The following is a 68,741-nucleotide window of genomic DNA, read 5'->3' on the forward strand; positions in this document are numbered from 1 at the left end:
TTGGGATTCAGAAACAAAACTTGCTTGGATTTCCTCTTGATAGAGTTGGTATAAAGGCTGTCATCATGGTAATTAATTCTCTCCCTCTCTCTCTCTCTCTCTCTCTCTCTCTCTCTCTCTCTCTCTCTCTCTCTCTCTCTCTCTCTCTCTCTCTCTCTCTCTCTCTATATATATAAATATATATACACATGTCTCCCTATATCTCTCTATCTATCTATCAGAAAACTTCAACAGTGTGTTTTCTACTGCTATGTTAATAAACCAAGGGCAGCTATATATATCAATTAAGGTTGATTAATCGATATCCGCATATATCTATTAGAAAACTTCAATCAGCCTCCAAATATTTAATCAACTTTGGCTATTCAATATTCTTGTAGAATATGTTTTCTGCTGGCACTGATACGACGTACACGGTCCTAGATTGGGCAATGTCTGAGCTTTTAAGACATCCAAGAGTCATGAAAAATTTGCAGAATGAGGTAAGGGGGTTAATTGAAACCGGAAGAGACATAACAGAGGATGATTTGGTTGGAATGCACTACTTGAAGGCAGTGATGAAGGAGACTCTTCGCTTACATCCTCCACTTCCATTACTATTTCCCAAGATGTCGACTCAAGATGTGAAAGTAAATGGTTACGACATTAAAGCCAACACACAAGTTTTGACGAATATGTGGCAAATTGGAAGAGATCCCAAGTCGTACAACAAACCCGAGGAGTTCAAGCCAGAGAGGTTCTTGAATAGCAGTGTAGATTATAAAGGGAATGACTTCGAATTGATTCCATTTGGGGCTGGCAGGAGGGTCTGCCCAGGAATTCAGTTTGCCATGGCTGTTGATGAGATTGCCTTAGCAAATGTGGTGCACAAGTTCAATTGGGCATTGCCTGATGGAGCAAAAGCAGAGGATTTGGACATGACTGAATCCACTGGTATTACCGTGCATAGAAAGTATCCTCTTAAAGCGGTTGCTATTCCATTTTCTTTTTGAATTTTTCTTGTTGATGTAATTTATTTTGTTCTATTATTAAGCTTGGACAGGGTTTGTATTGTTTATGCTTGGCCTTATTGTTGGTGTGGATATCTTGTCCAGTTTGTCTTGTGGTTTTGAAAGTACGTTTAATAAAACTGGGTTTCATATTACTAATCATAGTGCACTTGGATTCAAAATGATCGATCAGTTACTTTACTATTTAAAGCTTATACCAACTGGGGAGAGATCCTAAACAAATTGCCACATATGCTGTTTTGTTTTTATATACAAGGAAGTTTATCTTAAAAAAGTTGTAACATTTCTCTCATATTGTTAGACAACCCCTTAATTGTGTCTTAATCAAATCCCTGTATATATTTTTCTCCAGTCATAAGTGTGTGCTCGGTGCTTGCATTTGGATCCTCTTGCTTGCAATTTAGTCGTTTCATCATTTTTACTTCTTCTCCTTTGGTGTGCTTTGGGCGTGGGCCATCGTACTACACATAAATTCAAAGTGAATGGTTACTAATTATTCAATAAAGTATGAAAAAAGAGACCCTTTCAGATGTATTATTGTGACCGAATATTGAGCAAGAGGCAAAGTACGCAGGCTCTGATCATGATATAATGGACCACCATAATCACATATTATACACAAAAACATAGAGAAGAAGAAGAAGAATGTTAAATCTCAGCATGCAAGTGCTGAAGGAGCTGAATAGTGAAAAATTCTTCTATTGTCGTAACCTTTTCCCTTCACACTACTACTTGTGGCAATTTTCCTCATCCTTGTATACAAATGGTCCTCCACTACTCCAACAAACTCACCCCCTTCTCCACCAAAGCTCCCTATCATTGGAAACCTTCACCAATTAAGCTTGTACCCTCATCGCTCACTTCAAGCCTTATCTCAACGCCATGGCCCTTTCATGCTCCTCCATCTCCGAAGCCTGCCAGTCCTCATTGTCTCGTCGGCTGAGGCTGCCCGCGAGATCATGAAAACCCATGACCTCATATTCTCCGACAGACCCAAGATGACTGTCTTTAAGAAGCTTCTCTACAATTACAAAGACGTTGCAACTGCACCTTACGGTGAGTATTGGAGGCAGCTGAGAAGTATAGGCGTTCTAAATCTTTTGAGCAACAAAAGGGTTCGGTCTTTTCAAGCTGTGAGAGAAGAGGAAACGAAATCCATGATCAACAAGATAATGCAGTCTTGCATATCCTCCTCCTCCTCCTCCTCCTCATCATCATCATCAGTTGTGAATTTAAGCAAAATGTGTTGGAATTAAGGATTCTAATTGAATTCCATTCTTAATTAGCTGCCTTAATACAAGGTTATGTTAGTTAATTAGTTACAAATGAGTTGTATTAATTTCTGACAGTTGGCACTGCCTTATAGGACAGATGCATGAATGGTGATGATGTGATCACAGTCACTCCACCACATTTTCTTTGTAACCGTTTTCTTGTCCTCAGATGGACATGCCTTGATATAATGAAAAAGTCAGTGGCTGGCCCATTGTGAGCACCACGCATAATTTGTGCTTCCCCTTTCTCTCTTCTCTCCCTTTTCCTTTCTCTGTTTATTATTGCATCAGTGTTCAACATGGTATCAGAGCCCTAGTTTCGATCATCGAGCTGGGGCGTTGGTTCTGTGAAGGGCGAGTGAGAAATCCAACGAGAAATCTCAACATTCAGCTGCTATGGCTGGATCTGGAAATGGTGAGCTACGAGCTCCCATCTTTGATGGAACAGAGTATGAGTTCTGGAGAGTCAGAATGGTTACAATCTTCAAGTCCTATGGGATTTGGAAGCTTGTGGAAAAGGGAATTTGCATTCCAGAATCAAAGAAGAAGAAAGAGAAAGTTAAGAAGGATGGACAAGCACCTAGTGTGGATGACGAAGAGGAAGTAGATTCTTACCTTGAGGAGCAACAGATGAAGGATGCAAAGGCCTTAGGAATCATTCAAGGTGCTGTTTCAAGGGAGATCTTCCCTCGAATTGTAAATCAAGAAACTGCTAAAGGTGCATGGGACTTACTTAGAGATGAGTACCATGGAGATGAACAATCCAGGTCAGTGAAGCTCCAAGGATTGCGTAGAGAATTTGAATATATGAGAATGAGGGAAAATGAAACCTTGTCCTCATACTTTACTCGATTCTTTGACTTAACTAATCAGATGGAAAAGTTTGGTGAAACTCTTCCTCACCAACGAATGGTACAGAAAATTCTGATTAGTTTAACAAAACTATATGATCCCATGTGTGTCATTATTGAGAGAACTGTTGATTTAAATACAGTATCAGTACATGAGGTTGTAGGGTCACTTAAGAGCTATGAACTCAGACTGGATAGGCATGAGGAAGATTCAGGCTATGCTGAGAAGGCTCTGGCTAGCATGAGTGTTTCATCAAACTCTCAAAATCCTCAAAACAAACCTTACAATCACAGTGAAGGAAAGAAAGGTGCCTGGAAAGGTAAACCCAAGAAGTGGGAAAATAAGTCAACTGCAAATGTGAAAGGAGTTGGGGCAGATGCAGGGAAGACCAAATGCAGAATCTGTCATAAGCTTCATTTTGGGGAATGTTGGTTCAAAGGGAAAATCAAATGTCACAATTGTGAGAAATTTGGGCACGTGATGAAGGACTGCCATCAACCAAATAAAAGGGGACAGGTTGTCAACTATGCTAATCAGGTACAAGAGACTGCCACTATGTTTTATGCATGTCATAAAGCATCTGTGGAGAATTGTAAAGATGTGTGGTACCTGGACAGTGGTTGCAGTAACCATATGACAGGGTGTGAGTCTCTACTTGTGGATATTGATCGAAGTGTGAGATGCAAAGTTAAAATGGGGACAGGTGATCTTGTTGAGTCAATTGGCAAAGGAACACTACCTGTTAAAACCAAGAATGGCACAAGATACATTACTGAAGTAATGGTTGTACCTGGGTTAGATGAGAACTTGTTGAGTGTTGGACAAATGGTCGAGCATGGCTATTGGTTGATCTTTGGAGACTTTTCTGCAAGTATTTATGGAGATAAAGAGTTTAAAAATTTAGTTGTGAATGTGCAGATGAAAGGGAACATGTGTTTTCCCCTTGCTCTCGAGAATATTGGCCCTGAAATGGCAAACAAAGCCATTGTCATTGATTCCTCCTGGAAATGGCATAAGAGATATGGCCATTTAAACTTTGACAGTTTGTTACAATTGCAGGATAAGAATATGGTGAATGGACTACCTCAGATTGCTGGAAAGGATCATGTTTGTGAAGGATGTGCAGTAAGCAAGTCTCACAGAGAAGCCTTTGACAAAGGGAAGGTTAAGAGAGCATCTAACCTACTTGAATTGGTACACACAGATGTCTGTGGACCAATGACTGAAACTATTGGTGGGAATAGATACTTTCTCACATTTATTGATGATAAATCCAGGATGTGCTGGGTCTATTTTCTGAGGTGCAAATCTGAGGTGCTAAACGTATTCAAGAAATTCAAGTCAATGGTGGAACTGCAAAGTGGATTCATGATCAAGAGATTGAGAAGTGATAGAGGTGGAGAATATACCTCTTTAGAATTTGATCAATTCTGTTAAAAATTTGGAATTGAAAGACAATTGACAGTCTCTTACTCACCTCAGCAAAATGGCACTGCAGAGAGGAAGAACAGAACTATTGTAGAGATGGCTAAGGCAATGTTACATGAAAAACAAATGCCTAAGCATTTTTGGGGAGAAGCAGTCAATACTGCAGTCTATTTACTCAATAGATGTCCCACTAGAGCCTTGAAAAATGTGACTCCATTTGAGGAATTTAGTGGAAGGAAGCCTGGAGTCAAACATTTGAGAATCTTTGGTTCCATTTGTTACACTCATATTCCATCCCAACGAAGGCATAAGTTGGATGAATCTGGTCAGAAGGGAGTTTTTGTAGGCTATGGCATCAGGGAGAAAGGATATAGAGTGTATGATCTAAGAACAGCCAAGGTTATTGTCTCTAGAAGTGTTGTGTTTGATGAGTCTGCTTTATGGAATTGGGAAAAGGAAGAGATTATATATGCTACTGTGCTCTGGACAGATGGGGAAATTGAAGATGATATGTCTGCAAGCTCAGAATTGCCTAACCAAACTCAACACAGTGTGGAGGAATCCCCAAACAATGATCCTCCTGCTGCTGAAAATTCTTTGAGGTCAGATTCACCTGAAGTCAACTCAAGAAATGAGATTATGCTGACTGAAACTTATGACACTACTCCTTTAAAATGGAAGAATCTGAATGAAGTATTTGCTCATTGCAAACTTAGTGTCATTGAACCAGAAAGCTACTTTGATGCTGCAAAAGATCAAGCATGGCAAAAGGCTATGGAAGATGAGATCAATATGATAGAGAAAAATCATACCTGGGAACTTGTGTGTAGACCAGAAGATAAGCCTATTGTAGGAGTGAAATGGATTTTTAAAACAAAGCTTAATCTCGATGGTTCAATACAGAAACACAAAGCTAGACTGGTTGCAAAGGGGTACACTCAAAAGCCAGGAGTGGATTTCAACGAGACCTTTGCACCAGTAGCTAGATTGGATACAATCAGAACCTTAATTGCCCTTGCAGCTCAGAAAGGATGGAAGTTATATCAATTAGATGTGAAATCAGCTTTTCTCAATGGAGTATTAAAGGAAGAAGTTTATGTTGAACAGCCTGAGGGATTTGTGGTCTCAAATGCTGAAGACAAGGTGTATAAATTAAAAAAGGCTCTTTATGGACTTAAAAAAGCTCCAAGAGCTTGGTATAGCAACATTGACTCATTTCTACTGCAGTGTGGTTTTGAAAAGAGCTCAAGTGAAGCGACATTGTATGTGAGGCACAAAATGGGAAAAGGCACACTCATTGTATCCATTTATGTGGATGATATTGTATACACAGGGAGTGATAAGGAAATGATGGAGGAATTCAAACAAGAGATGATGAGAAGATATGAAATGACAGATTTGGGATTATTACATCACTTTCTTGGCATTGGTGTTGTTCAAAAGGAAGGATGTATATTCATTCATCAAAGAAAATATGCCTCAAGTCTGTTGGAGAAGTTTGGCTTAAAAGATTGCAAGCCTGTTTCAACCCCACTTGCCACTACAGATAAGCTACGAAAAGAAGATGGAAACAAGGTTGCAGATGAAGGGTTATATAGGAAAATGATTGGTAGTTTGCTTTACCTAACAGCAACTAGACCAGACATAATGTTTGCTTCTAGTTTGCTGGCTAGGTTTATGCATTGTCCAACCTCCAAGCATCTTGGAACTGCCAAAAGGGTACTGATCGAGGTACATCAGTGGTACAATTGACCATGGAATTCTATACAGAAAAGGGGAATCTGCACTTCTAATTGGCTACTGTGATAGTGATTGGAGTGGTGATGAAGATGACATGAAGTCAACCTCTGGTTATGCATTCTCTTTTGGCAGTGGTGCTTTCTCTTGGGCATCTGTAAAGCAACATAGTGTGGCATTATCCACTGCAGAAGCCGAGTACATGAGTGCAGCAGAAGCCACTACTCAAGCTATCTGGTTGAGGTTTGTTTTACAAGACTTTGGTGAAGAACAAGTGGATCCAACCACTATAATGTGTGATAACACCTCTGCTATTGCAATGACAAAGAACCCTGTGTTTCATCAACGATCAAAGCACATTAAAAGGAAGTTTCATTTTATCAGAGAGGCAATGCAGGAAGGAGAGATTGATCTACTATACTGCAAGAGTGAAGATCAAATTGCAGATATATTCACCAAGGCTTTAGCAAAGGAAAGGTTCTGTTTGTTGAGAAGTATGCTTGGAGTGAATTCAATTAAAACCTTAGAAGGGAGTGTTGGAATTAAGGATTCTAATTGAATTCCATTCTTAATTAGCTGCCTTAATACAAGGTTATGTTAGTTAATTAGTTACAAATGAGTTGTATTAATTTCTGACAGTTGGCACTGCCTTATAGGACAGATGCATGAATGGTGATGATGTGATCACAGTCACTCCACCACATTTTCTTTGTAACCGTTTTCTTGTCCTCACATGGACATGCCTTGATATAATGAAAAAGTCAGTGGCTGGCTCATTGTGAGCACCACTCATAATTTGTGCTTCCCCTTTCTCTCTTCTCTCCCTTTTCCTTTCTCTGTTTATTATTGCATCAGTGTTCAACAAAATGTTGGGGACGTTTACTAATAATGTCATCTGAAGAGCGGCAATTGGGAAGAAGTACAGTGATATATGAAGAAGATGGTACAATGGCCCTATTAATTAGTAGAACCCCACCCCTTCCCCTTCCATCTTTCCCATCAGACCCATGGCAAATTTATAATAGAGTGGTGATGGTGGTGAGCAAATTTGCTCGCCTAAAGTTTGTTAATGTCAACTAAAGCACATTCTTCTTTCTTTGTTAATGTCAACTAAAGTTTGTTGATCCCGTGATTATAATATCAACTCTGAAAGCGGCATCTGAAGCATATGTATACACAGGGTCGGTCCGAGGATTTAGGTGTTCTGGGCGAGAAAAAAATTTGAGGCCCTTTGCCATTCAATAACTAAAATTAATTGACCAAAAAATCAATAAGCAATTTCTAACTTGATACCCATCAATTTAGTAAGAGAAATTAAAAAAATAGAACTGATTTGAATTAATTGAAAATCTTTTAAGTACACAAAAGCTGGAGTTAGTTTTAAAGATAACTAATACATGTGGCAAGGTTTAGGCTGCAAGTAGCAAGCTTCTTAGCAATCTATATTCAAAATTCTCTGCTAACAAACCTTTGTTACCAAATTTTAGAGCTTCTTTACTCCTCGATATTAATTAAAGGAGGCAAAGTGTAAAGCAACTAAGAGGAATAGTCAAATGGATGAAGGAGGCCCTGGACTGTGAGACTGAGAATGATGAAGATGAATGAATAGTCAACAAGGAATAGTTAGAAAAGAAAGATGATTAGAGGAATAGTTAATAAATGAAGAAGAACTACACTAAAAGAAAGAATAGTAAAAAAAGTTTTGTTTTTTTTTTTAATTAAAAAGCCCAACTTACAAGTTGGAGGCCCTTTGGGTGGGTGGGCCCTAGGCGGTCGCCTAGCTCGCCTACCCTCAGGGCCGGCCCTGTGTATACGGAAGCTGCATGCGTAGCATTTATAAAAAATCTGAATAAAACTTCATGTTCAAGTCTAGTTTAGTGTCCCCTGGCCAAAAACAAAAAACAAAAAAAAAAAGTCTGGTTTAGTGTCCTTTAAAAAAAGAAGAAGCATGGTTCAGTGGTTTGACATCAAAATGATTCCGAATCAATCAACAAAATAAAATTTGAGGCATTCTTCAGGCCGGATTCGACCCATCTCCTGATTGGATTAATTGCTGTTGTTTTCTGTACTGTTGAGGTGTAATGGGATGTGAATCATTGGATGGGCAATGATTAAATTGTTAATGTTGAATGTTGAGCAAGTGCCAAAGCCCAAGCTCCGATCTTGATCTTATAAATGGACCACCATAATCACATATTTAAGTACATAACCCACATTTACACATAAACATTGATAATTGAAGAAGAAGAAGATGTCAAATCTCTTGCAAATGCTGCAGGAGCTGAATATTAACGAAACATTCTTCTCCTTGTTGAAACCTTTTTCCTTCACACTACTAGTTGTGCCCATTTTCCTCATCCTTGTATTCAAATGGTCCTCCACTACCACCCCAACAAACTCACCACCTTCTCCACCAAAGCTCCCTATCATTGGAAACCTTCACCAATTAGGCTCTTGCCCTCATCGCTCACTTCAAGCCTTAGCTCAATGCCATGGCCCTCTCATGCTCCTCCATTTCGGAAGTGCGCCAGTCCTTGTTGTGTCCTCGGCTGAGGCTGCCCGTGAGATCGTGAAAACCCATGACATTGCATTCTCCAGCCGACCTAGCTTGACCGTCTTTAAGAAGCTTGTCTACAATCAAAAAGACGTAGTAACAGCACCTTATGGCGAGTACTGGAGGCAGCTGAAAAGTATATGTGTTTTAAATCTTTTGAGCAACAAGAGGGTTCGGTCTTTTAGAGCTGTGAGAGAAGAGGAAACCAAATCCATGATAAACAAGATAAAACAGTCCTGTATATTCTCCTCCTCCACATCATCATCAGTTTCAAATTTAAGTGAAATGTTTATGATGCTTACTAATGATGTTATTTGTAGAGTGGCTTTAGGGAGAAAGTACAGTGGTGGGGGTGGTGGGAAGGTGTTTATGGAGCTTTTCAGGGAATTGACGGCTGTATTTGGAGGTATCGTTATTGGGGATTATATCCCATGGCTTTCTTGGTGGAGCCATGTCAGTGGTTTGGATGCTAGATTAGACAAGGTGGCTAAGCAGTTAGATGACTTTTTAGATAGAGTGGTTCAAGAGCATATGGATAGTTTAGAGAGTGGAAATGATGGCCATATTCATATTGAGAAAGAGGATGATCAAAAGGATTTTGTGGACGTTTTACTTGGGATTCAGAAACAAAACTTGCTTGGATTTCCTCTTGATAGAGTTGGTATAAAGGCTGTCATTTTGGTAATTAATTCTCTCTCCCTCTTTCTCTCTCTCTCTCTCTCTCTATATATATATATATATATATATATATATAGTTAATTACATTTACATCTCTTGAGTTTTATCGTCTTTTCACATACACATCCTGAGGTTTCAAAAATTACACATACATCCCTTGAGGTTTCAAAACTATTACATATAATCCCCTACAAGAGAAAAAAATAAATAAACAAAAAATAAAATATTTATAGTGAGGTTGAACCTTACACTTTGAGTAATCAGGTCATTTAACCCCTGAGCATGCCTTTTTGCATAATTTCTCATCTTTTTTCGTCTCACTATAGGGGGTTATATGCAACAGTTTTGAAACCTCATGGAGTGTATGTGTAATTTTTGAAACCTCATAGAGTGTATGTGAAAAGACGATAAACCTCAAGAGTGTAAGTGTAATTAATTCTATAAATATATATATATATATATACACACACATGTCTCCCTATATCTCTCTATCTATCTATCAGAAAACTTCAACAGTGTGTTTTCTACTGCTATGTTAATAAACCAAGGGCAGCTATATATATCAATTAAGGTTGATTAATCGATATCCGCACATATCTATTAGAAAACTTCAATCAGCCTCCAAATATTGTAACAACATTGTTTAATTAATCAATATTCTTGTTGTAGGATGTGTTTACCGGTGGCACTGATACCACGTATACAGTCCTAGATTGGGCAATGTCTGAGCTTTTAAAACATCCAAGAGTCATGAAAAATTTGCAGAATGAGTTAAGGGGGTTAATTGAACCCGGAAGAGACATAACAGAGGATGATTTGGTTGGAATGCACTACTTGAAGGCAGTGATGAAGGAGACTCTTCGCTTACATCCTCCACTTCCATTACTATTTCCCAAGATGTCGACTCAAGATGTGAAAGTAAATGGTTACGACATTAAAGCCAACACACAAGTTTTGACGAATATGTGGCAAATTGGAAGAGATCCCAAGTCATACAACAAACCTGAGGAGTTCGAGCCAGAGAGGTTCTTGAATAGCAGTGTAGATTATAAAGGGAATGACTTCGAATTGATTCCATTTGGGGCTGGCAGGAGGGGCTGCCCAGGAATTCAGTTTGCCATGGCTGTTGATGAGATTGCCTTAGCAAATGTGGTGCACAAGTTCAATTGGGCATTGCCTGATGGAGCAAAAGCAGAGGATTTGGACATGACTGAATCCACTGGTATTACCGTGCATAGAAAGTATCCTCTTAAAGCCGTTGCTATTCCATTTCCTTTTTGAATTTTTCTTGTTGATGTAATTTATTATGTTCTATTATTAAGCTTGGGCAGGGTTTGTATTGTTTATGCTTGGCCTTATTGTTGGTGTGGATATCTTGTCCAGTTTGTCTTGTGGTTTGAAAGTTTAATAAACTGGGTTTCATATTACTAATCATAGTGCACTTAGATTCAAAATGATCGATCAGTTACTTTACTATTTAAAGCTTATACCAACTGGGGAGAGATCCCAAACAAATTGCCACATATGCTGTTTTGTTTTTATATACAAGGAAGTTTATCTTAAAAAAGTTGTAACATTTTGTCTCATATTGTTAGACAACCCCTTAATTGTGTCTTAATCAAATCCCTGTATATATTTTTCTCCAGTCTTAAGTGTGTGCTCGGTGGTTGCATTTGGATCCTCTTGCTTGCAATTTGGTCGTTTCATCATTTTGACCTCTTCTCCTTTGGTGTGCTTTGGGCGTGGGCCATCGTACTACACATAAATTCAAAGTGAATGGTTACTAATTATTCAAGAAAGTATGAAAAAAGAGACCCTTTCAGATGTATTATTGTGACCGAATATTGAGCAAGAGGCAAAGTACGCAGGCTCTGATCATGATCTAATGGACCACCATAATCACATATTATACACATAAACATAGAGAAGAAGAAGAAGAATGTTAAATCTCAGCTTGCAAGTGCTGAAGGAGCTGAATAGTGAAAAATTCTTCTCCTTGTCGCAACCTTTTCCCTTCACACTACTACTTGTGGCAATTTTCCTCATCCTTGTATACAAATGGTCCTCCACTACTCCAACAAACTCACCCCCTTCTCCACCAAAGCTCCCTATCATCGGAAACCTTCACCAATTAAGCTTGTACCCTCATCGCTCACTTCAAGCCTTATCTCAACGCCATGGCCCTTTCATGCTCCTCCATCTCGGAAGCCTGCCAGTCCTCATTGTCTCGTCAGCTGAGGCTGCCCGCGAGATCATGAAAACCCATGACCTCATATTCTCTGACAGACCCAAGATGACTGTCTTTAAGAAGCTTCTCTACAATTACAAAGACGTTGCAACTGCACCTTACGGTGAGTATTGGAGGCAGCTGAGAAGTATATGCGTTCTAAATCTTTTGAGCAACAAAAGGGTTCGGTCTTTTCAAGCTGTGAGAGAGGAGGAAACGAAATCCATGATCAACAAGATAATGCAGTCTTGCATATCCTCCTCCTCCTCATCAACATCATCATCAGTTGTGAATTTAAGCAAAATTTTGGGGACGTTTACTAATAATGTCGTCTGCAGAGCGGCAATTGGGAAGAAGTACAGTGATGAAGAAGATGGTAGAATGTTTCTGGAGCTTTTGAGGGATTTTATGGAGTTATTGGGAGCTGTTGTTATTGGGGACTATATCCCATGGCTTGCTTGGTTGAGCCATGTCAACGGTTTGAATGCTAGACTAGACAAGATGGCTAAAAAGTTTGATGACTTTATGGACAGAGTAGTTCAGGAGCATATGGATACTAGTTCAGAGAGTGAAAATCATCATGGTCATGTTCATATTGAGGAGGATGATGGAAAGAATTTTGTTGAAGTTTTACTTGGGATTCACAAAGAAAACTTGCTTGGTTTTCCTATTGATAGAGTTACTATAAAGGCTCTCATTTTGGTAATTGACTCTCTCTCCCTCTCTTAATTACAAACAGTTTCTCTCTCTCTCTCTCTGATATTACATAGCACTTTCAATTAATTAATTTAATCAACCTTGGTTAATCAATATTAATTCTTGTAGGATATGTTTATTGCTGGCACTGACAACACATATACAGCCCTAGAGTGGGCAATGTCTGAGCTTTTAAGGAATCCAAGGGTCATGAACAAATTGCAGAAGGAGGTGAGGGGGATAGTTGAAATCAGAACAGACGTAACAGAGGATGATTTGGTTGGAATGCACTACTTGAAAGCAGTGATGAAGGAGACTCTTCGCTTACATCCTCCCATTCCATTACTATTTCCCAGGAAGTTAACCCAAGATGTGGAAATAAATGGTTACAACATTAAAGCCAACACACAAGTTTTGACGAATGCATGGGCAATTGGAAGAGATCCCAAGTCATACAACAAGCCAGAGGAGTTTGAGCCAGAGAGATTCATGGATAGTAGTGTAGATTATAAAGGGAACGACTTCGAACTGATTCCATTTGGGGCTGGCAGGAGGGGCTGCCCAGGAATTCATTTTGCCAATGCTGTTGATGAGATTGCTTTAGCAAATCTGGTGCACAAGTTCAATTGGGCATTGCCTGGTGGTGCAAGATTGGAGGATTTAGACATGACTGAATCAACTGGTGCAACCACACATAGAAAATATCCTCTTAAAGCGGTTTCTATTCCATTTTCTTTATGAAATACATTGATTTGCAATTGTGGTGGGAAATGTTCGAATTGTATCATCTAGACCTGATCATTGCAGAAGATGGAAACCAGATTGTTCCATTCTGTTTTAAACGACGACGATTCCATTCTTTTTCCTGCCTTAGTCTTTAACTTGAAAGGCTAAAGAAGGCATCTTTTAGGCATCTTTTATCTATTATTTGGTCAGATTTGAAAGCTGCAGTTATTAAGGTTTCTAGGTTGGTTTTGTTTGTGTGATTGTATTGTTCTTGTTGATGTGATTTGTTCTGTTCAATTATTAGATTGTTAGCTTGGATAGGGTATGTATTGTTTATGCTTGCCCTGATTTTTTGTGGATATCTTGTCCACTTTGTCTTGTAATTTTCTGTTTCTTATTTAATAAAAATCGAGCCATGTCAATGGTTTGGACACTAAATTAGAGAAGGTAAGCAACGGTTTGATGATATTTTAGATAGAATGCTAAGTGAAAGTACTATTTGATAAGAAATCTTTAAGCTTGTTTTCGTATTGATAGAATTAGCATAAAGACTCACATAAAGAGAAGAATGAAAGTATTATTTGTACCACATTTTCTAATTTCATTATTGATCACATCTCGCACCATAAAATCGACGCGCGGAATTGTGGAGAGGGATGTGTTTTATTAGTAAATGTTATGCATATAGCATTACTCAAAAACTAGTGGTACACATGCATGCTATATATATCATATACTTGTGTACTGCATATCTTTTATATATCCATCCAATAATGACACTGTGCAACATGAAGAAATTAAGAAGACTGATACACCAATTAATTCATGTTAAACACATTAATTTTTGGTTATGAATATAGAGCTTAATTAATTAGTTCCTAATTGTGAGAGGAGATATGTGGTTAAGTGGGTACCTGCTACTAAGGATGCTAGCTATTCTGAACCTACAGCCCCTATCACGATAGAAGGTAAAGACTTGGTTCCCTCCAGGGGTAATAAGGTCCTTCTAGAGAGAGAGAGTCATGAATTGCAGAGAAAAAGAAGGGTCATCAAGCTGAAAATGCCTTTGCGTGAAAACAACAAATTTCTCTCTAGTCTCAAGTGTGCGTGTTCCTCTTGCTTTGGTTGCAATTTTGTCGTTTCAGCAAATTTTCTTTTCTCCTTTGGTGTGCAATTTTAAATAATAGTCATCGTAGACTTCGTAGTGCACTAGAGTCAACAATTATAGTCATCGTCGTGCACATTATAGTCACTAATTATTCGATAAAAAATGAAAAAAGCGGTCCCTTGAGGTGTATTAATGTGACCGGACTCTAGTAAATCAGTTATTTACACAGTGGAATTGTTGGTGGGCAGTTGACATTTAATTGTTGCTTTTTTCTTTTATTTAGGCAGGGAGATGCAAATATGGAATATTTTTCAACAGCGTAGAACAAATACCACTAAATAAATAATTAGAGTTTAACAAAAAAATTTTCAAAAATACTTTCACTAAAACTTAATAAAACTTTTTTCATGTTGCAATTTATCAAGTAAAACGCATGTGTTGTGAACTCAAATTTAAATAAATAAAACATCGGAACATGTTATAATAAATATACTAATATTTTTTGTTAATTATAAAATTAAAAAGAATAGTATATACCAATACATTCACCAATGTCAAACTTCAGTTTTTTGTAGAAAAGAACTTCCAAATATGTGGCGCTAGGTTTTACATTAATTTCAAAGAAGTTTACCATTAAAAAAAAATTGTCTCATTCGACTCGGGGGCAATTTAAATAATATTGTTTATCATCATCGTATGACATGGGTCTGCGGACTTGTTAATGTTGAAAAATCTTGATCAGGAAGTGGCAAAGCCCAGTTGCTCTTATCTAGATCTTATATATATGGACACCATAAAATCAAATATATAAGTTATATAACACATACACATTGATTATACGTACACATAAACATAGAGAAGAAGGAAGAAGGTGTTAACTCGTGAAAATGCTGCAAGAGCTGAATATGGAAGCATCCTTCTCTTTGTTGCAACCTGTTTACTTCACACTACTTCTTCTGCCCATTTTCCTCATCCTTGTATACAAATGGTCCTCCAGTAGTACTCCAACATTGAACCCACCACCTTCTCCACCAAAGCTCCCCATCATTGGACACCTTCACCAATTAGGCTTGTACCTTCATCGCTCACTTCAAGCCTTATCTCAACGCCATGGCCCTCTCATACTCCTCCATTTCGGAAGCGTGCCAGTCGTTGTTGTCTCATCAGCTCAGGGTGCCCGCGAGATCATGAAAACCCATGACCTCATATTCTCCGACAGACCCAAGAACACCCTCTTTGTGAAGCTCATCTACAATCGCAAAGACGTAGCAACGGCGCCATATGGCGAGTATTGGAGGCAGGTGAAAAGTATATGTGTGTTAAATCTTGTAAACAACAAAAGGGTTCGATCTTTTCGTGCTGTGAGAGAAGAGGAAACCAAATCCATGATCAACAAGATAACGCAGTCCTCCTCATCATCATCAGTTGTGAATTTAACCGAAATATTTATGACACTTACTAATGATGTTATCTGTAGAGCGGCTCTGGGGAAGAAGTACAGCGGCGAAGGCGGGAAGGAGTTTAAGGAGCTTTTTGAGGAGTTTATAGAGTTATTGGGAGCACTCATTATTGGGGACTATATCCCATGGCTCTCTTGGTTCACCTATGTCAATGGTGTGGACGCTAGATTAGACAAGATCGCTAAGAGGTTTGATGACTTTTTAGATAATGTAGTTCAAGAACATATGGATTGTAGTATTGAGAAAAAGGATGATCAAAAGGATTTTGTGGACGTTTTACTTGATATTCAGAAAGAAAACTTGCTTGGTATTCCTATTGATAGAGTTAGCGTAAAGGCTATCATCTTGGTAAGTAACTCTCTCTCTCTCTCTCTCTCCCTCTATTTATCGATCTATCTGTCTAAGTATCTCTCTCCCTCTCTATTCTTGTAGGATGTGTTTGCTGGTGGGACAGATACCACACACACAGTCCTAGACTGGGCAATGGCTGAGCTTTTAAAGCATCCGAGAGTCATGAACAAATTGCAGAATGAGGTAAGAGGGATAGTTGGAAACAGAGCGGACATAATAACAGAGGATGATTTGGTTGGAATGCCCTACTTGAAGGCAGTGATGAAGGAGGCTCTTCGCTTACATCCTCCATTTACATTACTATTACCCCACAATTCCACCCAAGATGTGAAAGTAAATGGCTATGACATCAAAGCCAACACACAAGTTATAGTGAATGCATGGGCAATTGGAAGAGATCCCAAGTCATACAACAAACCCGAGGAGTTCGAGCCAGAGAGGTTCTTGAATAGTGATATAGATTATAAAGGGAACGACTTCGAATTGATTCCATTTGGGGCTGGCAGGAGGCGGTGCCCAGCAATTCAGTTTGCCATGGCTGTTAATGAGCTTGCTGTGGCAAATGTGGTGCACAAGTTCAATTGGGCATTGCCTGATGGAGCAAGAGCAGAGGATTTAGACATGACTGAATCCGTTGGCATTGCCACACACAGAAAACTTCGTCTCAAAGCGGTTGCTACTCCATTTTCTTTCTGAATATAGATGGAGGAAAAACATACCTACTCGTGTAATGAGTATGGCCTTAAATCAATTATGCTAGCATTTGTCTTTCTTAGGGTTGTATTACTTGAATAAGTATTATGCAGGCTTGCTTATGTATAAAGAAAGTCATTTTAGATTGTGACATAAATTCGACCAACATGAATAGCAATTCGCCAATTTAAAAGAAAAAAGGAAACCTTAAAGATGAGTATGCTTGAGTTGTTTAAAAATTTGAAGACAAAGAGATGTACAACTTAATTCATCGAATGAAAACCAGTTGCTCTGCTCTCGAGTTCTATGTGATAACTTTGAAAATGCAGGAAAAAGCATACCCCTACAGATCAATCACACGAAACGATACAGCTTCTGGATGGACATCCCCGATGGGTAGAGGTTCTCGACCTTTTGATCGGATAATATTTGTGAGTAAGGCGCTCTGCCAACAAATTCAGTGGATAACTTTTAATCTTAGCTTTGTAATATCATAAATTCAAAGATGTTTGAGTAAAAGGGAAAATGGAATCATAACACTTTGTCACATTTATCATTTATGGATTCATAATCCTCGAATTTATAATACATAGTTAGTATTTAAAACAAGCAAAAACAAGTATAGCTTAGAATCCAAATTTGTAAGCATATCACAATATGCTTGTGTTCACCTTTTATCAATTCCATGACATGCACTTTCAACATTAAATAACAAGTTTCGATGAATTAAGTGCTGGGAGACGGATTTTAAATCTTATACCAAAGGGTGCTTTTTCTTTGATCCCATGCTTATAATAATAATTATAGAAGTAGAAATCAAATAACTATTTGATAAAACAAATTAGTACTGGAGCTGCATGCCTAATGCCTAGCATTAGAGAAATTTAACATAATTAACTTCATGTTTATTAACTCGGGTTTGGTGGTTTGACATCAAAATGATTGTAAAATCAATCACATATATAACACATAGATACATAGAGAAAAAGAAGATGTTAATTAAATCTCCTGAAAATGCTACAGAAGTTGAATATTGAAGCATTCTTCTCTTTGTTTCAACCTTTTTCCTTCACACTACTACTTGTGCACATTTTCCTCATCCTTAACGGTGCTATAGCATTGCACCATTGATTTTGCTATTGCTGTAACCATGATATAACTATAGACAAAACCAATTTACAGATGCTCTAATGGATGTTATTTTGAATCTGCAGCACCTATCAAAGGTAAAGTCTTGGTTCTCTCTAGGGGTAATAAGGTCCTTCTCTAGATCCAGCTCACCTGTTCTGACCCCATTCAAGAGATAGAGACAGAGAGACAGAGAGACAGAGTGACAGAGTGACAGAGAGACAGAGGGCCAGAAGGGTCGTCAAAGCTGAAAATGCCTTTGCATGAAAGTAAACAACAAATATCTCTTGCGTGCTACTCTTCCAGTCTTCCTTGATTGCAATTTTGTCGTTCCGTCAATTTTTCTTTCTCCTTTTTTCTTTTTTCTGTTTTTTAAAAAACAATTTTCTTTCTCCTTTGGTGTGCTTTTAAAATATAGTCAGTGCCCTGATTCAAAGTGAGTAGTTACTAAGGTGTATTAATGCGACCGGAATCTAGTAAATCTATTATTTTAACAGTTAAATTGTTGGCGGCAGACTGACAGTAGGCATCTAGTGAATATTGTGGGCCATCGTATGACATGGGGCTGCGGACTTGTTAATGTTGAATATGTTGATCAGCAAGTGGCAAAGCCCAGTGGCACTGATATAGATCTTCTATATAAATGGACCACCAAAATTCATATATATATATATATATATAAAACCGTACACATAAACATAGAGAGAAGAAGAAGATGTTAAATCTCCTGAAAATGTTGCAAGAGCTGAATATTAATGCTCTTGAAGCATTCTTCTCTTTGCTGCAACCTTTTTACATCACACTACTTCTTCTGCCCATTTTCCTCACCCTTGTATACAAACGGTCCTCCACTACTACCACTCCAACATTAAACCCACCACCTTCTCCACCAAAGCTCCCCATCATTGGAAACCTTCACCAATTGGGTTTGTACCTTCATCGCTCACTTGAAGCTTTATCTCTACGCCATGGCCCTCTCATGCTCCTCCATTTCGGAAGCAAGCCAATCCTTGTTGTCTCATCGGCTCAGGCTGCCTGCGAGATCATGAAAACCCATGATCTCACATTCTCCGACAGACCCAAGTCCACTGTCTTTGAGAAGCTTGTCTACAATTATAAAGACATAGCAACGGCGCCATATGGTGAGTATTGGAGGCAGACGAGAAGTGTATGTGTGTTAAATCTTGTCAGCAACAAAAGGGTTCGATCTTTTCGTGCTGTTAGGGAAGAGGAAATGAAATCCATGATCAACAAGATAAAGCAGTCCTCCTCATCATCATCAGTTGTGAATTTAACCGAAACGCTTATGACGCTTACTAGTGATGTTATCAGTAGAGCGGCTCTGGGGAGGAAGTACAGCAATGGCGAAAGTGGGAGGGAGTTTAAGCAGCTTTTTGAAGAGTTTATAGAATTATTGGGAGCACTCATTATTGGGGACTTTATCCCATGGCTTTCTTGGTTCACCTATGTCAATGGTGTGGACGCTAAATTAGACAAGATGGCTAAGAGGTTTGATGACTTTTTAGACAAAGTGGTTCAAGAGCATATGGATGCTAGCGTTGAGAAGGAGGATGATGACAAGGATTTTGTGGACGTTTTACTTGATGTTCAGAAACAAAACACCCTTAGTGTTCCTATTGAAAGAGATAGCATAAAGGCTATCATCCTGGTAACTCTCTCTCTCTCTCTCTCTCTCTCTCTCTCTCTCTCTCTCTCTACACGTATCTATGTATTAGTTTGAGGTCACTTATATTTTGTCAACCTTGGTTGATAATATTCTTGTAGGATGTGTTTGCTGCTGGCACTGATACCTCGTATACAGCCATAGACTGGACAATGGCTGAACTTCTAAGGCATCCAAGGGTCATGAACAAATTGCAAAAAGAGGTAAGGGGATTAGTTGGAAACAGAGAAGACATAATAACAGAGGATGATTTGGTTGGAATGCCCTACTTGAAGGCAGTGTTGAAGGAGGCTCTTCGGTTACATCCTCCATTTACATTACTATTACCCCACAAATCGACCCGAGATGTGAAAGTAAATGGTTACGACATCAAAGCCAACACACAAGTTATGGTGAATGCATGGCAAATTGGAAGAGATCCCAAGGCATACAACAAACCCGAGGAATTCGAGCCAGAGAGGTTCATGAATAGTGATGTAGATTATATAGGAAACGACTTCGATTTGCTTCCATTTGGGAGTGGCAGGAGGCGCTGCCCAGGAATTCATTTTGCCATGACTCTTCTTGAGGTTGCGTTGGCAAATCTGGTGTACAAGTTCAATTGGGAATTGCCTGGGGGAGCAACACCAGAGGATGTAGACATGACTGAATCCACTGGCATAGCCACACACAGAAAATATCATCTTAAAGCTGTTGCTACTCCATTTTCTTTCTGAAATTTAGATACAGGGAATATAAATAGATTTTCAATTTCACATGCATTAACTTTTCTACTCCTCATGTAATTAGTTTATATAAGGGCTTACCCCAATGGAATAATACACACTGATCTCTTCCAATTTCTCTCTTGCACTCTCTCGCTTTTCTCTCTATTTGACAAGGGATTAATGTCATTTTGCTCCCCAGACTATTACACATGTATCAGTTTGCTCCCCAGACTTCTAATTTGGAAAATTAAGGACCCTGACTTTTTCAATTTTGCCAATTAAGATTATTCCGTCAATTTATACATTTTTCATCTAAAATGTCGAGATGATCAAGCAAAATTTAGCAAGAAATAAAAGAGGAAAAATGATGCATGAGGAAAAAATGATAAGATCTAATTGGAAGGGACCATTTTGCCCTCAAAGATTTGGATAAAAAATGTGTAAATTGACAAAAGAACCTCAATTGGCAAAATTGAAAAAGTCAGAGTCCTTAATTTTCCAAATTAGAAGTCTGGGGAGCAAACTGATACAAGTGTAATAGTCGGGGGAGCAAAATGGTATTAATCCCATTTGACAATATTGATCAAATATTGTTAAACTCATAAATTAATTCAAACTTGACACTCACTCAAACTATAAAACAAACAGAATCGCCACTAACGTGATTGCTGCTTTACTTGAAGCCATAGGAAGTAAAGCTGGAGAGGGAGAGAGTATTTACAGATCAATATAACAGAACAACAGTACTGATACATGCACCAATGTTGAACTTAAACTTGATTATTGGTTAAAATTGTCACAACTCACACATTCTGTTTTATATGTACATAAATAAATCTAATGCAGGGGATACAGTAGTTCATAAGTTGCTTTCTTTGTTTCAAGTAAGGTTGTTGATCCCATGCTTATACTACTAATCATGGAAATCAATCCAATTAATAACTGTTAGGGTTAAATACATTTTTGGTCTACGAACTTTGAGTGATTTCTTAATTTGGTGCACCAATTTTGAAACGTGACAAAATAACCCCGAATTATCCAATTTGTGTCAATTCAGGATTTTCCGTCCAAATATCTAACGGAAGCTGACGTGGCCGTTAAATGCTGATGTGGCGCACTGAATGTGCGCCACGTGTCACCTCTTTTATTTTATTTTCAGATTTTTTCTATTTTCCTATTTTTATAAACTTTAAAAATTAATTAAAAATAGCTCCGGACTCATAAAAATACACGGAAAATTCCTACTATCTCGCCTTAACTAGTACTAATTTATTATGGGGCCAAATTACCAATTTGCCCTCTGAGAGTTTCCAGAAAATTTGGGAAGTTCAAATTTATTTCTAAAAAATTAAAATACTCTAGACTCTTTGGAAATTCATAGAATAATCTCCCGAACTTCAAAAAATATGAGGTTTGCACCGTTGGTCTTCTAAAAACTAACACTACCTTTCTCGTGAACACTTACTACCCAAAAGACCTCTCGGTCTTAGAGGGCAAATTTAGACTTCCCAAATTTTTTAGAAACTCTCAAAGGACAAATTGGTAATTTGGTCCCATAATAAATTTGGACTAGTTAAGACGAGGTTGTAGGAATTTTTCATGTATTTTTATGAGTCCGGAGCTATTTTTAATTAAATTTTAAAGTTTATAAAAATAGGAAAATAGAAAAAATCTGAAAATAAAATAAAAGAGGTGACACGAAATGTGCGCCACGTCAGCGTTTAACGGCCACGTCAGCTTCTGTTAGATATTTGAACGGAAAATCCTGAATTGACACAAATTGGATAATTCGGGGTTATTTTTATCACGTTTCAAAATTTGTGGACCAAATTGAGAAACCGCTCAAAGTTCGTGGACCAAAAATGTATTTAACCCTAACTGTTAATAGAAGAAATTGGTACTGGAGCTGCATATGTGTGGCATTACCGAGTTGAATTAGTATAACTTAATTAATGTCGAACTCTTCAGTACCGTTGAAGGGTGAAGGGTGAAGGGTGAAGGGATGGAACTAATCTTTTCCATGTCACCATTTAATTAAGTATTGTTGATCATGCCCCTTGGGGGGATCATGCCCTTGGGGCTGTTGACGATGATCCAAATATTGTTAATCTTGAATTCTAGTTTTAAAGTCACAGCTCTTATCTCTAACCTAATCATAATCTTTACCCCACCTACCATCACCACTTAAACTAACTCCAATAACTTCTATTATTAGCCACTTTCAAACAAGTTTATCATAAAAAATAAAAAAAGTCAACTCCTGGGGCCATTTAAATATTGTCGATCAAGTCACACGGGGCATTATTGTTAAGAAAGCAGCTTTGCTCACCCTCTTTAACTTAGATGTATGCTCACCTCTTATCTAAAATGTTGTCATGTGTTTAAAGAACTGACTATGAGTTAATTTAGAGGGCTGCTATTTGCACACCCTTTTCTTCTTTTTGCACATCCTTTCTTAAAAAAAAAAAAAAAAAAAAAAAAAAAAAAAAAAAACTCAAGGAAAAAGACCTTATACCCCATCCATTTTTCTTTTTGCACACCCTTCCTAAACAGAAAAAAAAAAAAAATCACACACACACACACTTCATCCCCATCTCCCCCCCCCCCCGTACACACCCCCTCACCCACACACCTCCTCCCCACCTCTCCTCTCTCCGGCACACACCCATCCCCGAGCAGCCTACCACCACCGGCGACCACCCCACCCTCTCTTCTTTTTCTTCCCCTACCCCGACCACCCCACTCTCTCTTCTTTTTCTTCCCCCTACCCCGACCACCTCCCTTCTTCCAGCTAGCTCACCGTCGCGCGCCGGAGAGAAGAGAAGTTAAAAAAAAATTGGAGCAGGTTCGGTGGACCAGTGCCGAACCCGATGGTTTCGTTTGGTAGGTACCCACGAACAATCCTATTCTATTCGGCGGGTACCTGTTGAACGAAACCACCGGGTTCGGCACAGGTCCACCGAACCCGCTGCAATTTTTTTTTTTAAATTTGTTTGGATGTCTGCTTGGGTGAGAGGAGAGAGGGAAAGATAGATAGAGAGAAAGAGAGAGAGAGAGAGAGAGAAAGAGAGAAAGGTGAAGAATGTGGTGGCTGTTTGTAGGTGGTGCATGCGGGGAGGAGGGATTGGGGAGGGCTCAGAGATGTGAGGAGGGGAGGGCTCGAGAGGAGGTGGCTGGGGTGGGGGGAAGAAGAAAAAGAAGAGAAAGGATGGGGGGTGGGCTTCGACGATGAAGAAGAAAAAAAAAAGAAATTTGCAGGTGAGCGGTGGGGTGTGCACGGGGGGGAGCTGGGGATGGGGGTGTGTGTTAGTTTCTAGGATTTGTTATATTGGCTATTTTCCTCGTCAAAACAATTGTATTTATTTTTAGTTAAACACTCACAAGCTCTAGACTAGATTAAGGACAAGTTCAGCTGCATTGAAGAAGTCAAGAATGAACAAAGACACAAGTTATACTGCACTTCATTCATTTCATGAAATTAACAGTTTTTTGTCTATTTGACTAGTCATTCACTGATCATAAAGAACAATGTTTTTCACGTACAGTGGTTGATACTTAAGTCACAGTCACTACAGTGGGGCCATTTCGGGTTTTACTCTTACAGCCCATTTCATTGAAAGCCCATGTTCTGTTTTTTACTAAACATGCATGTGCATTGCACATGGCTTGGTTCCCCTACTGTATCAATCAGATCTGATTGCTCCTTTGCCATTCACACCACACACCTTCACACATCAGCACTATTCATCATCTTCCCCATTTCTGATTTTTGCAAAATAAAGCAAAATTCCTTTTTACAGCTCCTCATTCCTATCCTTAGTAATACTAGGATACCCCTCTAGGACAAAGAGAATATGCCCCTCATTCGTCTCTTGTGGACAGCCATTGATTGGCTTCCACGTGGCTCGGGCAAACATGAAAGTTGCGTGGGTGTATACGGGTATAAGGGGCATTCTGTTCAGATCTTTTTGGTGTGGCGCATGAGCACTTTGGGTGTGTATTTTTCGGGTTTTATGCCTGGGTATTTTTGAGGTTAAGTGCTCATCTTTAACATTTTCAGAATATGGTCTTTTAATTCTTGAAAAATCAAAAAGATTTCCTGAACTTGTTTTGTTTCATTTAAAATTCTAAATGGGTTTGAGTGCTTAAATCTTTTCATACATTCTTCAAACACATTTATTTTAGATTTTAGTTGAAGGATTCAATATCAACCTTTTCATGCCTATAGCTTGAGAAGGTTGATCTTTGTTTTAGAATCCCACATTGGCATATCATGTTCATGCATTGATGAATCTACTGGGCTTGGTGCGAATTGGTGCCATGGGTTGATGAGCTTGGAGTTGGAGCTGCCTTCTTCATGAATGACCGATTGCCTTGCTTATGGAAGTTGCACAAAGGGGTAAGAAAGCTGCCACTTAGTCTAGGACTTAGTGATTGAGCTTGTGTGCTGTGTGCTCCCTTTGTATTGAACTTCTTATTTAGTGGATTGCCTGGTCAGCTGGATAAACCCCCAGTTTTTACCCTTTGTGGTTTTTCTGGGTAAACATCTTGTGTGCATTTGTCTTTCTTGTTTGTGTTGTTATGCTTACTGACTCACTCAACTTTTAAACACAAATCTGTACTGTAGCTATATGCTTGAAATTGATATATGCCTTATATAACTGTCTAGCTAATCACACACCACTGTAGTTGTGGATAACACTGGGATGCCTACTGTGATGGGTCCTCTGAGTGTATAGGATGTCACTTGATCCTTGGTGTGTTTGATTTGTGTTGTTTACAGAAGTGATTTTTGGTTTTTAGAAGTCAATCTGGAGTTTCATATTTTCGTTACTGAACCGTCTGAGTTGTGTTTGTTTGACTAGTTCGTGAGTGATCACATAAACCAAAAATTGGGGTCCGATCACTGAAAGTGAAATTAATCAAGTTTATTAAGTGAACAGATCACCTAAATTAAACTTTCAGTGTGTGGGTGAGGGAAGGGCCAAATGGTTTTTTTCTTTGAGTTTTTTTTTTTTTTTTTCAGAAAGGGTGTGCAAAAAGAAATTTAGGGGTGTGCAAATAGCAGCCCTCTTAATTTATTGTATTTAATTATTTATGATGTTATAATGATGAGAGAGAAAAATATTTTGGCAACTTTTTTCTACTTTTACCCTTATTTTGTATTACTCAACTTTTTTATTACCCATTAATTTCTCTTTTCTCTTTTATTTAATTATTTCTAATAAGTTTTGCTTCTTTTATTTTTTTGCTCTTCTCCAGTACACCTTCAGTACCCAAAAACCACATCCATTTAATAATTTTTGCTTTTTTTTTTTTTTGCTCTTCTCCTATACGCCTTCAGTACCCAAAAAACCACATCCATTTTTCTAGGTCTTCTCCTGTATACACCTTTATCAATTTTTTTAATTAATTAAAAAAATATTCCAACAACACATTTTTTGGGTCTAAGAATTCTTCTCTCTTGTCTCATACATGACCTTTTCAAATCAAACAAATTCTTAGGCCAATCCAAGATTTTGCAGCATTTGAAGAGAGAAGAATAGTTTCAACCACATAATTTTTTTTTTTTTAACTTATGTAATTTTTTTATTGGATTTTCTATATATGCAAATAAGTTGTTTTAGATTTTTGTTTGGCCAACATTTTAGATTAAACTTTGCAAATGAGTTTTTTGTTCGAATTGCAAATGTATTGTTGGAATATTTTATTTTTTAATTAATTAAAAAAATATATAAAAGTGCATACAGGAGAAAACCCTAAAAAAAAAAATGGATGTGATTTTTTGGGTATTGGAGATGTACTGGAGAAGAGCAAAAAAACAAAAGACGCAAAAATTATTAGAAATAATTAAATAAAAGAGAAAAGAGAAATTAATGGGTATTAAAAAAGTGAAAAAAAAAAAAAAAAGTTGAATAATAAAATACAAGGGTAAAAGTATAAAAGAGTTGTCAAATTATAGGGTAAAACGTACTCATAATACAATAAATTAACTCATAGTTAATTTTTTAAACACATGGTAACATTTTATTAGATGGGAGGTGAAGGTGAGCAAAACTGCTCTCTATTGTTAATCGTTGAATATTGAGCAAGTGGCAAAGTACCCAAGCCAAGAAAAAGAATGAATATTGTCAATCATTGGACATGGGGCATTAATTATTAATTGTTGATGTTGAGCAAGTGGCAGGCAAAGTACCCAAGCTCTGATCTTGATCTTATAAATGGACCACCGCAATCACATATATTAGACACATAAACATAGAGAAGAAGATGATGTTAAATCTAAGCTGGCAAATGCTGGAAGAGCTGAATATTGAAACACTCTTCTCAAGCTTGTTGCAACCTTCTTCCTTCTTCACACTACTACTTGTGGCCATTTTCCTCATCCTTGTATACAAATGGTCCTCCACTACTACCACAGCATTAAACCCACCACCTTCTCCACCAAAGCTTCCTATTATTGGCAACCTTCCCCAATTAAGTATGTCCCCTCATCGCTCACTTCAAGCCTTATCTCAACGCCATGGCCCTTTCATGCTCTTCCATTTCGGAAGCCTGCCAGTCCTCATTGTCTCGTCGGCTGAGGCTGCCCGTGAGATCTTGAAAACCCATGACCTCGTATTCTCCGACAGACCCAAGTTGACCGTCTTTAAGAAGCTTTCCTACAATTACAAAGACGTTGCAACAGCACCTTATGGTGAGTATTGGAGGCAGATGAAACGTATATTTGTTCTAAATCTTTTGAGCAACAAAAGGGTTCGGTCTTTTCGAGCTGTGAGGGAAGAGGAAACAAAATCCATGATCACCAAGATAAAGCAGTCCTCATCATCAGTTCTGAATTTAAGCAAAATTTTTGTGACGCTTACAAATGATGTCGCCTGTAGAGTGTCTATTGGGAGGAAGTGCAGTGATGAAGAAAATGGTAGAATGTTTCTGGAGTTTTTGGGGGAGTTTATGGAGTTATTGGGAACTCCTAATATTGGGGATTTTATCCCATGGCTTGCTTGGTTGAACAATGTCAATGGTTTGAACGCTAGATTAGACAAGGTGGCTAAGCAGTATGATGACCTTTTAGATGGAGTGGTTCAAGAGCATATGGGTCGTAGTTCAAAGGGTGAAAATCATCATGGTCATGTTCATATTCAGAAGGAGGATGATGAGAAGAATTTTGTGGAAGTTTTACTTGGGATTCAGAAAGAAAACTTGCTTGGTTTTCCTATTGATAGAATTACCATAAAGGCTCTCATCTTGGTAATCAACTCTCTCTCTTTCTCTCTCTCCCTCTCCTACGATTAATTAATTTAATCATCCTTGGTTAATCAATATTAGTTCTTGCAGGATATGTTTGCTGCTGGCACTGACACCACATATACAGCCCTAGAGTGGGCAATGTCTGAGCTTTTAAGGAATCCAAGGGTCATGAACAAATTGCAGAAGGAGGTGAGGGGGATAGTAGAAACCGAAAGAGACGTAACAGAGGATGACTTGGTTGGAATGCACTACTTGAAGGCAGTGATGAAGGAGACTCTTCGCTTACATCCTCCACTTGCATTACTACTTCCCAGGAAGTCAACCCAAGATGTGGAAATAAATGGTTACAACATTAAAGCCAACACACAGGTTGTGATGAATGCATGGGCAATTGGAAGAGATCCCAAGTCATACAACAAGCCAGAGGAGTTCGAGCCAGAGAGGTTCATGAATAGCAGTGTAGATTATAAAGGGAACGACTTCGAACTCATTCCATTTGGGAGTGGCAGGAGGGGCTGCCCTGGAATTCAGTTTGCCATGTCTTCTTTTGAGATTGCTTTAGCAAGTATAGTGCACAAGTTCAATTGGGCATTGCCCGGTGGAGCTAGAGCAGAGGATTTAGACATGACTGAATCCACTGGCTTAACAACACATAGAAAATATCCACTTAAAGCGGTTCCTATTCCATTTTCTTGCTGAAATATAGATAAGAGGGAACACCCAATTGCTATATATCATATGCTTATGTACTACATCTTTTATATATAAATCAGATGACACTGTGCAATAAAGAAAACTGATACACCAACTAATGCTAAGCTAATTAATCAACTTTTTTTTGGTTATGCATATACAGCTTAATTAATTATTCCTAATATAGAGCTTAAAAAATTTGAAAAAAAAAAATAGTTCCTTAATAATTCTGAGAGGTGAGATGGTTAAGTACCTGCATCCTGCTACAAATGGATGTTATTCTGAATCTGCAGCGCCTTTCTGCTAGCAGGGAAAGACTTGGGTCCCTCTACGTACGCCTAATCTCTAGGATCCTCTAGGATCCTCTAGATCCAGCTCCCCTGCGCTGATCCCATTCAATTGAGGAGAGAGAGAAAGTGTGTTAGGAATTAGGAAAGGACAATCCTAATGCCTTCGGAGATGAAATGGGTTACCTTAAACAAACCTCTTTTTCTTTTGTCATGAAGCTTAATCAAACCATGGTTGGTTGCAATTTTAGCATTTCTATCTTTGTTTTTTTTCCCTCTTATCCTGTATTGCTTTAGGCGTGGTAAGTGTGGCATTGTAATTTACTAGCTTGTTAACAGGGATTTTTAAATTATAATAAATTAATAAATCAGAGACAATGAAAAGAGAGAAAGGGACATGGGAAGGGTGGAATCTAATGGCCGGGACCGACGACCTAACCAACGGAGGAGGAATGCCACATAACGGAACCGCCGCCGAACCGACTGTTGTTAGTGACCGACATTTTTGGGTTCGGTCGGTGGTAATTGGCGATGTGCTTCAGGTTTTTGGTGTTTCGAGGGGGGTGGTATCCAAATTGCTTCCGACCCCCATAGTGGCTGTGCGGTTCGGTTCACCAACCGAAACCAAAAAAGGCACAAACAACACCGAACCGATCTGCTCGATAGGCGGTTTTTTTTTTTGGTATTTTGGTAAAAAAAAAAAACCCAAAAGTATATATTAATATGGCGAAATGCCCAATTGCAGATCCTCATTTGGTAAATAAATTAATATGGCGAGTGTAGTAGCACTCTTTTAATCATGTATATATGTACGTATATATAGTTAAACATGCTGGCCGAGGACCTAAAAGCGAATGACACTTTGCAACATGCTGTGATATGCTTGTGTGCATCTTTATATCAATCTAGTGCACTTTCAACATCAATCAAGAAGTTAAAAGAAAAGATCGAACTGATACATGCACCAATGTTAAACTTAAACTTGATTTTTGGTTATAATTGTCACTACTCATATGTTTTGTTTTATATGATAAAAAAATCTAATGCATGGGATGCGGTTGATCCCATTCTTATAATACTAAAAGTGGAAACCAATCAAATTAATATTATTAAAAGAAATTTTTCTTACTGGAGCTGCATATGTGTAGCAAGAACAAATTGAATTAGTATAACTTAATTGCTGTTTAACTTTTCAGTACCGTTGAAGTACTGTGAAGGGATCGGATCAATCTTTCCCATGTCACCATTTAAATATTGTTGATTATGCATGCCCCTTGGGGATGCTGACGATGATCCAAATATTGTTAATCTTAGTGCTCATGAGCAAGTGCCAAAGCCAAAGCTCTTATCTTGATCATCTTATAAATTAACCACCATAACCACATATATAACACACATTATACATATAAACATAGAGAAGAAAAGAAGATGTTATATCTCCTGCAAATGCTGGAGGAGTTGAATATTGAAACATTCTTTTCCTTTTTGCAACCTTCTTCCTTCACACTACTAGTTGTGGCCATTTTCATCATCCTTGTATACAAATGGTCCTCCACTACCCCAACAAACTCACCACCTTCTCCACCAAAGTTTCCTATAATTGGAAACCTTTACCAACTAGGCTTGCACCCTCATCGCTCACTTCAAGCCTTATCTCATCGCCATGGTCCTCTCATGCTCCTTCATCTTGGAAGCGTGCCAGTCCTTATTGTCTCGTCGGCTGAGGCTGCATGCGAGGTCATGAAAACTCATGACCTCACATTCTCCGATCGACCTAGGTTGACAGTCTTTAAGAAGCTTCTCTACAATTTCAAAGACATAGCAACAGCACCTTATGGTGAGTATTGGAGGCAGGTGAAAAGTATATGTGTTTTGAATCTGTTGAGCAACAAAAGGGTTCGGTCTTTTCGTGCTGTGAGAGAAGAGGAAACGAAATTCATGATTAGCCAGATAAAGCAGTCTTGTATATCCTCCTCCTCCTCCTCATCAGTTTTGAATTTAAGTGAAATATTTGCGACGCTTGCTAATGATGTTTTCTGTAGAGTAGCTCTAGGTAGGAAGCACAGTGATGGGGAAGCTGGGAGGGAGTTTAAGGAGATTTTGGGGGAGTTTGGAGAGTTATTAGGAAGTTCTGTTATTGGGGACTATATCCCATGGCTTGCTTGGTTCAGCCGTGTCAATGGTTTGGATGCTAGATTTGACAAGGTGGCTAAACAATTCGATGACTTTTTAGAGAGAGTGGTTCAAGAGCATATGGATACTAGTTCAATGAGTGGAAATGCTGACCATGTTCATATTGAGGATGAGGATGACCAAGAGGACTTTGTAGACGTTTTACTTGGGATTCAGAAACAAAATTTGCATGGTTTTTCTATTGATAGAGATGGTATAAAGGCTATCCTCTTGGTAATTCTCTCTCTCCCTCTCTCTCTCTCTCTCTAGTGGATAAATTCTTATTTAATAAATCTTGGGTGACCAATACTCTTGTAGGATATGTTTTCTGGTGGCACTGATACCACCCATACAGCCCTAGAGTGGGCAATGTCTGAGCTTTTAAGACATCCAAGGGTGATGAACAAATTGCAGAAAGAGGTAAGGGGAATAGTTGGAAGCAGAAGAGAGATAACAGAGGATGATTTGGTTGGAATGCACTACTTGAAGGCAGTGATGAAGGAGACTCTTCGTTTACATCCTCCACTTGTATTACTAGGGCCGAGGATGTCGACCCAAGATGTGAAAGTAAATGGTTACAACATTAAAGCCAACACACAAGTTTTGATAAATGGATGGGCAATTGGAAGAGATCCCAAGTCATACAACAAAGCAGAGGAGTATGAGCCAGAAAGGTTCATGAATAGTAGTGTAGATTATAAAGGGAACGACTTCGAATTGATTCCATTTGGGGCTGGAAGGAGAGGCTGCCCAGGAATGCAGTTTGCCATGACTGTTAATGAGATTGCTTTAGCAAATCTGCTGCACAATTTCAACTGGGCATTGCCTGGTGGAGGAAGAGCAGAGGATTTAGACATGACTGAATTCACTGGTCTATCCACACATAGAAAATATCCTCTTAAAGCAGTCGCGGTTTCATTTTCGTGTTAAAGTGCAGATAGAGAGAATACGTGTGTAATAATTATGGCCTTCATCCTATGATTGTATTAGGTTTATGTGTGTGTGTGTTGGAGTGAGAAGTAATTAAAAAGGAATCAGGTTGTATTATGCAGGCTTGGTTATGTATAAATAATGTAATTTTATAAACATAAACATAGAGAAGAAAAGTGTGTTTATTTTGTGTTAATTATTTTTGTTAGCTAGTGAACGATAATTTATTTGGTATAACTTTTGGTGAGCTTCCCTTTATCATATTTGTGTATCATACATATATCATTCCAATGACACTGTACAACATGAAAAAATTAAGAAGACTGACACAGTGATACGCCATTAATGATAAACTAATGAAGTTTTGGTTTAGCATAGCAAAGCTTAGTTCCTAATTCTGAGAGGAGAGATGTGGTTAAGTGGAAACATGCCACTAATGGATGTTATTCTAAATCTGCTAGCAGGGAAACACTTGGTCCCTCGACGCCTAACAAGGGTCATCAAGCTCAAAATGCCATAGGATGAAAGCAACAAATGTCTCCCAACGTTGATGAGTGTAGGAATACTCTTTTTTAATTAAGGAATTAAAAAAGAACAGTACGGATACATGCAACAATCTGAAACTTCATTTTTTGTTCAAAATCTTCTGGAAAATTGCTTGTATCATTGGACAAATTTTCCACATATATGTGCTGTTTTTGGTTCCACACTTCCACATTAATTTCAAAGAAGTTTACCCTAAAATATATATATATACATTTTTTTTTTCTTCTCATTGTCACTTATATAGTTATATGAAAGCCACTTAAATAGTGCTTTGGTCATGTCACATCACATGGGGCTGCAGAGTCGTTGATGTTGAAAATGTTGATGAGCAAGTGGCAAAGCCCAGTTGCTCTGATCTTGATCGATCTCATACATAAATGGACCTCCATAATTCACATATATAATTAACACACGTATAAACATAGAGAAGAAAGAGATGATGTTAAATCTCCTGAAAATGCAGCAAGAGCTGAATATTGAAGCATTCTTCTCTTACATCCTCTTGGCAGAAAATCTTCAAAATGAGTATGGAAAGAAAGAGAAGAGAAACCAGGAAAAGATTGAAGAGAGCGGCTCCTTTGTAGCTCTTGCAACATTTGATTCATTTGTGGTAATAGAAAAAGAGCCATTGCCATATTTTTGGCAGGCCACTTACATTCCACAACATAGAATTCAACTTGTTTCTCATCATTTGTTTATTTATTCCAACTCTGTCACATGAGAAAAAGTTTTAGAGCATTTTTTATACTTAGATATACAATTTAAGGGTGATTTTCAGAGATTTTATACGAGAATTCTTAATGTCAATAGAAGTTTGTTCTGACTAGATCTTATATGAGAATTTAAGATCATATATAGGAATCCTTACACATAGAAGGTTGTAAGGTTGTAAGGTTGGCAAGCACATATTCAGCTGAAGCAACTGCAAAGGTGAGTCCAGGACACCCTCTTCTCCCTCCACCAAATGGGATGAACTGGAAGTCCTGGCCTTTGAAATCAATTGGGTTTCCCTAAATCTCTCTGGGACAAACTCCTCTGGTCTGTCCCAGAATTTGGGGTCCCTTTGGATTGCAAATGCATTGACAAACACTCTTGTTTTTGCAGGGATATAGTAGCCTCCCAACTCAACACCTGCAGTTGTTTCTCGAGGAACTAAAAGTGGAGCTGGAGGATGGATTCTGAGATTTTCTTTGATAACACATTTCATGTACTCCATTTGATTGATATCATTCACATCTACCCTTGCCTTTTTCCCCACAACTCTTCTTACCTCTTCTTGCACTTTCTCCATCACACTAGCATTTCTCACTAGCTCTGTCATTAACCATTCCAGCCCTGTTGTAGTAGTATCACTTCCGCCTATAAACTTGTCCTAAAACCATAGACATAAAATCTTTCAGGCATATTGTTAGAATATAAAACAAGTGTTATCCCACATCCAACAGCTTAAGCTTTTGGGTATAGTAGTAAGCCAACAAACTGTGTGTTGAGAAAAAGTAAGTGAGTTTGTTAGTGAGTGATATACAGAGAGAGACCTGTAGGATTGCCTTCAGGTTGTCTTGAGTGAGCTCAAAGTCATGCATGCCATCCTTTTGAAGTTGGAGGAGATCATCCACAAAATCCTTCCTATCAGGCTCACCTTCTCTCTTTGCTGTCTTATGTTCTTCAATCATCTGATCAAAGAATCCATCTAATCCGGCAGAAGTTGCTTTCAAGCATGCATTGAAGCCTCTAAGACGGTCAATCCAACTCAAAGAAGGGAAGAAATCTCCATAACTGACAGCCATTATTTGCTTCATCAACCTTCTTGATATCTCCCCAAACCAATTACCCTCTTCTTCCACAAACTTGTGTCCCAGAATACACCTAGAAATTATGTTGTTGGAGGTTACCATCAGCATCTCACTTAGATTAATGGGAGCCCCACTGAGGCTTGCTTTGCGTATCATGCTGATCAATTCTGCAACTTCTTCTTCCCTTGCATACTGAAATTCTTGCACCCTTTTAAGGCTCAGAAGTTCAAGAACACAAATTTTCCGAACTCGTCTCCAGTACTCTCCATAAGGAGAAAACGCCACGTCTTGGCAACCATAGACTAATGTATTTGCAGCCGTAGACTGGTACCGGCCGGAGAAAATGGTATCATGAGTCTTCATGATTTCCTTGGCCATTTCTGCAGATGAAACTACCAGTGTTGGAGAGAGCATGAAGAGAGCGGTGTGGGAGTGTACCTAGCTGGTGAAGGTTTCCAATTATTGGTAACCTTAATGGGGATGGCGGTAATTTGAGTTTCCCACCTGATCCAATGAGTGAAAACAAGAGGCAAATGGAAAGAAAAAGAAGAGAAACCAGGAAAGGATTGAAGAGAGTGCTCCTAATTTGTAGCTCTTGCCACACTTGATTCAACAGTGGTGATAGAGCCATTGCCATAGTTTTTGCAGGACACTTGAAATCTGAGTCCTTGTAGTTTAGTTCTCTAGGTTCTGAACAATTACATATATAGGCAAAACCTAACATGTACAAATCATGCAAAAAAATGGCATGTACATCATCGGTGTACACTCTGCTGTTTTTACATCTGTAATTGTTTCTGTACACATTAAGTTATACAAGAAATATTATTCTTTGGGATCTTTTTGAGTTGTTTCAAAATAGGAGTACAACATCCGCCGCATCAAATTAACTAAAGTACAAAACTTATATGACATGAGCAAATTAACTTGTTTGATCATACTATGCTTGGTAGTTGGATCAATTCTAGCAGTAGGAGATTATGGCACATGACTCTAATTGGCACACGATTTTATAATAACAAAGAATTTTGGTGGTATATGACCAGAGCCGTGTAAAGCTTGTGATCAAGTTAATCAAGAAACGAGTTTTTCTATTGGCCTTATGACATACAATCTCATTTGATGGTCGAAATATATACTCTAGTAGTGGACCTGTCAAGATTTAAGGGTTAAAAAGTGGTTGTATAATGTATGACATGATTGTATGCAGATTTTTCCCCAAAAACATGCCAAACTTTGTTTACCCATAAAAGAAACATGCCAAAGTTTTACATCACCAGGAAACACATGTTGATGCACGAATAAAAATGTTACATACTACCCATAACATATAGCTACACTAGGAGTGGAGTTGCACTGTGACTTAAGAATAGCTTTCAACAAAATAAAACAGCAGAAAGTTAAAAGAAAGAAAATTTATCATAATGTATATACTCTTTGGTTGGAATGCAATGGAGACGTAACAGAGGATGATTTGGTTGGAATGCACTACTTGAAGGCCGTGATGAAGGAGACTCTTGGCTTACATCCTCCACTTTCATTACTAATACCCAGGATGTCAACCCAAGATGTGGAAATAAATGGTTACAACATCAAAGCCAATACACATGTTATGGTGAAAAATGGCAAATTGGAAGAGATTATAAAGGGAACGACTTCGAATTGATTCCATTTGGGGGTGGCAGGAGGGGCTGCCCAGGAATTCAGTTTGCCATGACTGTTAGTGAGATTGGTTTAGAAAATGTGGTGCAAGAGCAGACGATTTAGACATGACTGAATCCACTGGCATAGCCACACATAGAAAACTATTCTATTTTCTTGCTGAAAAACAGACAGGGAATGCCTATGTATTAAATACGGATTAGGCTTAGAATAGGTGAATGGTTCTATTCATCTCAACGTAACAAGAAAAAAAAAAGGCCTTAATTCTATGCCATTGGGTTTACCTACAAATATTTGAGAAAACTCAAACCTATTAATCTGTTATGCTCGCATTAATTTCTTTCAGTGTGGCTTGGATGCAGACGATAGTTTGTGCCTGAATCCGGATTGTATTACTGGAACTTGTTATCGTACTATATAATGCCACGGTCATCCCAGGATATAACAGAGGATGTTTTGGTCAACATGCAATACTTCTAAGGTAGTGATGAAGGAAACTCATTGCTTACATCCTCCTCTTTTACAAGGTGGCTTTCTGGAATTGCTTGATATCATATGCCATTTCAAGCAATTTCAGAAATCCCAAATCAATTAACAGGAGGAGCTCGATGGGTACATGCAAAGCAGTTGTTCCCAGTTCTGGCACCAGGCCAATTCATACTCTTTCTTATTGCCGATTCATTGACAAGGCACGTTTTGTAGCTATAAAGCATTTTATACTTGAAAATCCATACACTCAGTAAATCAACATGAATATAAATTAGCAAATAGAAAAGAAAAAGGAAGCCTTAAGGTGAGTATGCTGGAGTGCTTTAAAAATTTGGAGAAAGAGAAAAGTACAACTTAATTCATCGAACAAAAGGTGAAATGGCAACAGTTTTAATGCTCCGAAGTTCTTTAGGATCACTTTCAAAATGCAGGGAAAAGACTACCTAGAGATCAATCACACGAGACAGCTTCTGGATCCGGTTTAATAAGAAGTCCCCTTGCTTGATGGTTGCTTGGTACAGTGAATTCTTAGCATCCGGACGATTAGTTTCTAGAACACCAGCAACTTTGTCAATCTTGCAATGAAGCTTCCCTGCTGCTATGAAACGAGACAGCTCCCTGTAAAAATCAAGAAATGGGTTAGATTTATGTAGAAGGCATGTAACAATACTTAACTGCCTCTGAACTAAGTCAAGAATCAAAACTAAAAAGAATGTAGATAAAACTAAAAGGCAACCATAACACACAGCCACTTACAAATCAATGAATTCCACAGTCACACCAAATGCTTTTGCCATCGCTTCAATAGTAACACTCTTGTAGGATTCCAAGAACTGGGAATAAACAACAGTTCTGACCTCCCTCATGTAATACCGGAAGTGTGGATGCAAATACCGGTCCAACTTTATTTGCTCTGTCAAGCCAGCTGGGGAAAAAAAATCACAAGTATGAAATATATGGATTTGAATGAAATGTAACTAGAACAAATATGCATGTATGTAGCTTATAAAATTATTTATCTACTTACCAAATGCCGCGAAGAATGACTTATACTGGCAACCATATAATGCGTTCATAAACTCGGAGAGATGCGGTATTTTTCCAATCACCGTTAATATCTCAGGAGCATCCACCACCTGTGACATATTGGTTGAAATTTATATAAGCACACGAATCACCCAACAGAATGGGAGAAAAATATAAAATAAGAAAGTGAAATCACAAGCATGCAGTAGCAATATATCACGAGCATGCAGTAGCAATATAGTATACCTTTTGTTTTAAGGAAACTCTGTCCAATGATATAATGCTCGTAAGAACGGTATAAAATATGAAGATATCATAGGGGAATATTTCGTAAGTGGTGAAGGTAGAAATGGAATCCAAGAACAAATCAGCTGCCTTCTTAAAATTTCGAGTAGACATGCAGTACAAGCCTTCATACACCTTCAAACGATTCTTCCTTTCCCAATCACCTCCCTCTTCAAATAAGCTGTCATCATGATGCAACAGTTACAAACAAAGCTCAACTACAAAATTTGCAAATGAAAAAACCACAATATGCAGCTGACAAATCCATGTCACCACTTACTTCTTCGCTTTATCAATGCTCTTAGAAATGAGGTCGAAATCCATGTAAAAGAAACCAAGTTGCAGTGTATAGAACACCAAGTCCATCTTCTGCCCGACTGCAACTGTTTTGCTTTCTGTTACCTTGAGCTGTTCCAATGCTTTCTCCTAGGTTCATAAGGGAAGAAGTAGGATGTCAAATTGAGATATAACAACCTAGTAGGTGAAAAGACAAAAGCAGATATAACTTGTACAACAAATAAGTTACAACTTATCTACCTTGTCACCTATACGAATGAAAAACAAGGACTTAGCCAAATGAGCTTCCCGAACCTCACTTTCACCTAAGTTTTCTTCGGCATCAGCAATCCTGAACAAAGGCAACCAGATAAGTCACTTATTATTTGATAATGATGCCAAATCAGAAAAAATAAAAATGCAAATTGGGGGAATATGTATACTTTCCCTCTGATGACCAACAAGTTGAATCATGAAACTACTCTTGTTTTTTACATAATTTATAAAGAAAACCCATGACATAAACCCTCAACGCATACAGGGACAAGGGAGCAACCAAGCAAGACCTTCTGCTGAATGTAAAAATAAGCATTGATGCATCCCATAAAAGATAGGGCATAAGCAGAACCAGCTTAACACAGTTGAAAGGATGTGGCCACATAAAACAGTACATTCCATGCTGAAGAAACGAATTAGATTGGCTAAGTTAATTGGTCAATAGGCTTTAAGGAGAACTAACATGCTAAAGCTCAGACATTGCGGCCTATCCGTAAGATCCCACTTCTCTCTCTATCAATTGGAATCCAATCTAAATCAACTTAACTATGTCCAATTACAATAAGGTCAATTAAACCAAGCCAGTCCTAACGCAAAAAATTCCTTACATTCAAGGGAGGAGGATTTCAAACTTTATCCTATTTAGAAAACCCACCCTAACGCAGACCTTTAAGGTAACCAACTTCCTTTTTGAAACCTGACCATTCACCTGTTGCATCTAAGATTTACTCCTCAATCTCTATTACATCATACTTTTCAACCCCCTCCACAAACCCTCTAAACCCAATATCTACTCACTGTTATTCTATGCCAGACCATGTACTAGGATCCATTGACACCTCCATGCCAAACTCCAATGTCTTTGGGGGAAGTCACCTCAGACCCAATAGAAGTGCATGCATCGTTGAAACCTGATGTGCCATGGAGGAGGATCAAAAATTTAAATACCCCAGATCTATTCAACCAGTTTATTATTCCCATCAAATTTTGGAGAAAAGGCAAATTTAAAAAGCAGTTTTTGCAGGTGTGTTGCAGCAGAAGCTAACCAACTGGACAAAGACACATGGCATGGCAATCTAGCTTGTTTACACTGCACAAATTACATCACAAAAACTAGAATAATAGTCCCCTTTTTCACACCATACAATTTTGTTACTAAATACATCTGGACAAAATATTAATTCACTGTAAAACCACCAATGGTTTACAAAGAGGTCAACAAAGAAACCATGCTCCATTAGATGCAACAATATATGTAGCTAATATTGCAATTTCGTATCTACTAAAGCACGCATTTCAATTCAATATCCTTCTTCTTTTCTCAGAATTCTCGGTAACCAAACAGAAGCTAGGTAAAAAAAACTTAAAATTGAAAGGAACACAAAAAACTATTAACTCACTTTTCATCGAGCTTCTTGAGCTCGTCCTGATTCTTCGCGCGCATCGAGTCCAAAACGCTCTGATCCAGCTCCAGCACCGATTGGGCAACTAGGGTTTCGTACAACGGCGCCATATCTAAAAAACACAAAACGGAACCCCCAATCCCCGTTATGTAAAGCAAATTTGGAACGACGGCAAAGTAAAACTCGGAAATAAATCGGCGATTTACCGTCGGCTTTGACGGAGGCGAAGACCTCCTCTCTGAGGCGGACCTTCTCGATGTCTTGGACGTCGGGGAGCGAGAGAAGGAAGAGCTTGTTGGCCAGCACGAGGTGCGGTTGCTGAGGTTCTTGTCCTTCCATGGCGATTCGGTGATGGTGACTCAATGAGTTAGGTTGCCGAGTTTGGCTTTCTTTGTGCTTTGCTTGGGCGATGAGGCACTGAACTGTGTCTGTGTGTGTGTTCTTGTTTATGTGGTAGACTGGTAATTCGAGGGGAGGTAAGGGTGTGATCGTATGCTTCTCGGACAAAGTGTTATAGTGTGGGGGGTAAAGTGGGCTAGGCAAAGCAGGCCTGAGTGCTGTATGGTCCGGGCTGACTGGGTAGGTCGCTTTGGTCCATTATGGGCTCCAATTTTTAAATTGCAAACACAAGGAAATTATAAGGATTAATTTCAGTTTAGTATATCAAGTTTGCTTTAAATTTTAATTTAATACTTTATGTTTAAAATCTTATATGTCATATATCATCTTGTCAAAAAAATTATAAGGGTTAAAAAATGGAAAAGAAAAAATTAAACCACAATGCCACTTGAATTTAAAATTTATAAATAAATCAATTAAATTTTTCAAAAATAATAAATTTCTCAATGCACTTTTCCATAATTTCATTTTTGTCACTATTTACCAAAATAAAAAAGATAAATTATAATATGTCAATAAACATATATTATCATATAGATGTAATATAGCTTATAGTTTAAGTCTCAAGTTTTGGGCTCCCAAAATCATAAGCTCTATAACTCCAATTCTAAATCTTAAACCAAATCAAGAGCAATGTTTTAATTTCACACTTATAAGTAATGAAAAAACTGGAATAGACAAGTTGATATAATGGAAGGACACACCAAAATACATGACCTTAGTAAATGGATTAGGACTATCGACTAAAATGGGATAAAATTGCAAAAATCATTTACCTTTATGGGAAAAAAAATATCCAAAGTGATTATTATATAATATTAAAATATTTTATTGATTTAAATTAAATTTTTTAAAATTTAAAATTTAAAATTTGTTAAAATGTTGAATTTATATCTATTCCATCAGGATTTTCTGTCTAAGTGGTATCCTTTTCATACTTACCAAGTGGTATTTTCATTTTCTTTGACACATTTTGCTACTTATTGCTTCATTTGAGCCTCATTTTGTTGTTTCTAAAACAATAAAAAGCCTAGAAATTTCTCCCCAAAGTTTGGGAGGTATAGGTGTAAGAAAATCCTAATTGGAATACAACCGATTCTAATTTAAGTGGAATAACAAACACAAACACTATACATATATTGTTTTTCTTTTATTTGTTCATTTTTTTTTTATCAAAATGCAAAAGCAAGCATCTTAAGAATTGTGGTGCAATTTGAATTGGGCGAATTCAAACCCAAGTTTGAGTTTCAGCCCCTACACTCGACTAGCTCGATTATGATTTATACTTTCTCGAGTCTAAATTATAAACTTTTTTTTTTTTTTTTTTTGAGAAATCTAAATTATCAACTTTTCAAAGCATGAGACAAAATTTTATTGCCTTGTTATTTGACCAAACAAAAACTGAAAAAAGTAGCTTGTTAAAATGGGTCGGTTATTTTATGAAATTTTGAATTTTAGAAGAAAAGCCCAAAATGAGCCCAGAATTCTAATCGTCGCTGGATCCCCGTGGCCCGAGGCAATAGATGGAAGTTGGAATATTCTTTAATAGTACAGCAATCGAGGGTCCAAATTGGCCCAATGATTATACCAACTCAAGCACTCTACTCTGACAGTGGATCCTCCAAGTCAAGTCCCAAACCCCCTCCACCTCCACAGTTGAGAACCAGAAGCTCTCTGTGAACCACTCCGAGCTCACTCTCTGTATCCAATGGCGAAGAGAAAGCCTAGGAAAAACAATGCCCCCATTACCGTCGATCTCGACGACGATCTCCACTCTCCCATTTCAGGCAAGTCCTTCTCTGTCTTGGCTTCTCTGTTGTCGCTACTCTGCTGTTTCATTCACTGTTTCTTTTGCTTTGCTTCAATTTTCTGGTTGGAATTGCCATACACTTTGTTCTTTTCCAAGTTTTAATCTTTTATTTAGTGTTGGGGGATTCATGGAAACGCTTGTCCTTTAAATTAAAGAGGGAATCTTTTATAAATAAAGTTAAAATTGTTTGTAGTTTTGTTTAAAATTGTTTCTTTATGTATATTCTCTTAGATAAGGTTCTCATGGACCTAAATTTTGGGCTTTTATTTGGGAATTGATAGCAAAATAGCATGGAATGGAAATTAAATGAGAGAGAATTTGGGGTTATACAGAAATTTGGTTGAATATATTGGATATGGGTTATCTGGTTGTGTTGGTATTACTTTGTCTTTTAATCTGAGTGTTATAAAACTCTACATCATATGAGAGAACCCTTTTGTTCTTATAATATTCCAGCACTCAGATTACTAGGCAAGGAATATCAAAAGTAAAATTCATTTGCATCTTGTTAGCTTATGTACTAGTTAGTGAATTGTTTGATGGGTTAGAGTGTTTGTGTCCTCCAACAGAGATTTACAGAGAACAATTGTCGAAGCATCGCACTTGTTGGATGCATGTTTTAGCATCTTCGAAAGCTCAAAAGAAGAGAATAACTAAAAGTGAAACTGAAGTGATTAAAAAGAGATCGCCGTGCTTTTTAAACTTTCCTCACCGGGAGAGGTCAACGAGGAGATTTAAACACCGCAAGGATGCCAAGCAGGCAGCACCACTAGCTCAGAAGTCAACAAAGAGATTAAACCACCGCAAGGATGCCAACCAAGCGGTATCATTATCTCAGAGGTCAACGAGGAGATTTAACCACCACAAGGATGCCAACCAAGCAGTATCACTACCAAGAGAAAAACAAAAGCTAAACTCTGAAGAGTTTTCATGTTACTTTGAGTAAGTCCTAGTTTCAACTTTTAAGTAATCTGCTGAGGAAATGTAGCCCCAAACTTATCATATGGGATTTTGTTTGAAATGTTTAGGAACTTATGGAAGAGCTTCTCAGAGGATAAGAGGACTTCTTTCACATACCTTGACTGTTTATGGTTTGATTTGTACATGAAAAAATCCTACAAAGCCAAGGTTCTGACCTGGATTAAGAAGAAGCATATCTTTTCAAAGAAATATGTTCTTGTTCCTATTGTTTGCTGGTAGCTATCTTCCATTACCTTGACCTAAAATCCTTCCATTCTATTAATGCTTACAGTTCTAACATTTTCTAATTTGAAATGCACCTTTTTTAGGAGTCACTGGCGCCTCTTAATTCTCTGCCATATTGGTGAGAGTGTGCAATCAGAAACCCAAAAACCATGCATGTTGTTGCTTGATTCTCTTGAAAAGGCAGATCCGAGGCAGCTTGAACCATATATAAAAAGGTATATTTTTTCTTTAGCAAAACCTGTCTCCCTTATTTCTGGACCATATTTATTGGATGTGCCATTCGGTTTATCATTGTTTTCAGATTTGTAAAAGACATTTATGAAGCAGAGGGCACACGTCTTATCTACGATATTCCTTTGTTGGTGCCTCAGGTGACCTAACCATGATCTCTGTGACTTTCTCTATTCATCTTTGAAAATGTTTATATTTACTTAAAAAAATAATTTTTCAGGTGCCACAGCAGAGAGATGATGTAGAATGTGGTAACTTTGTTCTCTACTACATTAATTTGTTCATGGAGGGTGCTCCAGAGAATTTTAGCATTGAGGGCTACCCTTACTTTGTAAGTTTTTCCCTTTTACCATGTGTTTATTCTATGAAGCACAGTTCATGTATTGTTAGTTATGCACTTTACCTTTCTCTGGAAATTGCAGATGCAAAAGAATTGGTTTACCCCTGAAAGCTTAGACTGCTTCTGCCAGAAACTCTATTCCTCTGCTAAGTGATGTCCATAAACTTAACAGTGAAAGAAAAGTCCATATGTTTTGGTTGACTTCAGGTGTACATTTTATGTAGATTGGTTTAGCCAATTGTAGTTCCAAATGGATTCATGGTGAAAGGTGCAATGAATCCAGGTAGTTCATGATGCAATGAATGTTTAAGTGGATAGATGAATGCTTGTTCTTAGGATGATTAAGTATCACAGGAAAAGCTTAACTTAAGAAACCTTTTTGGCTAATGAGAGAGAATTTTGAATATTATAGATGTTGACTCCTTTTTGGCTGGTCTGTATTTCCTTGTTGCAAATTACAATTTAGTCTTGATTTTATGAACAAGAAGATAGTTGAGCTTGATAGTTGACAGTGCACAGTGCACAGTTTTGACAGTGTATTAACATGCGCAATGAAACCCACATGTAACTCTCCTGATGTAGAAACGATCTCTTAGACAATCAGTTCTTTTTGGGTATAATGGAGGATACTTTTCGCGCCAAATGAGAGTTTAAAGATAAATTAATCCCAGCAAACATGCTTTTTTTTTTTGGGGGATCCACAAACCCTCTAAACATGTTAAGAGTGGCCTGCAGGCATTTAGAGCCAAGAGTTGCTTGGCTAATTAAAATTGGATATTAATGAAAGCAAACATCTTCAATGGAGATCTGGAGATCACTTCCACTAGTGAATAGGATGGAACATCTATCAATTCGACGACAGACCGGCTCATGCTATTAATAGTAGCATCTACTAGATTGATTAATTATAATCCAATACACAACAATGTCAAGGTGCTCGAATTGATCATAATTTTATTTATTTTCTTTAGGTCAGAGATTGTTAAAGATATATATGTACGATTTTTTTATGAAGAATGTGTCTGTTCAGAAAGAATTTCGGTTGAAAAATCCAAGTTACAAGATCAACGAAGTGGTGGGTGATGAAAATAATGGCAACTCAAGATGAATGGTAGTTAAAACGTTACTCTATTCATAATAAATGGTAGCTAAACGTTTCTCAATGCACTAACCACCACCATTCTGTCACAGCAGTTATGTGGCATTTGGGAACTAGAATCAGAGGAATGAGGTAAAATAGGTCTATCAACTATCATAGGCTTTTCAGATGTGTAATCAGAATAGTCTGAATCACTTCCTTTCAGTACAAGATTGTAACTTTTGCTGCATTCTACAGGTACAGCTGAACAACCTGAACAATGGCTTCTTCACTTTTGCACACTATGAATCAGAAGCACAAGGTAAAAGATTGATCCGGATCTCCACATTACCGCCAAATAGAGGTTCCATGACTCCTCAGCCTTAGATACATAATCAGGATGGCAGAATTCCAATTCAGCTATCGCAAGACCTAAAATTGACCATTACTCAGTTTAATATGCATGAGTGTAAATCTTATTTATAATAAAAACCTATCTTCATGATTATAAAGATGAGAACAGTTTGGGTGAATGGAAATTCATCCAACAAATGCAAAACAGAATATACAGTAGTTAATACAGATTATCTTGAGTGATAACTTTCCTTGATTAACAAGCAAAGAAGACAACTTTCCTTGTTTTTTCAAAAAATTCTTGAGTGAATTGGATTGGCATAAATCTGTAGCTTTCTTCCATATGGATTCCAACTTCCATCACTATCCTTCTGCATTCCAAACTTCATATTGCATAAACAAGTGGCATAGTTCTTGAAACTCTGCCCTGTGGATGATATACCACAAAAAAATTCATCTGGGACTGTCCAATCAGACCTCTAAAAAAATATTTGGAAAAATTGGACAGTTTCGAGACCCTAATTTGGGGCCGATTATCTGGAGTTGTAAAGGTCTGATTTGGGTGATCTTTATATGGTTGTAAAAAGGATATGCATATCTTTAAACTCAGTATAATTTTTTTGAATTTGGTGGAGGTTTAATGGGTCTAGCGTCGGGCCAAAGTTGAGATAAAAACTAAAAAAAAAAAGTTCTTAATTAGCACAAAATGAAAATTTCAATTCTCAGTTAACACAAAGTGTCCTGAATAGAGACATGGGGTATAATTGGAGTCCTTTAGCTAAAATGTTTCCTATTATAATCTAAATGGATTGGTAACACCACGTCATCATGTCACGTGGTGTCACGGTCACATACAATAATTTTATGTGTGGTTGATTACCAAGATAACCTCAGCGATGTCAAACATCATGTTGTTTTACCGCAACACAAGGTTAATGCGGTGCGCAGTTCACGTGCGCAATGGGCCAAGATTTTTTGTTTTAGCTAGGACGCTTTAGGCCAAGGTTAAACAGGGGTGGGTCAGTGTTGGTAACCGACCCGAACGGCCCTTATCGACATCAACGAACAGCGAAGGAGCACAAAACGGATTGATGTCGATTCGACTATGGGCAGTTACTGACTTTTCGGGTTCGGTTAGGCTCAGTGGCTGTTCGGGGTTTTGGTGTTTCGAGGGGGGGCGGCGTCCAAGCCGTTTTCGATGCCGAAGAAAGCAGTACCGTTCGGTCAAACCACTGAAACCAATTTTCAACCAATAACCACCAAACGGCTTGGATAAATTTTGGGATAAAAAAATCCCCACTCTAGGTTAAATGGTTAATACTCTGCGTTTTTCTGGTTGCGTGGTTCAGCAAATTAGTTAGGGGAATTAAATTTTTTAGTTGAACTTGGGAGTGAGTGGAAAGCTAGGACAACCAATGGCGAAGACATGGTGGGTGGCAATAGGGTCAACCGACCCCTATAGCGTTTTTTTTTTTTAATGATATTGAAGCATTTTTTTATTAATTATTAATAATGAATTTTTTTTTAGAATATATTGACAATGAAGTTGATGAATATAGTAAAAATTTAGATAGATTTGATGTATTATCGAATTGATCATTTTGAGTTCCTTTCTCTTTTACCATTTATCAAAAAACGAAAAAAATCACTTTTTTTTATCTATTTATAAAATGTGTATGGATTTTGTGAACGTGACATATTTTATGTGGGTTTTTTAAAAAAAAAAAAAATTAAGGGGGGAATAGAAGATTGAACTTGGGTGTACAGGGAGTAATTATATGGCTCTTCCAACTTGACTACTCTAACGACCGCATATTTCACATAGGCTCGAAATACCCAATGTTAAAATTTATAATTATAATGGATTCATACTAGTTAGATCATAAGAGGGTTACTTGGTTTGTTATCACAATAACCTCTTCTACTTATTTTTAAGCATATAATACGTATTAATTTTATATATTGCCTTTTTTTTATAGGTTGCCCTCACGAGGTTTGGTAAAATTTTTTGAAACTCTAAAAATATTATTTGTTTAATAAAACTATTAAAAGTGCATTATTTAATAATAACTTAATACATTAAATTATTTTATAACAAAACAACTATAGTTTATAAAGATGAATAAGTAAGTTATAGTTTATTACATGTGCTAATAAGTCCACTAAATTGTGCAATATTTGTTAACACTCTAAATGCGATTTCTTGAAGAAACAGTGATCGTCAATCATTTTTACATAATATGTTGGTCATAATAAATTTACTTTTTTAACATATGATAACCAAATATAAATTTGTGTCTCAATGAGTTAGTATAAAACCTAAAATGTAAGTGCTTTCAAAAAATACTACCAATGTAAAGAAAAACTTGAGTTGATATTAAATGATTCATTATTGAATATATATATATATATCTATTTAAGATATTGGAAGAAATTAAAAGAAACTATAGTTAAAACTATGAGTTAAAATTTACCCCCAATGAGTAAAATTCCTAGTATAATTGATTTCCTAATTATGGATTTGGGTATAGCTTGCTTGTCTTACTTCTTTCAATTGTTTATTTGTATATTGGTTTCTATTTGTATAGATTGTCACCTTCTTGTATTTAAAAATTGAATCTTTTCTTAGAGAAAATATATGGGTCGGCTTATGTAGCAAGGAAACTGTAGAAACGACTTGAGACACCCTAAGAAACGACTTGAGATTCTCTAAGGCACGACATGAAAACTGTAGGGTATGATTTTAGAAGTGTGAAAACATGACTTGAGATGTCACTAGATACAATTTGAAATGCATCAAAGGTATAAACTATTAAAATGTCTAGAATTACGAACTAAAATTCTCAAGGAACGACTTAAGATGCCCTAAGGAACGACTTGAGATGCACTATAACATGAATTGAGAAACTCTAAAATATGACTTGAGAGACATAAAAACATGACTTTCACAAGATACAATTTGAAATACATTAAGGGTATAAACAATTAAATGTCTCGATCTACGAACTGAAATTCTCAATGAACAACTTTGGATGCTCTAAGGAATGACTTGAGATGCTCTAAAGCACGACTTGAGAAACTCTATGGTATGACTTTTAAAGCGTGATAACATGACTTGAGACATCACTGATTACAATATAAAATGCATTAACAGTATAAACATTTAAAATACCTCGTACTTAGTGATATCTCAAGTCATGTTATGATGCTTTCAAAGTCATACCCTAGAGTTTCTTAAGTTGTTCCTTAGAGCATCCGAAGTTGTTCCTTGAGAATTTCAATTCATAGTTCGAGACATTTTAATTGTTTATACCCTTAATGCATTTCAAATTGTACCTTGTGCAAGTCATGTTTTTACATCTCTCAAGTCATATCCTAGAGTTTCTCAATTCATGTTATAAAGCATTTCAAGTCGTTCCTTAAGGTATTTTAAGCCGTTCCTTGAGAATTGTAGTTCGTAGTTCTAAACATTTTAATGGTTTATACCCTTGATGCATTTCAAATTGTATCTAGTGACATCTCAAGTCATGTTTTCACACTTGCAAAGTCATACTCTACAGTTTCAATGTCGTGCCTTAGAGAATCTCAAGTCGTTTCTTAGGGCGTCCCAAGTCGTTCCTTAAGAATTTCACTTGTGTAGGTCTTGTAGGTCGAGACATTTTAATTGTTTATACATTTGATGCATTTCAAATTATACTTGGTGACATCTCAAGTCATGTTTTGACGTTTTCAAAGTTATACCCTAGAGTTCTCAAGTCGTTCTTTAAGGCATCCGAAGTCGTTATTTAAGAATTTCAGTTCGTAGCTCAAGACATTTTAAACATTTATACCCTTGATGCATTTCAAATTACATCTTTCTCTCTCTTTGTCCCTCCCTCTATTCCTCTCTCTTCCTCTATGTCTCTTTCTCTCTTTTCCTCTCTGCTTTCTGCACACCCTCACCCTGTTGCTGCACCTCCCCTCCCCACCCTGCCCAACCCACTGGCTTGCGCATACCCAAAACCCGTTGGCGAGTCCCAACATCAACATCCCGACAAGACAGAGATGGAGAAATAGAGAGAGAGAGAGAGAGAGAGAGAGAGAAAAAAAAAAAAAAAAAAAAGAGGAATAGAGGAAAGATGAAGAGAGATGGACGAGGTAGGCAGCATCGGCGGGTAGGGCTTGGTAAGGCTATTCTTTTTTCATTTTTTCATTTTTTCTTGTTTTTTGTTTTTATTTTTAATCTTTTTTATCATTTATATCACGTGTTCTCTGTGTTTTTTAAATTCACCGAAAACATTATTTAATCGTTTTCTTAATTTACACTGTAAACTGAAAATTCTATTTTATGTTTTTTAAAAACTGTTTTCTCAATACGGCAACCAAACGCATTTTTGTCATATTTTTAAATTTGTAAAATGAAAAACGGTTTTTGAAAACGTTACCAAACGCGACCTAAATATATTTCATCCATTGTCAATTGATTGATAATTGAACTAATAAAATAATAAAATACAGGCTTATGGAACGCTTGTTACACCACCATGTACAAATAACGAATTTAAATTTTAATTAGTGGCATGGACTATACAAAACAGTTTACAAAAGGCAAGAAGTAATTTTCCTTTTGGTAAAATAACATTAGTATTTCACATTGGAGTGAGGGATTATAATTGTCCCCTTGGATAGACTGGAAGGAAGCCCGACATTCTTCGAAATGGATGTACTTTCTCTTGTCTCTAGTGCTCGGGAAGCTTGGAGGGCCATCTCAGCATGGAGTTGCAGACATTTCAAAGCCATCTAAGATAAGAAAAATATATGTAAACAACAGGTCACGGGAGCATATGTAAATTTCATCAACCTTACAGCAAATAAAATCGAAAGAGAGGATAAGAGCTGGCAATGAGCAATGAAAGAAGAAGCTTTCGGTGGGTGGGAGGAATACGCCTCTTTCTCACAATCACCTATCATGTGAGCAGCACGTGATGGTAGCTGTGAGAGAGGGGGTATATAACTGCCCCATTACTGGCATTCCATTCCGGAATTTTTACAATTGAGAGAGATATGACATCGGCAGATGCACTTCCCTCCCCAACAAATATAAGAGTTCAGATACTGTTCAAGAAATTGTTTTCGATGGCACAATGTTCATTTAGCATATTCAATCCCATAATATGAACAGCATTCAAGTCAAGTTATCATGTACCCGTTTTAAATATAGGCAGTAAGGTGATGATAAGAAAACTGTGCATGAAATCTGAATCATGTATGGAGCTTTAGAATTAGTTGTTTACCATATAGCACTCTCTATCCGTGTCTGATTCAGCTACGTGAAGGGCCCATGTGCGAACCCATTCAAGCCCATTAGAAATTTCAGCATTTCCTTCAACCAAGGAGGTTGCTACATGAGAGGGATGAAGTGATAGCAATATGCATGAAGCTGCAAAAAGGACAGCTCTTCTGACATAAGCTTCCTTGTGAAGACATACCTCCCTACATGAAGTTAACACCATGGAATTTAGTGACAAATTATACAGTTTAATGCATATATACAGTGGTGAAGCTGCCATTAGGACATTGATATAATCATCATCTTACTTCTCACAAAGACATTTTTGCGACCGGGTCAAAAATACATTTTACACTTAAAAGGGTCTGGCAGTATTTTGAAATTACATGCTGGTTTTTTCTGTTCAATACCTGGATCTTAGCATATCTAGAAGAGGGACAGCCAGTGCAGATGCTTCCGGATGCATAGCTGCACATTTCATACAAACACCAAGCATATGGATGAGTTTCCCCAGGACGATAAAATCTCTATCAAGCAAGTCAACACCCTGCCTTCTCTTATCGAAGCCCTGCATGGCAGGAAGAATAAATGCTGCTGCATACACTGGAAACTTATTATGGGACCATTCCGTTTGGGTTTTTTGTGTATTTACTGATCTTAGGCTCCATTGGCGTGTCTTTCCTCTCTTAATCTGACCAGGTTTTGGGGGAAGTTCCCTCTCATAACGATTTGTCCAGTTCAGTAAAGATTCTGATTCTGAAATCTCTTTCCAGGGACCAGCTCCAGGGGGCCCTATGTCGCTAGGCAAGAACCAAGATTGGGTCTCTGATGTGGTTGATATGAGGGCCCTAGTCTGATGTTTAGGCTTTATAATTTTAGTATCAGCAAGCTCCTGAGCAGCCTCAGTCATTACATCAAGTATCATTATGCGTTGACTGACATCTATAACAGGTGAATATAGTAGTTTGTTTAGAGTTTCAACAGACTCCAATGGACATGTGACAAGCAAAGCAACCAATGTTCTTTGTCTCTTGTCTTCGTATGAATCTTCCTCTCCTTCTACAGCCGAGTCAGAGCAACGAACCTTTACAAGAGTTCGAACAAGATCACTTGCTACATGCTTAAGCTCATCAGGAGATGCTCGCACAAGTTTTTCAGCAACATCAAGAGCCTTCTCCACCTGCAATGTAAAAAATAAAAGTGACAATCTAGAAGAGAATTTGTTGCACCAAGTTTTCAAAGAACAGGCTGAACTGCCAGGGAGATTGCACCAAAACCTACTGCACTCTAGTAATCCAACCATTTGTCATACCAACTCCCTATTTATTGCAAGAAGCCAAGGACAATATTCATCTAGCATTCTAAATGTTTACTAAAAGATCTCACAAGTTCCACTGAAAGGTAGGCCTCATGTAGTCTAAATTATATGGAGATGAATTTTAGACCAATGCAATTAGTTTACTTACCCCGTCAGGATCATCAGATTTCCGAAGTGCCCCAACTACATCAACCAACTGTGAAAATTTTCTTTTCAAATCTGCATCGTCATCTGACAAATCATATGGCTGTAAAGATGAGTCACTCGAGACATCAGAATTCTCACTAGCATCATCGTTGTCATCTTCATCAGAGACTGAATCATAATTTAGTGTAATTGGATCAATGATCTCGTCTGGATCAACCAACTTGGATTCAGATAATCTCTTACTTCTACCCTTCCCATTACTTGCTATCCCATCACTGGCTTTGTGGTTTAAGCCTTTTTTCAGCACTGAGGTAGATGCTTCAGATTTTTCAATACCCTGTTCTGTGCAGTTTGCAGTTTCCAGAGTCCCTTTCTCAGGGATAGACAACCCAAATTCCCAGTCAATAGTCTCTTGTACACTATCATCAAGGTACAGAGGATTTTTCGGGTCAATCACCTTGGAGAACACTAATGCAACACTGCTAGCCATTTTCCGTACTAAATGATTAGGGCTTTCCAGCCTACCTGCCAGCAAAAAGGACATGATATAACAGGAAGATACTAACCACCAACATTGCAAGACACTACTGCAGAGAAGGTGAAAGGAATTTACAGCTCACTCCTTGGAGAATTGAATGCATCACATCCTTCGTCTCATCTAGTTCCTCTTTAGACATCTTCTCCAGGGAAAGGCCTACAGCTGCAGATACATCTGATATTACAAGATTAAGGTGCAACAAAATTCGAAAAAAGCATTATGAAATAATGAAGTTTTCTTTAATCCAACAGGATTTGTTAATGAAAAGTTACGTATGACATGTCAGGTATTCACATTAACATTGTAGGCTTGTAGATCACATATGAAGAACCATGAGGATTCATCGCAGACTACTACCAGATGCTAGTTAAAAAAATGAAGAAGGATACAAATTTGCTGCTCAATTGGGGCTGACTGCACAAACTCCCTTTTAGACCATACTGCTACCAGATGTTGCAATGTGTCAAAAAAATGGCGGGTATTATGACCCTTAGCAAGTGAATTAGGATCAGGTGGACATTCAAGAACAGCAAACTGAAGGATCCATCGCAGGCAACAAAGAGGAAATACTTTCCAGAGTAAGAATTTGTCTGTAAACATGGACCTGATAAGGAGGAACCCTGAAAATCAAACACTTGGTATAACAGGAAACAACACTGCAAAGTGAAATAATAGTAAAACAATGCATTTCTTCTGTATAACTAATTAAAGAAAACAAGAATCTCATAACTTGATCTTGAATTCAAATGAATTTCATTATTATCCGAACAATCTGTTAAACCACAAACCATGCTGGGAAAACAATTTTGATTTCAAATAGCAAAGTTGTAATCTTAAATTGTGTCCACTCGATTTGTAGAGAGAGGAAATATATTCACTGACCTCACCGATATCTGGTATTTAAAAATTTGATGAAATAATAGCCAAAGGATCCAGTAAGCTTCAACATCAGTCACATGTTCAGTTGCAAGCTGATGTAAAAGCTGCTCAGACATTCTTTCCACAGCATATAAATCTTTGATTGCTTGTATCATGTTCATCCAAAATTGGGAAACAGGGTTTGATTCGAAAACATCCGAGACAAGTGACTCTATATTTGACGATAATAAGCTCCGGACATGTCTAAGAACCCTTGGGATTGTTTCACTTAAAAGCACATCTGTGAAAAAAGAAAATCAAACACTTCAGTTATAAATCCAAAGGCATCCTACAAGAATACTATTGCATATCGATTGTAATGCTCAATTAACCAGAGAACATGAGTGGTTCCTCATTTTTTTTTAATGGAAATGAGTAACTATCTGGAAGAACAACCTTTTCAAAAGGGGAAAACATATATGTGAAATCCAGTTCTTCTAGCACAAATATATTTTTTTATAGGGGTGCGTAAAATTATAACAGTTACCTACAGATCCACGTCGACATATACGAGAAAATGCTTCACCAACAAAAAGTAAGGAACCATTCATGTCAGTTTTGGGGAAAGCTCCTTCATCTAATAGATTCATATTCATTTCTTCTGCTAGAGAAAGAAGTTGAACGGTAACTTGCTTGAAGAACAAACTAAAGTACTTCTGTGAAGAGAAAACAATCAAATGGTGGCAACAGAAAAAAATTTTGATCTGCAATTAAGAAGGGATATCATATTTCTAACTCCATTCTGATGCCAGATTACCAGGACGTTCATAATAATACATTAAAGCATGGCCATCATCTTAGCATACACTTTGTCAAAGCATACACAAGTACAAGAACTCATATATCCAGCACAAGAGATAAAAGGATACTATGATGAAAGTGAAGTTGGGGCTCTCAATTGTGCTTTGTCAGGTATAGATGCAACAATCTGTGCCACTCTAGATACCGCTGACTTGAGATTTTCATTTATATAATCTTCAGATTGGCAAGAGCCACCGAATTCTCTAGCCATCTGGAGCACCCCATTATTTTCAATCAAGCAAAGTATGAGTAACCTGTTGTAATGGTAAGAACAGGTCAGCAGAATGACTGTTAGTCACCAGTGATATTTCAGAGATTTTACCGTAAAACCAGATGATATACAGTAGAATGGGTTAGAAACAGGTCCTCAATCCATACCTTTCAGTATTAGAGTGGACAGCATTAACATCAAGATCACCACTTCCACTCTGCTGTAGACGAGGGACCAAGGTCTGAACAACCTCAGTAGCAAGCCCATTAACAAAGAAAACATCATAGACATATTTACGTGCTGAAAAGGGGAAACAAGCTAGCCAACTGGAAGCAAGATCTGCATGCAACAACAAAACATAATATATATATATATGATGGTGAAAATACCAAAATTCCTAAACCTTGCAATTCTTTTCTAGTGTTATTGTATGCAAGGCAATGCATAAATCATTTCTAATCATAAAAATGAAGAAAACACTACAACAATGAAAAATAGAGGTAACAAAAGTACCAATTAACAGAACCCGAGCAAGCGTCGGGAATGCAGCTCCTCGGTAGAATGCCTGCCACCACTCGCTCCTCTCATCCGCCGAATGAGCCGTGGCACTAAGGACCTACACACAACACAAACCGAAAAGCATAAGATTTCAAGAAAAGCATAGACTTTCGAGAAAACTCAAGCCGAAATTTCAGCTTTTGAATGCCCATGAAAATGACACACACCTGCTCTCTGTACCGCTCATCAATAGCACCTGCAATTCCACATTTCACTTCAATCAGTTCGCAAGAAATCATTCTTCTGCTTAGACTAAAACGACACAAAATGTAAAATTTTCAATGTTCCGGATTTTGTTTCTATTTCTCAGTCTTTGGTGATAATAATCCAAACAAATTCTCATCCAATTTCTCGGAAACCAAACAACCGGTTCACAAACTCGAAAATTCGAGAATTTTACTGCAGAAGCTCATAGTGAAAAACAGTAAACTAAGCTGAAACAGAGAAGTGCGAGGAGGTTGGGAGTTGCGACCTGAGAGAAGAGAAGCGTCGAGAGGGAAGAGAAGAACAGCGAGGGAATGAAGCGCGCAAATCACTTGGTCTACGTGCTTGGCCTTCTTTACGTCTGAGATTACTTCTCCTACCTTGTCAAGCACTTTCAGTTCTACTTCGCTTCGTCTTCTCGGACCGTTCTCCATGGTTGCCAACAACTTGCTTCTCGCCGCAGAATTTTGTTCCCCGATACGCAGAGTTCGTTTTTCGGCTACAGAAGAATGAGTTTCCGGAAGCAAATGTTCGATGCTTCAAGACCGTGTTTGTTTCAAAAAGAGACCGTTTGTTTTGCCGGACAATATAAAATAAACATTAGTAAGTTAATGGAAAAAAGAAACAAAACAGAAAATAAGAAGGTCAAATTATGTTTGTCACTAAAAGCAATTTACGGCAGTAATGCTACACTTATCACATTTTTATATCATAATTTTATACTATCTTACATAGCATTCATACATTGTACACTAAAAATTAAAAAATAAAACCTAAAAAGAAAAAAAAGATACCCTTCCAGTAAAATAATGACACATCAAGTGAGATATAAATGTGAGAAAAAAAATATGAAACAACTAACATTATTAATTACTTTAAATAGGTAAATCAATCATTTGTTCTTCACTACTTCTGGATCCAACATTCATTTGTCATTGTGGATCTAACATTATTCCTCTCATACAGTCATACCTACTAATTGGATTACTAGAGTACTTGAGATGGGTCAGGTTACACTAAAATTTGTGTCAAAGTTTTCTTTTTTGGGCCAAGTGTCAAAGTTTTGCTTTTGTATTTTGATAAATAAATGTTGCAATATCAAAATACCTGCTTAATAATTTGGTTAATGAATGCAATGATTTTAAGTAGAGGCATTTTAGTCATGTTTAGAGAAAAACTTACGTGTAACGGAGTAACACCTCTTATATTCATAATAAATAGCTACATATTAGTTATGTGAGTTTATTTTGTCATTAGACACAAGTCTTTTTTCGTACGCTTAAACTAAGTCATTACAAAAAAATCATTTATGTGTGCATCACATATTATTTTTCGCAAACAAATTAATAGAATAAAAAATGCATTATCGGATTGCAACAGTTAAAAAACTACAAAAAAAAAAATTATAAGAAGTTTAGTATAATTTTTCTATGAGGAGTGATGAGGACTATAAATATAATTTTGCCAAATAGAAAAGTATTGTTTCGGAAAATAACTTCATGAAAATATGAAATTAATTAGTTTTTTTATTTCCATGAAATTAATTAGTTTTGGTTAAGCCTTAACTAAACGGCGTTTCTATTAAGCGCTTTTTTTTTTCTCACCTTTCTCTTGCTCACACTTCGTTCTCTTCTTCTCTCTTCTCTCTTCTCTCTGACATGGCGACTGCAGTGGTAGCAGTACCCGAGCCCGCCCGAAAGCAACCCCGACCGGGTCGGGGCGGGTTCGAAGCCCACGGACTATCCGAAGAGGAGGCCCGGGTACGAGCAATAGCAGAAATCGTGAGCTCCATGGTCGACCTCTCCCGGAAAGGCCAAAACGTCGACCTAAATGCGCTCAAGACCGCCGCGTGCCGCAAGTACGGCCTCGCACGTGCTCCGAAGCTGGTCGAGATGATCGCGGCGCTGCCCGAGTCGGACCGGGAGGCTCTGCTCCCGAAGCTCCGGGCCAAGCCGGTCCGAACCGCCTCGGGCATCGCCGTCGTGGCCGTGATGTCGAAGCCTCACCGGTGCCCCCACATAGCCACCACTGGGAACATATGCGTGTACTGCCCCGGAGGACCCGACTCGGACTTCGAGTACAGCACGCAGTCTTACACTGGCTACGAGCCTACTAGCATGCGCGCAATTCGAGCCCGGTTCGGTTTTGTTTTTTTGTAGCTCTTTCTGCGAAACTTTCATTTGTACATTTTGTCGAACAGTTTATAGGTTAATTAACTTGTTAGGTTGAAGTTGAAGTTAAAAGTTTAGCTTGATTGATTTTACTTCATCAAAGAGAGAGCTTTGTAGCTCTAACTGCGAAACATTTATTTGTGTATTTTATCGAACAAATTATAGGTTAATTAACTTGTTAGGTTAAAGTTGAAGTTAAAAGCTGTAGCTTGATTGATTTTACTTCATCAGAGAGAGAGAGAGAGAGAGAGAGCTTTGTAATGAAGAAATGAGGGAATGAGAGTTTGAATATTGAATCTGTGAAACTATAATTAGTGGAGTGACTGTTTGGTTCTTAGTTTTTTGCTTATGCGTTTGTAGATACAACCCATATGTCCAAGCTAGAGGCAGGATAGATCAATTGAAGCGATTGGGTCACAGTGTAGACAAGGTTTGTCCTGTTTCCCTATTTTAGAGAAATTATTTTTGGCTGTGCAAATTGCCATGATAGACTAATATGCATGCTTGTCATGGTCTTACTGGTAATGACTATGTTTTCAGGTTGAGTACATCTTAATGGGCGGTACATTCATGTCATTGCCAGCCGATTACCGTGATTACTTTATTAGAAATCTTCATGATGCCTTATCAGGACACACTTCTGCCAATGTTGAAGAGGCAGTTGCCTACTCTGAGCATAGTGCTACAAAATGCATTGGAATGACCATTGAAACGTGAGTTTTCAGTTTAATTGTTTAAGATGTTAATACCCATCTTCTCATTCCAATATTCAGCATGGTTTAGAGTAATTTTGACTTTCCATCTGTTGACTAGATAATCTGCTCGGTCCAGAAAGTTGTCTAACGTGATTGTAACATTTTGTTTTGCAGGAGGCCAGATTATTGCCTTGGACCTCACTTGAGACAAATGCTTTCTTATGGTTGTACAAGACTGGAGATTGGAGTTCAAAGTACATATGAGGATGTGGCTCGTGACACTAATAGAGGCCATACAGTAGCTGCAGTGGCTGATTGTTTTTGCTTGGCAAAGGATGCTGGTTTCAAGGTTAGAGTAGTACCCTATCATAAAACTCACTTGCCTTTAATGCGGGAAAATTTCATATGGGCCTCTTTCCATAGGAGACTAATCTTTTATCTGTACAATCAGCAACTTATATTGTCTTCTTGGATTTATTTTTTCCGAATTATGTTGGGCTCTCCCTTAATTCAGTGAAAATATTTTATCGAACCCCAGTAGGTCTGGGTGTCACCTCTTTTTACTTAATTCATGGAAAGCTGCTTTTAATACTGCGTAGTTTCTGCTCAAAGTACTATGAATTTCAACACTGAGAGAGCCTTCAGTAGACTTTACAATATGTATTTTTACGTGTGTCCTAGTCATTTGTGTTAATTTACTTTTATTTTCACACTAATTTTTTTTTTTATGATTTTGCTCTAGGTTGTTGCACACATGATGCCTGATCTTCCAAATGTAGGGGTTGAGAGAGACATGGAAAGTTTTCGGGAGTTCTTTGAGAGCCCCTTGTTCAGAGCAGATGGGCTTAAAATTTATCCAACACTTGTAATCCGTGGAACTGGACTTTATGAGCTTTGGAAAACTGGAAGGTGTGAATTTAAACATAACTGTATGACAAGGAATTCCTCCTTCCCTTCCAGTGATGTTGGCGAGGTTAATTCAGATATAGGGCAATATAAAATCTCTTTTGTCTTACTATGAGATCCAAAGTTCATGCTTCAAAGCTGCAATACCTTTTTGAGAATAGTGATTGCTCTTGCATATTGTGTTTGGGAAGTAATTGTAGTTTGTTCCCCCTCCATTTGCAGGTATAGAAATTACCCACCTGAGCAACTTGTGGACATTGTAGCAAGGATCTTAGCCATGGTACCACCTTGGACACGTGTTTATAGAGTTCAGCGGGACATTCCAATGCCTTTAGTTACTTCTGGGGTTGAGAAAGGAAATCTTCGGGAGCTAGCTTTAGCTCGGATGGAAGACTTGGGATTAAAGTGTCGTGATGTTCGAACACGAGAAGCTGGAATTCAGGTACACTGACTGTCATGCTTGTTTGAACATGCCATATTAAGACTACACAAAGTTGAACCCTCTGTGCTCTCTCTCTCCCTTGGAATGAACTTTTACTAAACATTTATAATGATTCTAGGACATACATCACAAAATTAGGCCAGAAGAAGTGGAGCTTGTTCGCCGTGATTATATGGCAAATGAAGGTTGGGAAACATTTCTTTCATATGAAGATACACGCCAGGTATTCTCCCTATGTGTGTGTGTGTGAGCGAGTAGAATATCTTACTTAGTTTGTGTTTTAGCATATATAAGATGAATTGCGGATCCCCTGTTTCAGAACTTGTTGATTCTCTGATTTGCATAGTGATTCACAGATGAAATTTTTTGCCTTGAGTAGTTAATGGTGAGTAGATTGTGCTTGCTGACACTTAACATGCTTTGTTTCAATCTTTCTGTGCACAGGATATTCTTGTTGGCTTGTTGCGATTAAGAAAATGCGGCCGCAATACTACTTGTCCTGAACTCATGGGAAAGTGTTCTATTGTTCGTGAGCTCCATGTTTATGGGACTGCTGTTCCAGTTCATGGGCGGGATTCTGACAAGCTGCAACACCAGGTAATGTAGCTTGTACATCAACTATTTGCATTATTATGAATGTTGAGATGAATATATCTGGGAATTAATCCATTTTCATAGGAGTAATATTCTCTCTAACATGCTTTATGCTCGAATTGATTCAAACAGGGTTATGGTACACTTCTGATGGAGGAGGCTGAGCAGATTTCTAGCAGGGAGCATAGATCAACAAAGATTGCTGTTATTTCAGGAGTAGGAACTCGTCATTACTACAGAAAATTAGGCTATGAGCTTGAAGGGCCTTACATGGTGAAACATCTTGTATGACTAGATCAAGACTAGTGCAACACAGTTTTGTAACATTATTCGAAATGAGTTGTAACTTCCAAACATAATTAGCTTGTACGTATTAAGATTGTTTTCCTCTCATTATAGACTTGTAGTTTTTTTTATTAATTAAAAAAATAAAGACTTAGAGTTCAGTTTATTTTATGAGCCTTTCTTAGACTAAGATTGGTAGTAATTTAGGATTTTTAATTAAGTTATTTTTTTATTTTTTTTGTTGACGGTTTTATGTTAGGTTTTAATTTCAAGATTTTGGGCGTGTACAAAGTCTACTCTACACCCTAGGAGGGGAAATATCATTCAAATAGAAAAAATACTCTTCAAATCAAAGAATGATTTTATTATAGATTAAAAAGATTTTATTATAAATTAAAAAAACTTTATTATGAATTAAAAAAAAAAATTTATAAATTATTATAAATTAAAAGATTTTCTTATAAATTTTAAAACACCTCCAGTTTCCATTTAAAAATAATTTTTCTAAAGAAACTAAATCTGATTATCTCTTAAAAGTGAGACTTAGAATTCAGTCCATTTTATAAGTCTTTCTTAGACTAAGACCATTAGTGATTTAGGGTTTTTAATTAAGTCCTTTTAATTTTTTTCTTTGACGGCTTTATGATAAGTTTTAACTCCACACAGCCAAACATGCAGCATCTACAAAGCCTACTCTACACCCTAGGAGAGGAAATACCCTTCAAATCGGGGAAAAACTTTATTATGATATCTCAGGTCATGTTTTGACACTTCTATAGTCGTACCAAAGAGTTTCTAAAGTCATTCCTAAAATATCCTAAGTCGATCATTGAGAATTTAGTTCGTATTTCGAGGCATTTTAAATGTTTATTCTCTTGGTGCATTTCAAATTATACCTAGTGATATCTCAATTCATGTTTTGACACTTCAATAGTTATACCCAAGAGTTTCTAAAGTCGTTCATTAGGGCATCTCAAGTCGTTCCATAGGACATCTCAAGTCGTTTCTTGAGAATTTCAATTTATAGCTCGAGGCATTTTAAATGTTTATGCCCTTAGTGCATTTCAAATTGAACCTAGTGACATCCTAAGTCCGGTTTTGACACTTCTATAATCATACCCCAAGAGTTTCTAAACTCGTTCCTTAGGGCATCTCAAGTCGTTCCTTAAGGCATCCCAAGTCGTTTCTTGAGAATTTCAGTTCGTAATTCGAGTCATTTTAAATGTTTATGTCCTTGTTGCATTTCAAATTATATCTAGTGACATCTAAAGTCATGTATTGACACTCCTATAGTCGTACCCAAGTGTTTCTAAAGTCGTTCCTAAGGGCATCTCAAGTCGTTTTTTAGGACATTCCAAGTCGTTCCTTAGGATATCCCAAGTCGTTTTTTGAGAATTTCAATTCATAGCTTGAGCCATTTTAAATGTTAATGCCCATGTTGCATTTCAAATTGAAGCTAATGACATTTTAAGTCCAGTTTTGACCCTTTTATAGTCATACCCAAGAGTTTTTAAAGTCGTTCCTTAGGGCATCTCAAATCGTTCCTTAAGGTATCTCAGGTCAATCATTGAGAATTTCAATTTGTAGTTCGAGAAATTTTAAATGTTTATACCTTGATGCATTTCAAATTGTACCTAGTAACATCTCAAGTCATGTTTTGACACTTCTATAGTCATACATAAAAGTTTCTACAGTCGTTACTTAAGACATCTCAAGTCGTTCTTACGGCATCTTAGATAGATTATTGTGAATTTCAGTTTGTAGTTTGAGGCATTTTAATTGTTTATACCCTTGGTGCATTTCAAATTGTACATATTGACATCTGAAGACATGTTTTAACACTTCTATAGTCATACCCAAGAGTTTCTAAAATAGTTACTTAAGACATCTCAAGTCGTTTCTTAAGTCATATATCCTAAATCGATCATTGTGCATTTCAGTTCGTAGTTTGAGGCATTTTAAATGTTTATACCCATGGTGCATTTCAAATTATACCTAGGACATCTCAAGTCATGTTTTGAGACTTCTATAGTCATACCCAAGAGTTTCTAAAGTCGTTCCTTAGGCTATCTAAAGTCGTTTCTTAAGGCATCTCAAGTCGTTCCTTAAAGCATCCCAAGTCTTTTCTTGAGAATTTCAATTCGTAGTTCGAGGCATTTTAAATGTTTATGACTTTGTAGCATTTCAAATTGTAGTTTGTGACATCTAAAGTCATGTTTTGACACTTCTATAGTCATACCATGGAGTTTATAAAGTCGTTTTTAAGGGCATCTTAAGTAGTTCCTTAGAACATCTCAAGTCGTTCCTTGAGAATTTCAATTCATAGCTCAAGCCATTTTAAATATTTATGCCCTTGGTGGATTTAAAATTAAACCTAGTGACATCTCTAGTCCGGTTATGACACTTCTATAGTCATACCCAAGAGTTTTTAAAGGCGTTTCTTAGGGCATCTCAAGTCGTTCCTTAAGACATCTCATCTCGATCATTGAGAATTTTAGTTCATAGTTCGTAGTTCGAAAAAATTTTAAATGTTTATACCTTGATGCATTTCAAATTGTACATAATGACATTTCAAGTCATGTTTACACACTTCTATAGTCATACCGAAGAGTTTCAAAAGTCGTTACTTAAGGCATCCTAAGTCGATCATTCTGAATTTCAGTTCGTAATTCGAGGCATTTTAAATGTTTATACCCTTGGTGCATTTCAAATTGAATATATTAACATCTCAAATCATGTTTTAACACTTCTAAAGTCATACTCAAGAGTTTCTAAAGTCGATATTTAAGGCATCTCAAGTCGTTCCTTAAGCCATTCCAAATTGATCATTGTGAATTTGACTTCGTAATTCGAGGCATTTTAAATATTTATACCCTTGGTGCATTTTAAATATTACCTAGTGACATCATAAGTTATGTTTAGAGACTTCTATAGTCATACCCAAGAGTTTCTAAAGTCGTTGCTTAGGGTATCTCAAGTCGTTCCTTAAGGCATACCAAGTCGATCATTAAGAATTTCAGTTTGTAGTTCGAGGCATTTTAAATGTTTATACCCTTGGTGCATTTGAAATTGTACCTATTGACATCTCAAATCATGTTTTGACACTTCCATAAGCATACCTAAGTGTTTCAAAAGTCATTCCTTTAGGCATCTTAAGTCGTTCCTTAAGGCATCCTAATTCGATCATTGTGAATTTCAGTTCGAAGTTCGAGACATTTTAAATGTTTATACCGTTGGTGCATTTCAAATTGTACATATTAACATCTCAAATCATGTTTTAACACTTCTAAAGTCATACCCAAGAGTTTCTAAAGCCGATACTTAAGGCATCTCAAGTCGTTCCTTAAGCCATCCTAAATCGATCATTGTGAATTTGACTTCGTAATTCGAGGCATTTTAAATGTTTATACCCTTGGTGCATTTCAAATATTACCTAGTGACATCACAAATCATGTTTAGAGACTTCTATAGTCATACCCAAGAGTTTCTAAAGTCGTTGCTTATGACATCTCAAGTCGTTCCTTAAGGCATGCCAAGTCGATCGTTGAGAATTTCAGTTTGTAATTCGACGCATTTTAAATGTTTATACCCTTGGTGTATTTCAAGTTGTACCTATTGACATCTCAAATCATGTTTTGACACTTCCATAATTATACCCAAGAATTTCAAAAGTCGTTCCTTTAGGCATCTCAAGTCGTTTCTTAGGGCATCTTAAGTCGATAATTGAGAATTTTTGTTCGTAGTTTGAGGCATTTTAAATGTTTATACCTTTGGTGCATTTCAAATTGTACCTAGTGACATCTCAAGTCATGTTTTGACACTTCTATAGTCATACCCAAGAGTTTTTAAAGTCGTTCCTTAGAGCATCTCAAGTCGTTCCTTAAAGAATTCAAAGTCGTTTCTTGAGAATCTCAATTCGTAGTTCGAGACATTTTAAACGTTTATGACTTTATTGCATTTCAAATTGTACCTAGTGACATTTAAAGTCTTGTTTTGAAACTTCTATAGTCATACCCAAGAGTTTCTAAAGTCGTTTCTAAAGGCATCTTAAGTCATTTCTTAGGACATCCTAAGTCGTTCCTTGAGAATTTCAATTCATAGCTCGAGTCATTTTAAATGTTTATGCCCTTGGTGCATTTCAAATTGTACCTATTGACATCTCAAATCATGTTTTGACACTTCCATAGTCATACCTAAGTGTTTCAAAAGTCATTCCTTTAGGCATCTTAAGTCGTTCCTTAAGGCATCCTAAATCGATCATTGTGAATTTCAGTTCGAAGTTCGAGACATTTTAAATGTTTATACCCTTGGTGCATTTTAAATTCTACATATTAACATCTCAAATCATGTTTTAACACTTCTAAAGTCATACCCAAGAGTTTCTAAAGCCGATACTTAAGGCATCTCAAGTCGTTCCTTAAACCATCCTAAATCGATCATTGTGAATTTGACTTCGTAATTCGAGGCATTTTAAATGTTTACACCCTTGGTGCATTTCAAATATTACCTAGTGACATCACAAATCTTGTTTAGAGACTTCTATAGTCATACCCAAGAGTTTCTAAAGTCGTTGCTTATGACATCTCAAGTCGTTCCTTAAGGCATGCCAAGTCGATCATTAAGAATTTCAGTTTGTAGTTCGAGGCATTTTAAATGTTTATACCCTTGGTGCATAGCAAATTGTACCTATTGACATGTCAAATCATGTTTTGACACTTCCATAGTCATATTTAAGTGTTTCAAAAGTCATTCTTTTAGGCATCTTAAGTCGTTCCTTAAGGCATCCTAAATCGATCATTGTGAATTTCAGTTCGAAGTTCGAGACATTTTAAATGTTTACACCCTTGGTGCATTTCAAATTGTACATATTAACATCTCAAATCATGTTTTAACACTTCTAAAGTCTTACCCAAGAGTTTCTAAAGCCGATACTTAAGGTATCTCAAGTCGTTCCTTAAGCCATCTTAAATCGATCATTGTGAATTTGACTTCGTAATTCGAGGCATTTTAAATGTTTATACCCTTGGTGCATTTCAAATATTACCTAGTGACATCACAAATCATGTTTAGAGACTTCTATAGTCATACCCAAGAGTTTCTAAAGTCGTTGCTTATGACATCTCAAGTCGTTCCTTAAGGCATGCCAAGTCGATCATTAAGAATTTCAGTTTGTAGTTCGAGGCATTTTAAATGTTTATACCCTTGGTGTATTTCAAATTGTACCTATTGACATCTCAAATCATGTTTTGACACTTGCATAGTCATACTTAAGTGTTTCAAAAGTCATTCTTTTAGGCATCTTAAGTCGTTCCTTAAGGCATCCTAAATCGATCGTTGTGAATTTCAGTTCGAAGTTCGAGACATTTTAAATGTTTATACCCTTGGTGCATTTGAAATTGTACATATTAACATCTCAAATCATGTTTTAACACTTCTAAAGTCATACCCAAGAGTTTCTAAAGCCGATACTTAAGGCATCTCAAGTCGTTCCTTAAGCCATCCTAAATCGATCATTGTGAATTTGACTTCGTAATTCGAGGCATTTTAAATGTTTATACCCTTGGTGCATTTCAAATATTACCTAGTGACATCACAAATCATGTTTAGAGACTTCTATAGTCATACCCAAGAGTTTCTAAAGTCGTTGCTTATGACATCTCAAGTCGTTCCTTAAGGCATGCCAAGTCGATCGTTGAGAATTTCAGTTTGTAATTCGACGCATTTTAAATGTTTATACCCTTGGTGTATTTCAAGTTGTACCTATTGACATCTCAAATCATGTTTTGACACTTCCATAATTATACCCAGGAATTTCAAAAGTCGTTTCTTTAGGCATCTTAAGTCGTTTCTTAGGGCATCTTAAGTCGATAATTGAGAATTTTTGTTCGTAGTTTGAGGCATTTTAAATGATTATACCTTTGGTGAATTTCAAATTGTACCTAGTGACATCTCAAGTCATGTTTTGACACTTCTATAGTCATATCCAAAAGTTTTTAAAGTCGTTCCTTAGGGCATCTCAAGTCGTTCCTTAAAGCATTCCAAGTCGTTTCTTGAGAATCTCAATTCGTAGTTCGAGACATTTTAAATGTTTATGATTTTATTGCATTTCAAATTGTACCTAGTGACATCTAAAGTCTTGTTTTGAAACTTCTATAGTCATACCCAAGAGTTTCTAAAGTCGTTTCTAAATGCATCTTAAGTCATTTCTTAGGATATCATAAGTCGTTCCTTGAGAATTTTAATTCATAGCTCGAGTCATTTTAAATGTTTATGCCCTTAGTGCATTTCAAATTGTACCTATTGACATCTCAAATCATGTTTTGACACTTCCATAGTCATACCTAAGTGTTTCAAAAGTCATTCCTTTAGGCATCTTAAGTCGTTCCTTAAGGCATCCTAAATCGATCATTGTGAATTTCAGTTCGAAGTTCGAGACATTTCAAATGTTTATACCCTTGGTGCATTTCAAATTGTACATATTAACATCTCAAATCATGTTTTAACACTTCTAAAGTCATACCCAAGAGTTTCTAAAGCCGATACTTAAGGCATCTCAAGTCGTTCCTTAAGTTATCCTAAATCGATCATTGTGAATTTGACTTCGTAATTCGAGGCATTTTAAATGTTTATACTCTTGGTGCATTTCAAATATTACCTAGTGACATCACAAATCATGTTTAGAGATTTCTATAGTCATACCCAAGAGTTTCTAAAGTCGTTGCTTATGACATCTCAAGTCGTTCCTTAAGGCATGCCAAGTCGATCATTAAGAATTTCAGTTTGTAGTTCGAGGCATTTTAAATGTTTATACCCTTGGTGCATTTCAAATTGTACCTATTGACATCTCAAATCATGTTTTGACACTTGCATAGTCATATTTAAGTGTTTCAAAAGTCATTCTTTTAGGCATCTTAAGTCGTTCCTTAAGGCATCCTAAATCGATCATTGTGAATTTCAGTTCGAAGTTCGAGACATTTTAAATGTTTATACCCTTGGTGCATTTCAAAATGTACATATTAACATCTCAAATCATGTTTTAACACTTCTAAAGTCATACCCAAGAGTTTCTAAAGCCGATACTTAAGGCATCTCAAGTCGTTCCTTAAGCCATCCTAAATCGATCATTGTGAATTTGACTTCGTAATTCGAAGCATTTTAAATGTTTATACTCTTGGTGCATTTCAAATATTACCTAGTGACATCACAAATCATGTTTAGAGACTTCTATAGTCATACCCAAGAGTTTCTAAAGTCGTTGCTTATGACATCTCAAGTCGTTCCTTAAGGCATGCCAAGTCGATCATTGAGAATTTCAGTTTGTAATTCGAGGCATTTTAAATGTTTATACCCTTGGTGTATTTCAAGTTGTACCTATTGACATCTCAAATCATGTTTTGACACTTCCATAATTATACCCAGGAATTTCAAAAGTCGTTTCTTTAGGCATCTTAAGTCGTTCCTTAGGGCATCTTAAGTCGATAATTGAGAATTTTTGTTCGTAGTTTGAGGCATTTTAAATGTTTATACCTTTGGTGCATTTCAAATTGTACCTAGTGACATCTCAAGTCATGTTTTGACACTTCTATAGTCATACCCAAGAGTTTTTAAAGTCTTTCCTTAGGGCATCTCAAGTCGTTCCTTAAAGCATTCCAAGTCGTTTCTTGAGAATCTCAATTCGTAGTTCAAGACATTTTAATTGTTTATGACGTTATTGCATTTCAAATTGTACCTAGTGAAATCTAAAGTCTTTTTTTGAAACTTCTATAGTCATACCCAAGAGTTTCTAAAGTCATTTCTAAAGGCATCTTAAGTCATTTCTTAGGACATCTTAAGTCGTTCCTTGAGAATTTCAATTCATAGCTCGAGTCATTTTAAATGTTTATGCCCTTAGTGCATTTCAAATTGTACCTATTGACATCTCAAATCATGTTTTGACACTTCCATAGTCATACCTAAGTGTTTCAAAAGTCATTTCTTTAGGCATCTTAAGTCGTTCCTTGAGAATTTCAATTCATAGCTCGAGTCATTTTAAATGTTTATGCCCTTGGTGCATTTCAAATTGTACTTAGTGACATTTCAAGTCAGGTTTTGACACTACTATAGTCATACCCCAAGTGTTTCTAAAGTAGTTCTTTAGGACATCTTAAGTCGTTCCTTGAAAATTTCAATTCGTAGCTTAAGGCATTTTAAATGTTTATGTCCTTGGTGCATTTCAAATTGAATCTAGTGACATCCCAAGTCTTGGGCATCTTAAGTCGTTCCTTAGGGCATCTTAAGTCGATAATTGAGAATTTTTGTTCGTAGTTTGAGGCATTTTAAATGTTTATACCTTTGGTGCATTTCAAATTGTACCTAGTGACATCTTAAGTCATGTTTTGACACTTCTATAGTCATACCCAAGAGTTTTTAAAGTCGTTCCTTAGGGCATCTCAAATTGTTCCTTAAAGCATTCCAAGTCGTTTCTTGAGAATCTCAATTCGTAGTTCGAGACATTTTAAATGTTTATGACTTTATTGCATTTCAAATTGTACCTAGTGACATCTAAAGTCTTGTTTTGAAACTTCTATAGTCATACCCAAGAGTTTCTAAAGTCGTTTCTAAAGGCATCTTAAGTCATTTCTTAGGACATCTTAAGTCGTTCCTTGAGAATTTCAATTCATAGCTCGAGTCATTTTAAATGTTTATACCCTTGGTGCATTTCAAATTGTACCTATTGACATCTCAAATCATGTTTTGACACTTCCATAGTCATACCTAAGTGTTTCAAAAGTCATTTCTTTAGGCATCTTAAGTCGTTCCTTGAGAATTTCAATTCATAGCTCGAGTCATTTTAAATGTTTATGCCCTTGGTGCATTTCAAATTG

At 37.2% G+C, this 68,741-nt stretch overlaps 11 protein-coding genes and 1 pseudogene across 11 annotated transcripts in view; 9 read left to right on the forward strand and 3 right to left on the reverse strand.

The window, feature by feature from the left end:
- The window catches only part of LOC147274616 (cytochrome P450 736A117-like), a 1,908-nt gene extending 916 nt beyond the window's left edge, over positions 1-992 (forward strand). Inside the window, exons 1-2 of the mRNA XM_086255919.1 lie at positions 1-68; positions 381-992. The exon at positions 1-68 is cut by the window's left edge and continues 916 nt beyond it. Of these exons, the coding sequence (XP_086112045.1) occupies positions 1-68; positions 381-992 (680 nt within the window). The remainder of the gene's footprint in view (positions 69-380) is intronic.
- Positions 993-8,552: 7,560 nt separating this feature from the next.
- LOC147274617 (cytochrome P450 736A117-like) lies at positions 8,553-10,967 on the forward strand. Its single transcript, XM_086255918.1, has 2 exons — positions 8,553-9,536; positions 10,203-10,967. Exons 1-2 carry the CDS (start codon positions 8,553-8,555, stop codon positions 10,812-10,814), a joined length of 1,596 nt encoding a protein of 531 aa, XP_086112044.1. The 3' UTR covers positions 10,815-10,967.
- A 413-nt stretch (positions 10,968-11,380) lies between these two features.
- On the forward strand, positions 11,381-13,581 carry LOC147274618 (cytochrome P450 736A117-like). Its single transcript, XM_086256570.1, has 2 exons — positions 11,381-12,462; positions 12,586-13,581. The coding sequence occupies exons 1-2, from the start codon at positions 11,473-11,475 to the stop codon at positions 13,195-13,197; spliced, it is 1,602 nt and encodes a 533-aa protein (XP_086112696.1). The 5' UTR covers positions 11,381-11,472; the 3' UTR covers positions 13,198-13,581.
- Positions 13,582-15,108: 1,527 nt separating this feature from the next.
- On the forward strand, positions 15,109-17,090 carry LOC147274619 (cytochrome P450 736A117-like). Its single transcript, XM_086257568.1, has 2 exons — positions 15,109-16,098; positions 16,183-17,090. The coding sequence occupies exons 1-2, from the start codon at positions 15,178-15,180 to the stop codon at positions 16,795-16,797; spliced, it is 1,536 nt and encodes a 511-aa protein (XP_086113694.1). The 5' UTR covers positions 15,109-15,177; the 3' UTR covers positions 16,798-17,090.
- Positions 17,091-18,607: 1,517 nt separating this feature from the next.
- Positions 18,608-20,453, forward strand: LOC147274620 (cytochrome P450 736A117-like). Its single transcript, XM_086256497.1, has 2 exons — positions 18,608-19,591; positions 19,708-20,453. The coding sequence occupies exons 1-2, from the start codon at positions 18,638-18,640 to the stop codon at positions 20,320-20,322; spliced, it is 1,569 nt and encodes a 522-aa protein (XP_086112623.1). The 5' UTR covers positions 18,608-18,637; the 3' UTR covers positions 20,323-20,453.
- Positions 20,454-26,544: 6,091 nt separating this feature from the next.
- Positions 26,545-28,263, forward strand: LOC147274621 (cytochrome P450 736A117-like). Its single transcript, XM_086257021.1, has 2 exons — positions 26,545-27,564; positions 27,652-28,263. Exons 1-2 carry the CDS (start codon positions 26,584-26,586, stop codon positions 28,261-28,263), a joined length of 1,593 nt encoding a protein of 530 aa, XP_086113147.1. The 5' UTR covers positions 26,545-26,583.
- A 1,709-nt stretch (positions 28,264-29,972) lies between these two features.
- On the forward strand, positions 29,973-31,646 carry LOC147274622 (cytochrome P450 736A117-like). Its single transcript, XM_086256322.1, has 2 exons — positions 29,973-30,950; positions 31,035-31,646. The coding sequence occupies exons 1-2, from the start codon at positions 29,973-29,975 to the stop codon at positions 31,644-31,646; spliced, it is 1,590 nt and encodes a 529-aa protein (XP_086112448.1).
- A 1,394-nt stretch (positions 31,647-33,040) lies between these two features.
- On the reverse strand, positions 33,041-34,616 carry LOC147274623 (phenylacetaldehyde oxime monooxygenase CYP71AN24 pseudogene; annotated as a pseudogene).
- A 1,771-nt stretch (positions 34,617-36,387) lies between these two features.
- On the reverse strand, positions 36,388-39,858 carry LOC147274624 (26S proteasome regulatory subunit Rpn7). Its single transcript, XM_086256323.1, has 8 exons — positions 39,609-39,858; positions 39,400-39,514; positions 37,985-38,075; positions 37,728-37,873; positions 37,409-37,628; positions 37,164-37,272; positions 36,893-37,061; positions 36,388-36,754 (listed from the first exon to the last, which is right to left on the reverse strand). Exons 1-8 carry the CDS (start codon positions 39,739-39,741, stop codon positions 36,580-36,582), a joined length of 1,158 nt encoding a protein of 385 aa, XP_086112449.1. The 5' UTR covers positions 39,742-39,858; the 3' UTR covers positions 36,388-36,579.
- Positions 39,859-41,405: 1,547 nt separating this feature from the next.
- On the forward strand, positions 41,406-43,867 carry LOC147274625 (Cysteine proteinases superfamily protein). Its single transcript, XM_086227695.1, has 7 exons — positions 41,406-41,588; positions 42,181-42,553; positions 42,640-42,807; positions 42,901-43,032; positions 43,119-43,188; positions 43,269-43,379; positions 43,471-43,867. Exons 1-7 carry the CDS (start codon positions 41,510-41,512, stop codon positions 43,540-43,542), a joined length of 1,005 nt encoding a protein of 334 aa, XP_086083821.1. The 5' UTR covers positions 41,406-41,509; the 3' UTR covers positions 43,543-43,867.
- A 5,479-nt stretch (positions 43,868-49,346) lies between these two features.
- Positions 49,347-55,324, reverse strand: EMB2423 (telomere length regulation TEL2 family protein). The gene is made up of 13 exons (XM_086257406.1): positions 55,053-55,324; positions 54,748-54,776; positions 54,536-54,638; positions 54,190-54,361; positions 53,880-54,065; positions 53,498-53,655; positions 52,975-53,251; positions 52,482-52,696; positions 52,168-52,266; positions 51,556-52,079; positions 50,500-51,269; positions 50,094-50,292; positions 49,347-49,599 (listed from the first exon to the last, which is right to left on the reverse strand). The coding sequence occupies exons 1-13, from the start codon at positions 55,216-55,218 to the stop codon at positions 49,441-49,443; spliced, it is 3,057 nt and encodes a 1,018-aa protein (XP_086113532.1). The 5' UTR covers positions 55,219-55,324; the 3' UTR covers positions 49,347-49,440.
- A 1,080-nt stretch (positions 55,325-56,404) lies between these two features.
- On the forward strand, positions 56,405-60,043 carry ELO3 (radical SAM domain-containing protein / GCN5-related N-acetyltransferase (GNAT) family protein). Its single transcript, XM_086257196.1, has 9 exons — positions 56,405-56,921; positions 57,316-57,385; positions 57,496-57,668; positions 57,825-57,999; positions 58,393-58,559; positions 58,779-58,998; positions 59,117-59,221; positions 59,443-59,595; positions 59,725-60,043. Exons 1-9 carry the CDS (start codon positions 56,443-56,445, stop codon positions 59,881-59,883), a joined length of 1,701 nt encoding a protein of 566 aa, XP_086113322.1. The 5' UTR covers positions 56,405-56,442; the 3' UTR covers positions 59,884-60,043.
- Positions 60,044-68,741: the final 8,698 nt, after the last annotated feature.

This window comes from Dryas octopetala, chromosome 9 (genome assembly GCF_963921425.1).
Source record: "Dryas octopetala chromosome 9, drDryOcto1.1, whole genome shotgun sequence".
Classification (NCBI taxonomy): Eukaryota; Viridiplantae; Streptophyta; class Magnoliopsida; order Rosales; family Rosaceae; genus Dryas; species Dryas octopetala.

Coding starts and splice junctions, on each gene's coding strand:
- LOC147274617 (XM_086255918.1), top strand. CDS start 8,553: ATGTCAAATCTCTTGCAAATGCTGCAGGAGCTGAATATTAACGAAACA. Junction 9,537..10,202: donor GTATAAAGGCTGTCATTTTG/GTAATTAATTCT, acceptor TTCTTGTTGTAG/GATGTGTTTACCGGTGGCAC.
- LOC147274618 (XM_086256570.1), top strand. CDS start 11,473: ATGTTAAATCTCAGCTTGCAAGTGCTGAAGGAGCTGAATAGTGAAAAA. Junction 12,463..12,585: donor CTATAAAGGCTCTCATTTTG/GTAATTGACTCT, acceptor TAATTCTTGTAG/GATATGTTTATTGCTGGCAC.
- LOC147274619 (XM_086257568.1), top strand. CDS start 15,178: ATGCTGCAAGAGCTGAATATGGAAGCATCCTTCTCTTTGTTGCAACCT. Junction 16,099..16,182: donor GCGTAAAGGCTATCATCTTG/GTAAGTAACTCT, acceptor CTATTCTTGTAG/GATGTGTTTGCTGGTGGGAC.
- LOC147274620 (XM_086256497.1), top strand. CDS start 18,638: ATGTTAAATCTCCTGAAAATGTTGCAAGAGCTGAATATTAATGCTCTT. Junction 19,592..19,707: donor GCATAAAGGCTATCATCCTG/GTAACTCTCTCT, acceptor ATATTCTTGTAG/GATGTGTTTGCTGCTGGCAC.
- LOC147274621 (XM_086257021.1), top strand. CDS start 26,584: ATGATGTTAAATCTAAGCTGGCAAATGCTGGAAGAGCTGAATATTGAA. Junction 27,565..27,651: donor CCATAAAGGCTCTCATCTTG/GTAATCAACTCT, acceptor TAGTTCTTGCAG/GATATGTTTGCTGCTGGCAC.
- LOC147274622 (XM_086256322.1), top strand. CDS start 29,973: ATGTTATATCTCCTGCAAATGCTGGAGGAGTTGAATATTGAAACATTC. Junction 30,951..31,034: donor GTATAAAGGCTATCCTCTTG/GTAATTCTCTCT, acceptor ATACTCTTGTAG/GATATGTTTTCTGGTGGCAC.
- LOC147274624 (XM_086256323.1), bottom strand. CDS start 39,741: ATGGAAGGACAAGAACCTCAGCAACCGCACCTCGTGCTGGCCAACAAG. Junction 38,076..39,399: donor CTCAAGAAGCTCGATGAAAA/GTGAGTTAATAG, acceptor GCCTTTGTTCAG/GATTGCTGATGCCGAAGAAA. Junction 37,629..37,727: donor AGCATTGATAAAGCGAAGAA/GTAAGTGGTGAC, acceptor TCATGATGACAG/CTTATTTGAAGAGGGAGGTG.
- LOC147274625 (XM_086227695.1), top strand. CDS start 41,510: ATGGCGAAGAGAAAGCCTAGGAAAAACAATGCCCCCATTACCGTCGAT. Junction 42,808..42,900: donor CTTGTTCCTATTGTTTGCTG/GTAGCTATCTTC, acceptor CACCTTTTTTAG/GAGTCACTGGCGCCTCTTAA. Junction 43,380..43,470: donor TTGAGGGCTACCCTTACTTT/GTAAGTTTTTCC, acceptor TGGAAATTGCAG/ATGCAAAAGAATTGGTTTAC.
- EMB2423 (XM_086257406.1), bottom strand. CDS start 55,218: ATGGAGAACGGTCCGAGAAGACGAAGCGAAGTAGAACTGAAAGTGCTT. Junction 53,656..53,879: donor CCAACTTCACTTTCATCATA/GTATCCTTTTAT, acceptor GAAGTACTTTAG/TTTGTTCTTCAAGCAAGTTA. Junction 49,600..50,093: donor CGGATAGAGAGTGCTATATG/GTAAACAACTAA, acceptor TTCTTATCTTAG/ATGGCTTTGAAATGTCTGCA.
- ELO3 (XM_086257196.1), top strand. CDS start 56,443: ATGGCGACTGCAGTGGTAGCAGTACCCGAGCCCGCCCGAAAGCAACCC. Junction 57,386..57,495: donor TGGGTCACAGTGTAGACAAG/GTTTGTCCTGTT, acceptor CTATGTTTTCAG/GTTGAGTACATCTTAATGGG. Junction 57,669..57,824: donor ATTGGAATGACCATTGAAAC/GTGAGTTTTCAG, acceptor TTTGTTTTGCAG/GAGGCCAGATTATTGCCTTG.